General features: G+C 35.2%; 3 protein-coding genes, 1 long non-coding RNA gene and 1 other non-coding gene across 8 annotated transcripts; 2 read left to right on the top strand and 3 right to left on the bottom strand.

Annotated features, from left to right (window-relative positions):
- Positions 1-1,994: 1,994 nt before the first annotated feature.
- TRNAV-AAC (transfer RNA valine (anticodon AAC)) lies at positions 1,995-2,068 on the bottom strand. The gene has a single exon. It is a non-coding gene; the product is annotated as a tRNA-Val (tRNA).
- Positions 2,069-2,268: 200 nt separating this feature from the next.
- Positions 2,269-8,323, bottom strand: LOC147534412 (SPX domain-containing membrane protein At4g22990-like). 3 transcript variants are annotated; one of them, XM_086650370.1, is made up of 12 exons: positions 8,086-8,323; positions 7,967-7,999; positions 7,484-7,565; positions 7,130-7,250; positions 6,626-6,937; positions 6,406-6,510; positions 5,836-6,290; positions 4,487-4,788; positions 3,881-4,068; positions 3,468-3,658; positions 3,088-3,221; positions 2,269-2,694 (listed from the first exon to the last, which is right to left on the bottom strand). In XM_086650370.1, exons 3-12 carry the CDS (start codon positions 7,534-7,536, stop codon positions 2,456-2,458), a joined length of 2,100 nt encoding a protein of 699 aa, XP_086506496.1. In that variant the 5' UTR covers positions 7,537-7,565; positions 7,967-7,999; positions 8,086-8,323; the 3' UTR covers positions 2,269-2,455. The 3 variants fall into 3 exon arrangements, with proteins under 3 accessions (XP_086506496.1, XP_086506497.1, XP_086506495.1); XM_086650371.1 differs by having other exon boundaries at positions 5,836-5,993; positions 6,120-6,290; positions 7,967-8,270; XM_086650369.1 differs by having other exon boundaries at positions 7,967-8,301.
- A 15,535-nt stretch (positions 8,324-23,858) lies between these two features.
- LOC147534411 (uncharacterized) lies at positions 23,859-27,107 on the top strand. 2 transcript variants are annotated; one of them, XR_015227737.1, is made up of 7 exons: positions 23,859-24,007; positions 24,088-24,278; positions 24,548-24,635; positions 25,256-25,391; positions 26,008-26,066; positions 26,229-26,472; positions 26,859-27,107. It is a non-coding gene; the product is annotated as an uncharacterized LOC147534411 (long non-coding RNA). The 2 variants fall into 2 exon arrangements; XR_015227738.1 differs by having other exon boundaries at positions 26,229-26,634.
- A 9,808-nt stretch (positions 27,108-36,915) lies between these two features.
- LOC147534410 (putative ubiquitin-conjugating enzyme E2 38) lies at positions 36,916-37,866 on the top strand. Its single transcript, XM_086650122.1, has one exon. The coding sequence runs from the start codon at positions 36,916-36,918 to the stop codon at positions 37,864-37,866; it is 951 nt and encodes a 316-aa protein (XP_086506248.1).
- A 2,903-nt stretch (positions 37,867-40,769) lies between these two features.
- On the bottom strand, positions 40,770-45,876 carry LOC147534409 (flap endonuclease GEN-like 1). Its single transcript, XM_086650691.1, has 8 exons — positions 45,674-45,876; positions 45,391-45,567; positions 43,531-43,701; positions 43,075-43,256; positions 42,699-42,948; positions 42,357-42,492; positions 41,614-42,089; positions 40,770-41,157 (listed from the first exon to the last, which is right to left on the bottom strand). The coding sequence occupies exons 3-8, from the start codon at positions 43,678-43,680 to the stop codon at positions 40,891-40,893; spliced, it is 1,461 nt and encodes a 486-aa protein (XP_086506817.1). The 5' UTR covers positions 43,681-43,701; positions 45,391-45,567; positions 45,674-45,876; the 3' UTR covers positions 40,770-40,890.
- Between the last annotated feature and the right edge of the window lie 15,144 nt (positions 45,877-61,020).

Here is a 61,020-nt window from a genome sequence, read left to right as displayed (position 1 = left end):
TAAAAGAACACAAAATTGTAAGTATTCTAATATCTTAGAGCATCTCCAATGCAACACTCAAACTCTAAATCTTAGAGTGTCTCATAGGATTTTTTTTGAGTTTTTCTCTAAAATCCATCTCCAATGCAAAACTCAACATGAATCTCTAAAGTGATGTGTCAAGATTCATTTTAGAGATCTTTAAGAGGACGCTCGTTTCTCTAAGTGCCACATAAGCAAATCAATTAGTTTCAAACTAAAATATAGGTTTTTAGAGTTTCTCTTGAGTGTTGCATTGGATCTGATTTTGAAATAGAGTGTCTCTAAATGGCTAAATAGGAAAGAGACCCTTTAGAGATCCATTTTTCACACTTGACACGTAAGATTTTTAGAGTTTTTCGTGAGTCTTGCATTGGAGATGCTTAAAAGTATTTAAGTAGTTGGTTGAAAATGTTTATTTATTTTGAGTAAAACTAGAATAAATGGGTTGGTGACCCTGTGCAAAAACCAGGACTCCATATTGGATGATCATACAAAATATAAGGGGATATAGACCTATCATCTGAAAAGGGTTGTTGAAGTCACAACTAAATCTGAAACAGATAGGCTTTCGGGTCCTAGGATGGACCCTAAGGTGCTGTTTGTTTTTTTTTTTATGTCTGAATCTGAATCGGCTGAATCTGAATTGGCTGAACTGAATTGGCTGAATCTGAATTGAATGAATTTAGATGTTTGTTTTGTACATCTGAATTATAAAGTCTGAAAAAACTAAAATTACATGTATACCCTTGATTAATATAAAAAATTCATTTCTTTTTGTTTTTTAACCTGTCGGGCCAATAGAAATAAAAGAACTAAAACCCTAAGAACTCTAAAAACCTAGGGTTATATTCTCTTTCAACATCAAAACCAGAAAACTCAGATCTCTTTGCCGCAAGCGTCGCCGGATCTCTTTGTCGCAAGCGTCGCCGGATTTCTCTCTCTCTCTCTCTATCTCTCTAACTGAAGTTGCACAAAATGGGTGTTGACCCTCGTTATTTCTCTCTCTCGATCTATCTCTTTGTCTCTTGATTCACTTTTTTGTACTAAAGAGACATAGATCTGTTAGATTTGGGTGTGAATTTGATGATGATAAAGTAAAAGGGATCTGAAATTAGAGATGATGATTCACATTGGTGATTCGGACAAGAGAATGAGATCACGAATAAAGAGTAAGGAATAATAATCTGCCATGGATCTTATGAAAGAGATTAAACAAAGATATTCATCCTGACTCTTCTAGGGTTTCTAGATGAAGAAAACAAAGAAGAAGACGACGACGAAGAGAGAGAGCTCGAATCTGTATCAGGAGGAGAGAGAAAATGAGAAAGAAACGGTGGTGAATCTGTATAAGGTGGTTCTGCCTGTGGTGGTGGTGGTGGTGGTGGTGGTGGTTCTGCCTGTGGTGGTGGTGATTCTGCCTGTGGTGGTGATGGTGGTTTACTGGTTTTGGTGATAGGGAGACATTTTTCTAAAAGTACAGGGGCATATATGTCATTTGGTAGATTTCAGAAATTGGCCCCATATTTCAGACTTGTTTTGAAGTCTGAAATATTTGGGCTCTTTTTCAGCCAATTCAGACTTTGGCCCAATTCAGATAAATTTTCAGAATTTCTTAATTAAAAAACAAACATCTGAAATCTGAATTGGATTCCAATTCAGATTTCAGATCTGAAAATATTAAAAAACAAACAGCACCTAAGTGTCTTTAGATAGCCTTTAAGATCCAAGATTGCCAGTTATAGTGCTTATCGTAATCTCAAGCTCGAAGATTTAACTAGTTTACATAATGAGCATAAAAGGGCAATTTTTAAGTCTAATCAAGTTAACCAAAAGGCATATTTCAGCGCCTATTCTCAGAAGAGATGTCCCTCTCTCTCTTTCTTTCTCTACCAAATTGTGGGCTCAACAATGTGGTCAACCAAAGTTAGATGGCGCCTTCAAGATTCATCATTCTTGTGAGAAAAAAAGAAGAATGGCTTCGCCCGGGTTCGAACCGGAGACCTTCAGTGTGTTAGACTGACGTGATAACCAACTACACCACGAAACCTCTGTGACAAATGTCGGTTAAAGGCATTATTGGTAGTTTAATACTTTTTATCAACAATGGATTATGGGACAGTTCATTCCTTTTTTAGTCTCTGTTTAATTCCCCACTAACAAATACCATACATTTTTCTTGGCAAATAAGTTTATTGAACCAATCAAGAGATGAATAGAACAAGCAAAAGAAAAATAAGAAGCGAAAAATAGATGAACCAAATTCCAATTCGAAGGCAAGTTTAAGAACACAAGTGTTCACATTTGTTAACTAGGGAAGGAGAACAAAACTGACTAAACTATTATAAGAGGAACAACTAGATGGAGGAAAGGAAGAAACTACATTAGCTAGTGGGAGTGGACTTATCTTAAAAACAAGAGAAAATGAAGAAGAAAATCAATAGAGGGAGTTGTAGGTAAAGAAAGTGGCAACGATGGAGGCAACACAGATTAGGAGCGAGGGAAGTAAGGTGACATTTAAGAGCTTGCTCTTTCCTAAGTACCCAGCCAGTGTTATTGTACCATCTGCTACCACCCGAGCTAATGTTCCCGCCTCTGTAGAAAGTAACCCGCCATTATAGGTTCCATTAGCTAGCCGTGACGACATCACCCGTGACAGAAGCGATAGGTTTACACCTGTATTCCCCAACAAATTGTGGTGGTAAGAAGGGCAAAAGAGATAATGTAGTTATACAATTAATATACAACAAAAATTCCATTTCTATAGACAACTGGGATCATAAAATTTGAACCCTTTTTTTTTAATTAGGGTACATATAAATAGTTTTACTCTTTATCGGTAGTTAAAGTTGAACATTTGAGTGGGTTGTGCCATTTGTTTCCTACCTATGACCAAAATTTAGTTCGTGCTTGGTTTAATTGTTAAAGTGATGATCAGCTCGAGTTGGTTTTGATTTATTGAACCCAAGTACGTTCAGTCTATCTTATGTCGGCTACGTGTTGAGACCCAACTGGTATCATAAAAGGCCAAACCAAAAGTGCAGAATTCACTGTGAATCAGAAAATTACCTTCAAGAACTTCAGAAGACACGAATGTGATAAGAGCAGAACCGACATATTGAGCAACAGAGTAATGGCTTGTTATTTTGAAGCTTAGCAATATACCTATGCATATCATAACTTCGGATGCCAATAATATTTGCCTGCAAAAAAGTCGAAAAAAATTGATCTTGGTAGTTTCGGTTGTTATAAATCTTACGTGTCCAATAATAGTATTAACAATACATAGACTTGACCCAAAGCCTTGGGTCCTCGCTTTGTAAGCGGAGGCTTTACCCGTGTCTTAACTTTCGAGCCTCCAAACAAGGTAGGATGAAAAAATTATAACTCCGATCATAGAAAATGAAAGATAAGAACAAATTGGTGAAGTCTTGTGTTAAAAATCTTACCTATCCTCAAACATGTTGCTGATGTAACTTCCAACAATTATGTTTACTGGGACGACTGTTAACCCAAGACATGCAAGGAAGACTGCCACCGTACTTGTTGACCATCTAAAATAATACCGGCTAATGACGCTAGACTCGGAGAGTAAAATTTCCATTGCGTATTTTAACATGAAGTAGATGAGCAATTGAACCTGAAAATGGTTGGAACAACTAAAGTGAGATAAAGAATCCCACATTGCACAAGCACATTGTGTTTGAAAGGCCACATAAGATTAATGGGGCTCATTATATTTAGAAACAAGATATTATTTCGACGAATTTAACACCCGTAAGAGTAGTAAACGCTTGAATAAATCAATAAACTTGATATCACAAAATGCTGAAAGATAACTAACATACAAAAAAATTCAGACCTTCACGGAAGTTGTAAGTAATCTATATGCTTCAGCGATTGAAGTAGCAGGTAAATGTGACTCTTCAGCACCTTCTTCATCATCATCATCACATTCTTGATCATCATCGTCTTCTTCTTCTTTCTCTGCTGAACTTAAGAGTAAAGGAGTCGAAAGACCATTTTCTAATGCATGATTCTCTATTCTTCCTGGTACAGATAAGCACAAAATAAGGTTCAACAGACATCATGATCATGTTAACAATCATCTAAGGAAATACTTGAAATGAAGGAAACTTGACTTGTACGGAAACTAGAACAGAAGTATATTATCTATGTAAAGAGATTACTCCTTATATTTTGTGTCACACGGATATTTGTATCTGGTACTCGCAGTCACTTCTATGGGTAATTACACAATATGACAATATCGTGTTAGGTACATACAAAACCACTCAGGGTTAATCTCGTATGCAGACCTCGTCCAATGACCGAATATTGATACTGTTCGCTAAGTTACTCAGAGTTTTATTAACACACCTCGTCATAGCATTGGGGAATCAATAGAATTCTCGAACTGAATTAGTTTGTCGTACTAAGTAAGTTTTAAAGTCCGAATCTGACTTACCATTACCAGCTTCCTGTGAAACAGGGTTTGCTTGCGTCTCATGAGCAGGTTCTTTAAATGAAATCATCAACCATACTAAGTAAATTAACCATGCCAAAGCCATAAACCATCCTGGTAAAGTATTTTCATTAAACGTTAACTTAAAAAGCTTAAAATTTGTTTGCAGTAAGCCAGCAAGAGCAGGACCACATGCCATCCCAAGAGCACCGGCACTAACAAATCCTGCAGAAGCCTGTGTTCGTATTCTAAGAGGCACGATATCACTGATATAGCGCCTGTTAACAGCTCTGGCCGAACCAAGGCTGCAATACAAGATAAACCTAATCAGATACAGGTATATCAATTGATTTATAAATATAGCCCAAACTACCATGAAATTAGAATCTGGGTGTGTGACTTCTTTTTCTACATTTAAGGAATTTTAACCTATAATTGTGCAGCCTTTTCTTTTAGAGAACCCTTACATAACATACACCAATTAAGTGCACGACAACTATTTAAGCTCAACTACGTGGTATGCTAGAGCCTCGGGATATACCTCACCCATACGCTATTCTGGGTTGCGGTGGGTTTTGGCATGTTCTCCTAGCCAATATATTTTATGTGATGCGTGTAAAATAGATACACTAGAGTATCTTGTAGTTAATTGCTTAAGTAATTAATCTGTTCGATTTTTACAAGGTTAATAAAGGTTGAAGATCTCAGTTCGCCAAATTTGAAGTTTTGGATAGCTGAAGTACCCAAATTGGTATAGGGAATCTGGTACACGATGAACGTGGGGATAGAGTATATGGTAACATTGGACCAGGCCCGTTCAGAAATTTTCAGGTGGGTTTTTCTCTGACCACAAACAGAATTTGTGCAACTAGACCTGAGAGGGATTTCGGTATATAAATGCTAGTTCTCCTTCTGATAAGAAACTCAAACAGGAATAAAGCAACACCTACTATAGATATAACTCTTGGCAGGAGACTTATAGTCTGCAAGCGAACGGACTGCCGAATTTAAAATCTCTCTCAGGTGACAAAGGTCCTATGCCACGACATCATGAAGGTTCATTTGGAAAACCAAGCCATACTGGTTTGTATAGAGCATTCTATAGATCTAGTAGTTGACCCAGGCTAATTAGTATAAAGTCAGAATCGAATCGTACCTACTCGGGCTTCTAAAGCAATCCACAAGTAGACTAGCCAGGGTTATGGCTCGGCTACCCCGTATAAAGTTGATATTAGCATTCAGTGTTATATAAGTTAACAGAGATAGGCAGATAGAACTATGATACATACAATCTGGAAGAAGTTGAAAAGGAAAGTTTAACTAAAATACCAAGAGAAAGAAGGAAAAGTTACCCGCATAAAACACGACCAACCAGAAGAACTGCAATCGAGTTTAAGTCATATGCCAATGCATATAAAACATTTCCGAGAAAAAGAACAATACTGCTAAACACAAGAGGTCTGAAATATGATCTGTTTGACCATGCACTGAAATAGACCGAAGAAAACACCTGTGCAACAGCCATCGCCCCAATCACAATTCCGCAAACTGTTGCTGCTGCTCCGAGGCTCATGGAATAATCATCAGCTGTCGGGACAATAATATATGTATTGACCATATAAAGAAACGTGTTTACCAAGTTTAAGAGAAGAGACATGAAATGATATCTCTTGTCATCAACTTCTTCATCAGATGGCATTGGTAACTCCTCTTCCACGATAAGAGCATGTTGTCCTAAAAAGCGGAGGAAGTTTGTCGAATGACTTAACCTGTCGACGGCTTTTCGTATCGAACCAATAACAGGATCCTGGAAATAAGCTAATTGAATATGATGACTGCATTATTAACCAAATCCTCAAGAAAAGAAAAGCAAAATAACAAAGCAATGGTCATAAACTTGTAATTTAAACGGAATTAAGTACCTGAAATGCAATAGTTGGGTGATCATAAATTGATAAATAGCTTCCCTCGTGATCTTGAAGATCCGCAAGATTGCGAGATACAGCTCCAACAACAGCCCCAACACCCTGTAATTTACCATTATAAACAATAGAAATCTCTTTGATATAAAGATTCATATTTAGTAAGAATTTCTTTACATTATGAAGAAGAGAGAGCTCAATTATCAAATGGGAGAGTTACCACATGCTTGAACACTTGCTTGAGCTGAGAATAAGGATGATTTGCACGAGAAGTTACATAATAATCAGTGAATCTATAGCCAATTCGTTTATCAAACTTCTTCAGTATTTTACGTATTCCAATTGCATTCATCTCAACAAAAAAGAGAAGCTTTAGAAGATCTTGACCCACTTCTCTATATGCTTCTCGTAATTCAGACCGTTGGGATATATCCGGCTGTTGTACAAGTTCTTCATGCCTGTGTCCGAGCTTGGATATTCTCCGTGCGAGTAAGCCTTGTTGTTCTAAAAGGAATAGAACAATCTTTTCGATCTGAAAAAAATGAACCATTAAAGACATGCATAGATTCTCTCTTAAGACTTGGAATTTATACCACTACAAGATTTAATTCTAGAACACGAACGGTACAAACCACAATAGGATAAACTTTAGGAGATTTTAACACTTCAAAAGCCGAATGATAATAAATAAGAAAATTATAGTTTCAAATATGTCTTGAACTACCTGGTTATCAAGCATCCTGGAGAACTCTTTGAACACATAACGGCGATCTTGAGCTCCAACTGCAAGTTGTTGAGCAAATTGCTTTACTTTCTTCTTCATTAACTTGTAGTTAATGTAATATCTGAAAATACCCAAACCATTAACATTTAAACACTTTTTTTGTTTTGCCCCACCTATGGGAACAATAAATGGTAAGTACAAAACAAAGGAAAAAGAAACTAAATCTTAATGAATTCCTTAACGAAAGACGATTAATTATGTTTAAGACGGCTAATGATGTTCATTTCTTTCTCATAATGTATCAATGAAATCCAAATTTGAGTGGATATTAAAGAAGGGTAAAATGACACATACCCTTGCCATTCTTGAATCTGTCTTTCCTTCAATTTTTTCCCAAAAGCAACCATCTTTGAGTGAGCTTAGAAGAACTATAAACCTAACAGAATCAAAAGAACATATATAGACAACATTTACACCATCAATAACATAAAAACCGAAAATAACCCGCGAAAATCGAATAAATGTGATTCTTTGATCATTAATATCCCTTAAAAGTCATTATAAATGGATTTTACTCCTTTAGAACTTGTTCCACACTTTTGTATCACCTTACTATAAAAAGAAGTCTGATGCTTCACCTTACTATCTATTTGGTCATAAAAACCCTATATATATATATATATATATATATATATGCCTAACAAGGAAAACAAAAAGGTGATTGAGCACCAATTTATGCTAATAAATGATGTTTTCACAGGCAGTTAGTATCAACTCATAGTGAACCCCATATGAAAACTAATAGTTTAGAGAGAAAAGAAAGAGCAGATTAAAAACCTTAGGTTCTTCCTGTTGTTGATAACTTCAAATCTGCAAAATAGCAATTAAGTACTTTGATTTGTTGGATAAAATACTATAATCACATTCAAAACATTGTCTTTCAGTTAGAATCATACAAAATGAAGATTATAGGTTTGGGAATGAAATCAGTAACTAAAACTTATTGTGAGTTTGGGTTTTCTTCTTGAATTCATACTATTAGATAGATAAGAATGAGTGGGAAATTGATGAAATAAAACTACAAAGTTTTTTAGTTTGGGAACTGTTTTTTTTTTTTCTTTCACACCGTCTATTTTAACCTATAACAAAACTCTAACCATATTTTCTTTTCTAATTCATTTTGTGACGGTGTACATTCTTTTACACTTACAATTGTCTTTTTCTCATCATGTGTGGTGGCAGTAATTGCTTAGGACACAGTTTCATCTTGTTATACAACAATTTCAGTTTTGGTGTTGTAGAATGAAGTGTGGTGTGTTTTCTGAGAATTTAAATATTTTTAGAATTGTAAGTTTCAATAATATCATTTCTCGTAAAAAAAAAAAAAAAGATTCAATAATATCGTGGTGGAAAATACTAACAACATGAAAAGATGTAGTTGTGGGAATGTATGTCGTCAAGTAATCTCAAGTTAACAGAAGTAGGGAAATGCTAATGTACAAAAAAAATTTGACAAAATTCTTGAAACGATGAGTCACACGGGTAAAAGAACGGTTCAGATCAAAGTCAAATTTTAAACTTTTTTGTCTTTTAATGAAAATGACTCATCATGTCAAAGAGTTTGTCATTGTAGCACTAACCCTCTGTAAAAATTTAACGGGTCAAGTAATCTTAACATTCAAACATATTGGGGTGAGATTTAAAAGAAAAACATATGGGGGTGGAAAATACTAACAACATGACAAGATGTAGTCGTAATTTGTTGTCAAATAATCTCACATTTCCTCATAAAAAAAAAAGTAATCTCTCATTAATAGAAGATGAAGTATCTAGTTCAAAATAATAATAATAATAATAATAATAATAATAATAATAATAATAATAATAATAGAAGATGAAGTATTTGGCCCTCCCATAAACATTTAAACACAATATTTTATTACCCTTGAGAACCCCACTAAAATGTCAAAACAATAGATGACACAACAAATCCCAATTGCTGGTCTAAAGAATCCTGCCCCCTACTTTATCGAAAATATCCAGATGACCTTATTTTTCAGTAGCCATTATAACAACGTTAACTAGTCATCACCTTCTCTCCTCCATCTCATCATCTCTCTCTGTCACCTCACCTTCTCGCCACTTCATCGCCTACTCCGGAAAGGGTCGCCGGTCAGCCAATTTTCCGGCCGGCGTCCTTCAAACATTAAAAAAAAAAATCTCTCTTCCTCTCTCTCTCTCTCTATCACTCATGCGACCCTTCGCCTGAGGGTTGGTCTGTCCGTGAACAGACCTTCAAGGTCTGTCCGTGAACGGACCTTCAAGGTCTATTCACGAACAAACCTTCAAGGTCTGTCCGTGAACGGACCTTCAAGGTCTATTCACGAACAAACCTTGAAGGTCCATTCACGAACATACCTTGAAAGTCTGTCCACGAACATACCTTGAAGGTCTGTCCATAAACAGAACAGACCAGACCTCCGATGAAGGTCTCCTTTCGTCGGAGTGTTAGAGAGACAGAGGAAGAGAGAAAAAAAGTATTTTTTTTTGTTAGAAGGTCGCCGACCGGAAAATTGGCCGGTCGGCAACCTTCGCCAGTGAAGACGATGATGTGGCGAGAAGGTAAGGTGACAGAGAGAGATGATGAGATGGATGAGAGAAAGTGGTGACTAGTTAACGGTAACTGGAAAAGGAGGTCATCTGGGTATTTTTGATAAATAGGGGGCTAGGCAGGAAAGCGGTCATAAAGTTGGGGGCTGTTTGGGAAATAACCCTTATTATTAAAGGGTATTTTGAGCTTACACCCCCAACATTAATTAGTATTTGAGTTTACTCCCTTCAGTAATTGGTAATTGAACTTACTTCCTTGAATTTAGAATTTTTGTCAAAATTACTAAAGACATGTCTAACTTGTGATAATAAAAGGGTCCCATAATAAAATTATAAATTAAGTAATATACAAACAAAATAAGTCTTTACTAATTATAGTTGCGACCAAATCAAACAAATAAAGTGAGGTGGAATAACTACTAGGATTCATATTGAAGAATAATTGCTCTAGCTACTCAGAAGTATTTCACGTACACCAAACACAATCTTTGTGTTTTTGTCAAAAATAGTGAAATTAAGGGGATAAACTCAATTACCCATCATTAAGGTGGGTAAACTCAAATACCAATTAGTGACGAGGGGATAAACTCAAAAAACCCTATTATTAACCCCAAACTGTGACCAAATGCGAAGGGAAAATCCCAATAAAGCATCTAACACAAGAAGAGGTTGAGGGCAAACTTGAACAATATCAACGGGGTCATATTTTTTTTTTTTTAAGAAAACACATACATAAATACAAAGAGTCCCACACAACGGAGTACCACTAAGAAAAGTACACAGTTCAACAAAAAAAAAAAGTACACACTAACAGCCAAAAGTAAAACAATAAGTATGTGAAAGAACGTACATACGGAAGTAATATATAACGAACTTATTAGTTTGGTTCTGACACTAAATCTCATATCAGAGTTAATTGTTGTCATATCAAACGAACTTATTAATAATTCATTCACACGAAATCAGATTCAGCCAACTTTAGACCTAAATTCACTCGACAAGAAGAATCCAACTACCAAACCAGTTGTTTCTTTAACTAGATAATACTGTTTCTAATAGGTCATACAGAAATAAACTCCTTTTTTGAATGGAAATTTTAATTTTATTACGTCAGATTCACGTCACATGATTTCGATTACGTCGGAAATATACAAAATAAAAATATAATGTGATGACGAAGAGAGCACTTCCACCGATCCACCACCATAACATAGATATACTGATCACTAAAGGACATAACAAGACCTTGCAAGATTTGTAATTTATCTACGAGTTAATTGCAAGATTTGTAATTTATATACTACGTACTATACTAGAGGTTCAACAAAAAAAAAGTTCTATACTAGAGAATAAAGTGAGACGGCGTGCCACAGAGACAAGGTCGTGAAAAAAAATTTGATATGATGAGCTCATCGTTGACTTTTTCATCCTTGTCAATGACAAAACCCTTTTTCATGTATTTCTTGGTTACCTAAAATGGTAAATGAGAGCAAGATAATAGGGGATGGTCCCAAATGTGGGCCGTTCAAATCGAACGTCTCCTATTAAAAGAAACACTTGATACAACACGTTTTACAACACGTGATTTCTAGTTGCGTTGGCAAATCTGGGCGGTTTAAATGTGCGGTCACATTACACCAAATGAAAACCCAACATACAGTTATTATGATTTTTGTTAAAACAATTTCTTTAAACACTCGATTACAAAAAAAAAATTTGTATTAATGGTTGTGGGATCTGATTTACCCTTTTCAATCCTCCCCATTTTTTTCAAATCAGATAAAATAATGAAGTTTCTTTTAAGATACTAAATAATGTAACAAATTTGTCGTACCGAATGTGATCTTATATACGAAGAAACCCTCTCCCGAAATTGAAAATAGTTTCAAATTTAGAATTAAGAAGGGTAGTAATGACATTTACTTGAAAATAGGGGGTCATATTTGAATTTACGAAAAAAAATGGTCATAAAGAAAGCTGGTCACAAAGTAGGGGGCCATATAAGAATTAACTCTAAAAAAAAAAATTCAATAATATCATAGTGGAAAATACTAACAACATGAAAAGATGTAGTTGTGGCCTTGTGGGAATGTATGTCGTCAAGTAATCTCACGTTAATAGAAGTAGGGAAATGCTAATGTACAAAAAATCTTTGACAAGATTCATGACACGATGAGCCACACGGGTAAAAGAACGGTTCAGATCAAAGACAAACTTTGAAAAAAAAAATGTCTTTTAGTGAAAATGACTCATCATGTCAAGGATTTTGTTATTGTAGCACTGCCGATAGAAGTATTTGACCCCCTCTAAAAATTTAACGGGTTATTTCCCGAATGGCCCCACAAATATGACCAGATTTCCGCGTGGCCCCCTAAAGTATCCAAAATGCCGAGATGCCCTCTTTTGTGTTTTTCAATGCATTGACTGAAAAGTCAACTTTTCACTTTCCTATTATACCCTTTTGTCTTTTTTTCCTTCTTAATTTCTCCTTTAATCCCCCTACCTTTCTCCCTTTCTAACTTTTCATCTTCACCTTCTTCTCTTTTTCCTTCTCTCTCTCTAAAAAGAACCTCCATTGATGAATGCCCTCTAACACTTATTTCTGCTGATGAAATCTTCGTTAATGGTCAGATCAGAGGTTTGTGATTTATGATTTCTCTAGTCACATTCTCATCAATGGAAGTTCTTTTTAGGGGGAGAAGGAGAAAAAGAAGATGAAAAGTTAGAAAGATTAAGGACTCAAGAAGAAATTAGGAAGGAAAAGGACAAATGGGTACAATAGGAAAGTTAAAAGCTGACTTTTCACTTGAAAAACACAAAAGGGCCATCTCGGCATTTTAGATATTTAGGAGGTCACGGGGGTATCTGCTCATACTTTTGAGGGCCAATCGGAAAATAACTCAAATTTAAACACACCTTTCATTACCCGGGGGACCCCACTGAAATGTCAAAACATACTATAAGGCAACACATCCGAATTGCTGGTCTAAAGAATACTACTAATTGTTATGTACTTTTAGTCAATTTATAGAGATTTCTCCTATTTGAGTTAATTTGTTATTATCCCCAACCTATGACCAAATGCCAAGGGGAAGTCCCGGATGAAGCTTCCATCTGTCTGAAAGAAGAAGAAGTCGAGTGCAAATTTGGGCAATATCAATGGGGTCATGTTTTTTTTTAGGAAACCATAAATAGATACAGTCTCACAGAGTCCAGTAGCTCTAAGGAGAGTACATATCAACGACCAAAAGTAAAACAATAAGTATGTGAAAGAGCGTATATAAGTAATATGTATGATATATCTTAGATGTGGTTGTGACTCTAAATCCCATATTGGAGTTAATTGTTGTCATATCAAACGAACTTGGTAATAACTCATTCACACAAATCGGATTCGGACAACTTTAAGCCTAAATTCACTCCACAAGAATCCAACTACCAGACCAGCTACTTTTTAATTAGGTACCGGTTCGAACAGGTCATACAGAAATTAACTCATTTTTTGAATAGAAGTTTTAATTTTATTACATGGGATTCACGTCACATGACTTTGATTACATCAGGAGTATACACAATAAAAATATAACAAAACCCAACAACTCTCGAAGATTTGTAGTTTATTTATAATTTGAATTACAAAAATGGTGTACTCGTGGGTATGCATCAATCCTCTAGAATCGAACTGAAATCAGTAATCTCTCCGGTTTTAGAGGTGTACCATACTAATTCAACAAAAAAGAAAAGGTGTACCATACTAGAGAATATAGGGAGAAACTGTTGTCATTGACAAGGATGAAAAGTCACAAATGAGTTTTCAGATATGATGCAATATCAATTTTTTTCACGACCATGTGGCACTTTTCTTTTGGTTGCACGACCATGTGGCACTTTTTTTTTTTTGTTGAAAGGACCATGTGGCACTTTGTCCAACAACAGTATCTCCCTACATTCTCTAGTATGTACACCTCTTTTTCTTGTTGTGTAAAATCGTAAACGAGAGCAAGATAGTGAATGCTCCCAAATCTGAGCCGTTCAAATCGAACGTCTCAGATTAAAAGAAACACTTGATGCATCACGTTTTACCACACGTGATTTTGAGTTGCGATTGCATATCTGGGCGGTTTAGATGTGGAGTCTGATTTCCCTTTTCAACCCTCCACATTTTTTTCAAATCAGACAAAACAATGAAGTTTTTTAAGCTACTCATAAATGTAACAATAATATTGAGAAAAACAGTAAATTTCAACTGATTTGAAGATACTAATTAATGTAACAACATCAAAAAAAAAAATAATGTAACAAATTTGTCACACCCACCTTAACAAAAAAAAAAAAAATTTGTCACACCCAATGTGATCTTAAATCTGTTTCATCTTCTCCTATTCACCCATTTTTTCCAAACTAACAAAATAATGGAAGATACGAAGAAACCTTCACCCAAAATTGTAAATGCTAAATAATGCACCATATTTGTGTTTAATGATGATTTAGAATCATCTTCCCTATTTCCCCAAATCAAACAAAATATAACGGAAAAATTTGGGGGTTGGAATTTTTTTTTTGTTGAGGTTGGGGGTTGGATTTTGAAAACAACTTCTTTTTTGTTTCTTATATTTTTTCGAAAAGCAACCATCTTTCGGTGAGCCTAAATGAACTAAAAATCTAACATAATCAAAAGATGAAGGGCAATTTGATTTAATATCATACCAACTAAACTAAGCATCAAGAGTAGTGTGGCTTTACTTCAATCATTTGATCACTACGTATTTCTTATTCTACTTTCCAATAAAATTGGAATGAATCACTCAATAGAATATACATGAACAACATTTACACCTTTTTTTTTTTTTCTATGAAGCATTTACACCATTAATAACCTAAAAAACTAGGCGGATGTGGGTGAAATGTCATTAATGTCCACAGTCATAACATTGATGGAGTGATAGTTTGTGCCATGCATTAATGTATGTATGTATGTATGTATATACGCATGATGGGGTGATTACCTAGTTGTGGAAAGAAAATGATACTAACTAGAAATAGAGTGGTGGAAAGAATCTGTGCACACAGTGGGACCCAGCTGAATGAAAAAAAATTCTCTTACAACAAACAGAAACAAATAACGGCTTTTATTCTTAGTGGGCCCTCCTTCTTCTTCTGAGTAACAAACTTGAGCTATCATCTTCTTGAGTGGCTGGTTCCTACTCTCTGTCTCACCTTTTCATTTCTCAAACTTTTGAAGAAAGAGAAATGGATAATAGCGCTATGGAGCCGACTATGAGGTACTAACTCATTTTTCTTCTTCTTCCCCAAGAGAATGTAGTAATGCAATTCATCAAGAAGAATAATAATGATCTCAATATGTTTTTCTTTGTATAGTGTTATTGGATTAGATTTGAAGTACCTGTTCTTATAATTAAGAGAATGTAGTAATGGAATCCATCAAGAAAATGTAGTAATGCAATTCATCAAGAAGAATAATAATAGTACAGATGAAATTCTTAGATATTCAAGTAGTCCTGAAGCAAAATCAATGGTTTTAGTTGGTTGTTCAAGATGTCTTATGTATGTTATGTTATTTGAAGAAGATCTTAAATGCCCTAAATGCAAAAGTACTGTTTTGCTTGATTTCCTCCATGATAATACCACCAAGAAAACCAGGAAGAACAATTAGCTAAACACATCCATCAATTACTACTCTCTCTCTCTCTCTCTCTCTACTTTTTGTTATGGGTTTTAGTTGAAAACCTTTCTTTTTGGGATTTTGGGTTAGGGGAGAACTTTTATGTGTTTTCTTAATTTTTCTGTTTAAGTTCTAATGATCTACTTCTCTGTTTCACTTTATCTCTATTACAAATATATTATATAGTATTAGGTTTTATTTTAAAACAAAAGGAAGAAGAAAGGAAATGAAGAAATAATAAAACAGGATCATGTGAAATGTTGAATGGAGTACATGGGTATTGGGTCAATGCAAGTCATCAAGAAGAATAAATATGTTTTTTCTCAATATGTTCTATGTTTTTCTTTGTATAGTGATATTGGGTTATATTATACATGGATATTTAATTTTATAGACATATACAATTGTGATTCAGTACACAAGTTATACTAAAATATCGAATCACTAAGTTCTTTTTGGTCTTAATTGTGATCCAGTGAACAAAAACAGGATATTCATTTACCAGGGAATGAGGCAATTTTATATTTCAGCCCCTATTTTATTGTGGTAACTTCTTTTTGATTTGTTTTTCACACATATGTTAAAGCTTATTAGTTTATTTTAAAATCTGCTTAACACTATCTCTATTTCAATTCAGACAGCGATGCTACTTGTATGGGGAGTAAATTTACAAATCTTTGCTGCACTCGGAGTTAACTATAGGGAATTACTCCATGTCAATCACGACCATTTCGCAATTTATCGAGTGAGAATTTCTTTATATTTGTTTTTAAACTACAACTACTCATTATGTGAGTTTGATTTGCCCATCCCTCCGGCCTTAACTAGGCCTAGTGTCACAAAGCCTTAGATAGACCCAACATAACTCGAAACTACACAGACTTTTCCCTGTTGATTGTTGGGTTGGTTCAATGTCACTTACATAAGCAAATAGAGTTGTATTACAGACTTTGGGTTTACTTCTATGGATCTTTTTTTATTACAAAGCCTTTAGATAGACCCATCTCTTAGATAGACCCATCTGAGATCCTTGTCCTGTTAAACCTAAAGCTTAAACCCTTTAACCCCATCTTGGCCCAATGATCTATAAGCTCATACATGTCATCCTAGAACAATGTCACAACATAAGATTTTTTATGCAGGATAGTATAAATGACCAAATGATGCATATCCAAGATCAATCACACATTACATGAAAAACTAAAAATCAAAACAATGATTTTATGCATAACCATTTAATGTATCACAAGATATTTTACATGATTCGAAGTCATTACAATGATAGCTTAAAGGTTTTGTTTATGTTTCCAGCGTGCAGGGGTGATAACTTTGGTTTGGGCAGTGTGCTTGATCCTATACATCAGTCATGCAAATTATGAACCATGGGCTTCAACCATTCCTGTTTAGTACCTTTTTCTCCTTTTTCACATTTCAACAATAAAATTCTCAAGTCAAATGACTACATTTAATTTACAATATATTTTTGGTTTACTCTTGCAGATTTTTATATGTCCTGCCATAATATGCTGCTATTTGTACACACGGGAAATATTGTTTGATTTTATCATACGACTCAGACGTGTACTACTTCCCTTTGGGGTAAGTTTCTCTTCACATTATATTTTCTATTGGAAATAGCAAGCATACAAAAGGAAACAATATTTGATTATTGTCTTGTTGATTGATCTACTATCAATACAACATCCTCCACGATCCGTCTTTTTTTGGTGTTAACAATGCTGGGACAACACAAGGACTCATTGATTCCCTAGTAACTCCTTTGTGAAGCATCTTTCCAGCTTCTGATACATCTCTTCAACTTGTTGATTAAATTTATTTTGTTTTTAGGCAAAAATAGAGTTTGCTGACTATTTCCTTGGGGACATCTTAAGTTCAACAGCAAAGGTATGAATTTTATCTAAAAGAAGATGTAAACAAACAAGACTACATGTCTTTAACTCTGTTCATGTTTTTAAATATCATTTCAGGTTATATCCGATTATTCATGTTCGGTCTATCGAGTCTTCAATCCTAAGGTTAGTTTTAAACGTTGTTAAATTTGTGTTTCAATCTAAAGTCTCTCCAAATGATAGAACTTATGGGCTCAAAGCTAAAAAAACGTAATACATCAAACGAATGATTTCTGATGAGGATATCTTCAAGTTCAGCTAATTACATTTTACTTTATAAAAACTATGAAGGGTGCGAAAAATAGTGTGGCCTGCTGGGATGTTTTCCTCCCGGTCCCGGTCGCTCAAGCTTTACCCTACTTGGGTTTTCTGCTCAGATACATTTTCAAGGAACGTTATAGTCTTGCCAACTGTTTGTCAGGTAAGATCTTTTATGCTATTTTTATTAATTTACTTATTTTATTATTGTTTTGTTATTTTCATTTCGTTTTAATTAATTTAAGTTTCGGGTTATTTCAGCTTGGAAATACGTACTAGCACTTTCTCCTATTGTCTATTCGTTTGTGCAACATTACAAGGGCACTCCAGAATGCATCTCTTGGATTCTTACAGCAGCATATTCATTGTGTTCATCGATATGGGAGTGGTACGACTGGAGATTATTCCAAAGGTGATGACTCTATTTTCATTATAAATCTAAAAGTAGGAGCTAATCATTTAATTAAACATTTTGCTTAGTAAACTCGTTGATACCTGAATCTTCTAGTTCATGTATAACCTAGTTAATGTATTTAGGTAATGAGTCATTATGTAAAAGTCTAAGAGTTCTGCATACAGAGAGGCAAATAGGATAATTCATAATAGAATAATAACTTATAGTAGAATCTTGAGAAACAATAAAAAATCTACTATAAATATAATATTTCAAGTTAAGGTACTAATAATTTAGGAGAAGAAACAACAAAGGGCTAAAATAATTTTGAGAGAAACAATTATGAATCTAGATTTTGTATGAGGGTTTCTTTATCAAATTTCATATTAGAACAATTTAAAGAGAGAAACAATAAAAATCCTAAAACAATCTAAGATAGAATTTATAAGCTATAGCAATTTTGAATCTGTTGCACAAGTCTAATTCTTCAAAGATTAATCTAAAATAATTAGTTAGAGGAAGAACAGCAAAATCATTATGTGTACCTTCAAAGTGGTACAGCATCTAAAGCCATATAATTCTGAAGGGAAGAATAAGGGAACCTTTGATAATTGGACAATTCGTACGAATACGTTGTTCCGATCGGAACATGCATGGGATGTTGTAGAGATACGCTATGTTGGATGATTTGTTAGAAACACGAAAAAAGGACCAACAGACATTCAAGCTAACACATTAATGTTTCGTGAACGTAGCAAACACAACCACCTTAAAGGTAACGCAGGAGATCCTTCAAACTTCTCCACAAAGGTCTTACAAATACGAAGAAGATTCATCTTAGGACCTTGAGAGGTGTATTCAAAGCACTTGCATGAAGAATTTTAGTTTATTTATGATTATTTTTATAAAAAGTGTTGGTTGTTGTCAACCAAATGACAAGGAATTGTGGAGATGTTACTGATTCTTGTATCGTCGAGGAGATTTTCAATCACTAGAGTCGAAATTTAAGCAAAGTACTGTTGTGGCCATTGAAGAATCTAAAGTTTGGAATTCAAACCACTCGACAATAGTTTACTCTGATTCTGGAAGAGGATGGGGAAGACAACGAAGAAATTTTGATTCAAGAAATAATGGAAGAGATTTGAAAGTTACCAGTGGAGTGCTATAATTGATATTAGTATGGGTGTCAAATGAATGTCATAGTGAAGAGGCTAACCTTGTTAAAGAGGAAAAAGAAGATGCAAAACCAGTTTTATAAATGACACATTGATAATGGTGCACTAAGATCAGTGGGATCAGCTGAGTGTGGATTAGCTCGAGCTCGGCCGCTCGGGTAGAGCCCAAACCGATCCTTAGCCGAAACCCCCGAGCCAAGGGTTCGGCGAGTTACTCGGTGAACTTGGCTGAGCCTATCTCGACACATAGTGGTTACCATATAAAAGGTGTGAGAACCGATAGACGTGGTGAGTTTTTGTGTGACAGATTGTCAGATTGAATTCATTCTATAACTCAACTGGGGTAATTAAGAACTCTGGTCTTTCTGGCTAGTTATCCAGTATTGAACCTGTGAATTTTGAAGAAGTTTATCTTGAGAGGAAATGGAGAGATACAATAGATTATGAGATCAAAGCCACTGAGAGAAATGAGATTGGAGCTTACATTTCTTCCAAAAGGAAAACAAGTAACTGGAATGAGATGGGCAAAATAACGAATGAATGCAGAAGGGAAAGCTCATAAATACAAGACAAGATTGGTCGTGAAGGATTAAAACAATATGTGGAACTTGACTGGTGAAATTTTTGCAGTAGCTTGATTAGAGACCATTCCACAATCAAATTAGAGACCATTCCTAAATGGATATGAAGTTTGCTTTCCTTAAAGAATATCTCAAATATGAAGTTTATGCCGCCCAACCAAATTAGTATTTTGTGACGGGGCACGAAGATAAAGTACTCATATTACATCTTAAAACAAGAAACAAAAGCATGAAGTTAAAGATACGACAAATAACAAACTTGAGATAACAAACGTTGCACTTATGACTTTTTATCTTGGCATTGAGATAAAGCAAACAACTAAATGAGCTATTACTTCTCAAGATCATTATGCGAAAGAGGTTTCAAATGGAGAAGTGCCAGTCTGTGAGCAACTCTATGGTATATATGTAGAGTCTTGTAGTCAAAGTTTGATGACGGGAGATGGTAAATCAAACTCTGTTCGAAAGATGAGTTGGAAGTCTTAGGTACTTTAGCGTGCACAAGACCTAACATTCTTTATAATAGTGGAGTAATTAGTTGTCTTATGGAGGTCCCAATAATGACTCGCTGGAAATCTGCAAAGATGGTATCCCGTTATATCAAATGTAATCTTGAAAATGAATTCTATTTCAGTATTCTCATGATTTTCAATTATTGAAATTGTGATAGCGATTGGGTTGGTTACTCTGACGATCGAAAGAGTACAACAAGGTTCTCTTTTTCGCGGAAAATACTGCTTTTACATGAGTTTGGAGAAGCAACTTCTGGTGACTTTATCCACTTGTGAAGCTGAATATGAAGTATCTACTTCTCGTGGTTGCCATGTTATATGGTCGACAGGTCGAGGAAGATACTTCAACTCTATTACTCATCCAAAAGGAAGCTACAAATAATCTGGTTGGCAACAAATCAACATTGTCCTTGTATTCATGGTCGAAGTAAACACATGAATACAAAGGTATGCACCATAACGGAGGAGGTGAAACTCAAATTTGGGAAGTCAAATAATCAAATTGTGGATATATTTACCAAACCACTCAAAAGAGATGTTTCAAAAAGATAAGAACATTGTCTAGAGTTACGAAGTATAATGGTTAAGAAACTGTTCTAAGTAAAACCGATAAGTTAATCGTTGCATAAGTCTGTGTGGTTCAGGTTAACTAGTTCATGTGTGGAAGTCCAAGTTTAGGTGTTAAGTACAAAAGGAGTTGAAAATGCCAAGATGTGTGGTCTTTGTATGTGAAATCCAAGGTTGGGAATTAGGAATCTGGAAGGAGTCTCTTTTAGCCTATAATATCTACTATGTTACAGGTCAATACTTAAGTTTTGTATTTCTATAGAAAAAGGTTTTTGTTATAATAATAAATGCTTCTCCTACCAATTTACATATCATTTCTCTGGTTTACTTAATTTTGTAGGTGGAGTGACCCGGATCTACGAAGAAATAAACATTGGCTGATAGTAAAATTGGTAAGCAAGATTGAAATATGGTCTTAAGTTAACTATTACTTGATTTCAGTGAACTGCTTTTATTTACTTTTTTTTTTCGTTTGGCTTGAGTTTCTATTAGAAAGTTAGGTCAAATTTTGATTAGCTGATATAGTTCTTTACTTGTATAAGCATAACACCATGAAAAACGATGAAGATATAAACAAAAAGTAGTATCTTTTTGTAAATTTGGGTGAAAATGTGATTAGCTGATATAGTTCTTACTTGCATAAGTATAACATTAGAAAGTTAGGTCAAATTTAATTAGCTTCATCCTTTTTGGAGGCAAAAAACTAGCAATGACATAGTTAAGCTATTGGTGTTAGCACTATAACAAGATAATTTACTAGCTTAGTGGTTAACCAATTCCATCTACACACTAAAGTCATGGTTGGTGTGCAGAAATAGAAGACTTACCATAGTCCATAAATCACATTTCATAATGGTGTTTCAAACATGAGACTGCATCATGACAATTTTATCTCTATTTTACTTCATTTTTTTCATTGCATCTGCAAGACACTAGGGTTTTCTCAGTACAAGTCATCAAGATCCATATGTTTCTTAACAAATAAAAAAGATATATCTAGAAACAAACTTACTGAACGAAAATTATACACAAGTATGTTCTTATTCCTCTATATCTTTCTCCTTCCTTTCTACTTATTACTTAATTTGAACATTTGTAATTTATTTCATAATTTGGGCCAAAATCTTGCAAGGAAACACATGTATGTCTAAATATATTTGGAGAAGCTTTAAGTATCTTATTTCTGTGCAGATGATTTATATGGCACTTCCTCTATTTGACCTGATTCTACGCTTTACCTGGTTATCTTCATTCTTACTTCGGAAATGGATAAACCATCCCGTTACCATGGTGGTGCTTGCATTACTAGAGGTACTTCGACGGGGATGGTGGATATATTTCCAAGTCGAAGGCCAATCAAGCATTTTGCCTACAGTTCCAGCCACCCTTCCATTACATCGAAGGCGGTATTCCCGGATGATCCGAAATCTCCGGGGAAGGCAGCGTTTGCATGAGCATGAGCTACTACCGGTGATCCCGTCGGGCCAGTCTGACCAGGATGTGCATATACCACAGATTCAGTCGGGCCAGCCACCCCAGCGCGAGTCAGAGGACGACCAGAGCTCGTCACAGGACGACCGGAGCTCGTCAGAGGACGACCGGCGCGAGTCAGAGGACGACCGGCGCGAGTCAGAGGACGACCGGCGCGAGTCAGAGGACGACCGGCGCGAGTCAGAGGACGACCGGCGTGAGTCAGAGGACGACTGGAGCGAGTCAGAGGACGACCGGAGCGAGTCAGAGGACGACTAGGTAGCCGTGTGGTGTAGTTGCGGGTGTTGCATCGTCTTGATGTAGTTGCGGGTGTTGCGTCGTCTAGTTCACGACGAGGGCGAGTGACTTTCGACCCAATATATCTTTTCTATTTGTGGACATGTGATGTTCTTCTAATGATTAGTGCGTGCTGGACTGCTGGGCCTTTCACCAGCTGAACATTTATAACTTTGAGTTCTAGTTATTTCCTGATTGTACTTTTATATGTCTTTATTGGCGTATACTGTTCATTCACAATTCTCTGTTGTGTTTTTGTGTGTGAACGTTTACTTTATGTGTGTTCATTAAGAATTTCAAGAACTAACAGTCTTCTGAAGGATTCAGTAAGGATTTCTTGTCGTCTATATAGCTTCAATAACAATGTTTTAGATATTAATTGAGTTGTAGTTTGTTAAGAAATCTTGATTCTCTTGGGTGTTTTTTTTTTGTCTCTCACATTGAAGATCAAGAGTTGGTGATCCTGCACAAACTCATTCTAACCATTGATAAATTTGTGGCTGGTGTCAAAGGATCAGCTATAATTGTTTAATTTGAAGTTTTAAGAAATTCCAAGTCTTTAAATCTGCTATGTTTAGCTTTCGTCAATACTCTAATAAATGGCTGATACACATATACTCCCAAAAGTAGCAGTAGCAGAAGTAGACATATTGTGAAGTGCTAACTGATACTTGAGGAGTTAACCTCTGTGAACTCCGTTTCTCATCTGAATTGGCCATCTGCCATCACTATGAAAAAGGCACTTTAGTGAGGATTTTTTGTAGTCTGTCGGTACCAAGGAATAAAACTTCGGTTTCGGTAGAAACTTCGGTGATCCCGAAAGTGGAAATGTTTCGTGGAAACGTTTCGGTCTATGTAGAAACTTTACAAATTTGTGTAAATGTTAGTATCGTTATTAACGTCTCTTTAGAATTAAAAGTTAGAGGCCTAATATGCATTAAAGTAGTTAATTTAGGGTTTAAATTAATTTATTTACATATAATAACCTTAAAACACTTACGTTAGGAGCTAATTTGCAATAAAATAGTTAGTTTAGGGGGTCAATTTTCTGCTAGGTTGAGTGAGGGGCTATATTTACTTAAGAATTAATTATTTAGGGGTTAAGTAAAAAGATGATTTTTAAGTATACTACGAGTTCATGAAGGCGCCCCTCCAAATTGTTTCTAGCACCCCTTCAAGACATTGGACAACCAATTGTTGACTGGACAGCGTAGTTTTAGGTAATACACAACAAAAGTCGTAAAACAAAAACCCTCGTCTTCTTCCCATGTCGAACCTTTTGGAAAATTTTACTGATCAATATACCCAAAAAGTGGTCGAACAGAAACCCTCGTCTTCATCCTGAACAACATTCATTTGGTTCCTTCTTACATGAATGGCGGAGGGTAAAGGATTCACTCTCTCTGATCCTGCCTTCCCAGGTATTCACTTATTATTGCTGATTTTGGTTCTCACTGGTAGTCTTATCATCTTTAACTGAACTAGTAATTCTATTTTATAGTTCAACCCAGATTTATGGATCCTTCAAAGGATTTGGCTGCTTATGGTTATGGAAGTGTTGCTTGGAAAGAGAGAGAGAGAGAGAGAGAGTGAGGAGAGGTGGGAACAAAAGCAAGAGAAGTTACAGGTGATGAAGAATGAGAATGGCGGTAAAAATTGGGACGATAGTGGCGACTGGGCAGATCTACATTTGTAAGTAGACAATAATCTTCTCCAGGTTTCTTGATTTTATATTCCTGTGTTCAACTCTAAATCGAATAACATTGATATGTGTATGAATATTGATATCCAACAGTGGTATCTGGTTTAGGACCATATGAGTGGAAAAAACACCAAAAAGGAATGCGACCATACACGAATAATATTTTCGTCTTCCAATATCCAGTATTTCTTCTCTGTTCAATTGCTCATGCTTTTATCTAATTTGCCTTCTAAGTATTGTAATTTATTGTATATAATAGGTAATTGTGGAGATAATAGGAGAAAAGCTACATGGAGATCGATCTCGTTTCCACAAGTCTTACCTTTAAATTCGACGAAATCAAAGAGGTGATTTTTCCTCTTTTTCATATGGACTGCTGTTATTTCTTGAACTTCCGTATAGTTATTTATCAGAAATCGCAACTCTTTTTCCATATGGGACTGCAGAGGCTCTGGTGCCTCCTGATTGGCTGGGAGAGAGAGCCCTTTCTCACTCGATCTTGAGAAACGAAATAAACGCTCCCGACTCCGCCCCAGCCGGTAAACCAATATTCGCGTGAAAGCCCGCTAGGAGGGCCTTCACAGCAAATACAATAGTTGAGGCCAGAGCCCCCGAGCAGCCCCGTTGGACTAAGAAGAAAGATAGGGCTAGTTCTAAATGTTTTTCGGAGATTTCGATTATCATTTTTGGGATTTTGGGGAAAGTCGATTCCTTTTTATAGAAATGCTATTAAATTTACAGTATTTACTATTAGATTTGGATTATCATTTGTCGTTGTGGTGCTGCTGTTGCTGCTACTACAGCTTGGCGGTATTGCTGCTATAGCAGCAGCTTAGTGCTCCTGGTGCTATAGCAGCTGCTTGGTAACTAGTATTTAAGATGCCTTTAAAAATACACTAGTTACTCAAAACTCTTTTCTTTCGTGCTGTCACTGATTTCTGTTTTGGGGCATATTTTGTTTAAACAGTTGTCTTTCAAGATGGATAGGTGTCTTATTAATACTGATGCCCATGTAATTAGTCGATCTGAGGATGGGTTCACTTACATTTGGGATCCAGTTGATGCAACTGTAGTTTCAAGTTCTCGAACACACTGCCTCTGTGGTAAAGTTTATTCTCTTGATCTTCATGTATAGTAGCCATTTCTTACAGCAAATCATATTCTTGACCGTCCTGTATGGATCTATACTATGTTTCATTTGAATTAGTTTACAACAATGATGCATGAATACCATTAAAACTCATGAACTATTATGGGTGTTTCAGTGTTTGCATGTTTCTCATTTCTGAACTATATAACTTAACAATTGATTTATTCATTAAATTCATGATCCCATCCCTAGTTTCAATTTTTACATAGGCCCCAAACACCCGTACGAAAAAAGTCATGAGATTGCAATTGTTGCAAACTAAATTGCTTGATCTGTGTACAAAACGATAATTCTGTCCAACTTCCACCTTTGAGCATGCTCCAAGTAGATGATAGATAGTCTCTATGTCATCCTCTGCACATAATAAACAGTTTTGATTGATATTTGGTACTCTCTGGCCCAAGTTTCCTAAGGTTGCTAAGCCATTATGAAAGATTATCCAAATAAAGAGCTGAATCTCTTGTTCCATCTGAGTTTTCTTCCAAAAACGAGGCCACGGATCACTACTAACTTCATTATCTAGAACTGGGCTTGTAATGATAGAAGAGTAATAAGATTTTTTTGTGAAGGTTCCTGTAGCAGTCTTTGTCCAGACTCCAGATTGGGTTATCTCTGTGCATTGTAGAAGGTAAGCTGAGATTTGTTATTGCTGTGGTAGTTTCTTGATCGAAATATGAGGATAAGGTTTGCATATCCCACTCATTTGTTTGATGATTTATGAGATCTGCTACACACAAAAAATCTGATGGTAGATCTTGAATTAATTTTGGTCTGTACCCTTCCATTTCAGGTAGCCAGTTGTCATGCAGTATTCTAATATCTGATCCATCGCGTGTTGTTTCTCATGGTATTCCTTGTTTGTAAAAGAGATTTCCAAAATGGGGAGGAAGGTTTGTTGCTATTCACTGTCCAAAAATCATCTTTTGTGAGATATTTAGCCTTTAATAACTTGACCCATATTGCTTGGTTGTTGCCTGTTGGTGAGGAACCTCCATGACATTTTTGCTATTAGTGATTCATTGGTGTCACCTAAGGTACGGATACCTAATCCACCATTTTTCTTTGGGCTGCTTATAATTTTCCAATTGATAAAGTGAAGTCTTTTTTTCATCTATGCCGGGCCCCCACCAGAAGCTTCTCTGTTCTTTCCCAAGCTTCTTTATTACTGTTTTTGGGGTCATCTGGTAACTAAAGGGGTAAGTACAGAATGGCCCAAAAACATACTTTATGAGCATTGTTCGACCAACCTGTGATATCAATTTTTGCTTCCATCCGACCAACGATTTTGTAAATTTGTCCATTAACCAGTTGTAGCTTTGTATTCTATTACCTGGTTTGAGTATTAATGACCCCAGATATTTAGCTTGGTCTCTCATTAGTGGAGCTTGAAGGACTGATTTAAATTTTTCTATAATTGCAGGAGGAACACCCGTGCTGAAGAAGATAGAGATTTGTTGTAGTTGACTACCTGTCCTGAGAAGCTAGCATGCAGATATATAAATTCTATAATAGCATTTAGATTTTCTATGGGAGCTTTGCCGAATATAATCGGCAAATAAGAGGTGAGAGATTGAGGGTCCTTTATTGTTTATCATGTATCCTGTAAAAGGACACTGAGCCTCATACTGTGATGTAAGTAGTGATAGTGCCTGTGATGTTTGGATAAAAAGGTATCGTGATAAAGCACACCCTTACCTGAGACCCCTCGAACCCTGGAAATTGCCATATAGACGCGGATATTGAACTTAGTGGTTTTAACGCAAATTAATATAAGGACCATAAGTCGGACAGAGAGGCCAGTAGCATTGAACACCAGCTCAAGAAATGACCAATAAACTCTATCTTAGCTTTGACCAGCCGTGGTTTATTAAATGGGAGATAATCAGTTAAAATTTTAGGTGTCTAATTCGTTTCAGTCACACGACTTCTTTCTCCTCTTCCCCTCCCTCTCCCCAAAACCCTAACGCTTATCTTCCTAATCTTCTTTCAGTTACTAATCCTCACATTAATCTCTTCTTGACTGATAATTCACCCTCTAACAATATGCAGAATAAGGATTTCAAATTTCTTCATATTCTTGAACTGATAATTAATCTTCCTCTTTTTTAAAGCATCTGTGTTGAAACTGACTGTTCTTCTTCTCCCATCTCTCTTGATCGAGCAATTTTATCTTGTAAGTAGAGATTCGGTTTTTAACTTTATCACATTATGATGATGAATAATGTGCATGTTCAAAAAGTTAAATAACTTTGTTCATTGGTTCACTGGAAGCATTTGTTGTGAGGCTAAATGTTCTTCTAATCTTTCTATGACAGGCAAAGCATTTGTTATAGAAAGATTAACAAAAAATCTCGTGCAGGTATGTTATCTTTTTTGTTGCAATCTATTCAATTCACGTTAGGGTTGATTTTCGTGATATTTGAATCTCTAAACTCCCGTTTCTCACAAATTCCATTTCAATTAATTTTATTTTCACTCTCAGAAATTCATGTTCTTATATATAGATTGGGATGTGATAATTCAAGGTTGTGTCCGCCTCTTGCTCCGCAGAGGTAAGAAAATTCCCATTGGATCTCATTTTGTTATGTACAAATCTACAATTCTAATAGTTGTTCTCGAGTGCTCAATGATTCTGATTATTCTGTTGGAGAATTTTCTCTTTTTTTGGTAATGGAAATGCTTAATAATTAGGTCAATGAGATTTTCTTATGGTGTACTCCGCTGGTTATGTTTTTGTTGCACGGAAAACTTATCAATTTATCACACTTGCAGAAAAACTGCAAACTATTACCAAGAAATACAATTACACAAATTGATGAGATGTCAAAAGTGCCAAAAACGGTTCACTCTCCTCGCCAACTCTTCTTTGTTTCTTCCCCTCCTCGATATCCAATCCAGTTCAGGAGACTCATCATCAGATGTTAATGTAACTCAAGAATAGTATGCCTTAAATGCTCGTATGGATTCTGATTTTCGAGTAATTTATTAATGTCTTCAATAGTGTTAAGATAATATGGCATTTGGATCACAGGTTTTGTCAGACTTTTGGCTTTGCTTCCTCTTTGGAAGGTAATCTTTCAACCCCGAATTTGAATGACATTTGATTATTGTGAGTTCAAATTCTGCTTTTTGTTCGTGATGTGATTGATTATAATTTGAGTCAATAACGTCAAAACCTATTAGGCCAAAAATTTCGCGTTTGTTGTTCAGTTTTACTAGCTAATTTCAACTTTTTTTTATTCAAATTCTTAGTTCTTATGATGAGTTTCTCGATCCATTTTCATGTTTAATTAGTCCGGGATCTGATTTTTCCTTGTGAGAATGAATTTTCTCTTGCAGATTGAGACTAATTTCTAACGAACCACAGTTCTTATTAATGTTTTATATACACCTTTCTGTGTATAGAAAACATGATAATAGATTACAAATCTAAACGGGCCAACAGCACTGGAACGGCAGTTCTCATTAATGTTTTTTATACACCTGTAGGAGATTAAATGACCAAATACTTTACTGTTTCCTGTAGGTGTCTTCGACGAATTCATATATTGAATTTGCTTTGAGTAGTAAAATATCTTAGTTACTTTTGCAGAAGACACGCCCATGGATTTGCGAAGTTCTTTTGGATAAGTTTATTATGGGGTTTCTATCGATGGTTCTACTCTGAAAGAGAACAATGTGGAGTCAGGAGTCTCACAGTGCCCTGATTTTTGGTTGAAAGCTTCGAAACAATTGTTCGCATTTCTTGTCATTACCATTAATTCTGCTTATGGTAGATTTTTTCTTAAAAGATTGTGTTCTGATTCCTTCAATTTTCACAGTTTTCTTTAGCTTGACTTATTCTGGATCCAGGATGCTTTTTTCCCATATTGGCATCTTCTGTACTTGTCTCTTTTTTGTTCAGAGCTGTGCTCTCATGGGTAAAATAATATGCCATTGATACATGGGCAAAAAGTTAAATGATACCCTGCAAAGTTATTGAATGACAACCTGAAGAGCTTGAGGTTGCAAGGTTTGTGATTGTTTTCTATTCCGATTTTAATATCGAAGTGTATATACATGACCTGGTAGTTGTTAATCATCGTCTATGCAATTTCACCGTTTCCTCATCCTAGGAGTTGCCATGTATTTATCTCCATTTTCCTCATCCTAGGAGTTGACCTGGTAGTTGTTAATCATTGTCCGTAACCGCTTATCCATCTGATCAGTTGACATGTATTTATCTCCATTTTCCTCATCTTAGGAGTTGGACAAACTTTTCAAGATTATCTTTTACATCGGTCCAAGTATTCATTCCAAAATCAAAGACAAACGCCTCACTGCAGTTAAAATAGTCAGTAGATATGTTTGTTAAATCATCACAGAAAGATTTAATATGTTGACCTTACTTTTCTTTTTTTGCATTAACATGGACCTTACTTCAGATTAGGCTGATCTAGATCTCAAAAAGTAAAGAAAGTCAGTTACGCTGGTCCTTTAGTTATGCTACAGAAATCCACAAAATGCAAAACATTCCAGCACCTAGCTTCGACCCATATGGCTATTTGAGCAATTTGCATATGGATCCAAAATATAATCTTAAACTGGAGTTCGACCTAGGTTCTTCACCAATGGCCTTGCGTCACCTGCTTGACAACTATACGGAGTTTAGTCCTATGACTTTTTAAGACTGTCAATCTCATGGAGATTTTCACCGAAGTTTCAATCCTTTGGAAGGAGGAGAAGCTTGCAAAGGAGGAAAGAATTCAATCGAAGGAGCTACATCTAAACAAGTATCTTCTCTTAAATCATAGCTCTCTTATAACACTGAATTACTGAAATAATCGATTCATCGTGTGTTGCCCCCACGAGTCCATCAGTTACGACCACCATACCTGCTTCAAGCGGAGAACTAAGTTATTATAAAAAGGTAATTTGATGTTAAAATGTGATTTTTTTGTTAAAATCTAAATTGAAGGGGGTAAGCTCAATTACCAATTACTCAGGGGGTAAACTCAATTATCAATTAATTTTGAGGGGGTAAGCTCAAAAAACCCTAAATTATTAGTATGCTAATATACATTCCGTCTGTGAATCATGTATGACTTCATTTAGAAATTTGACATTCTAGGGTAACAGAAATTCGATCTTCGAAATTACAGAACCATGTAAGTTTTGTATCTTTTGTTTTCAGTTATAATGAATCCCAGTCGAGTTATAAAAATGTATGCTTCTACTGTTTATATATTCATTGAGATTTGACAATCAAGATTTCCAAAATGCAGGTTACTGAGCTCAACTTGTTAATTGACAGACTAAAGAAGGAGATTTGACTATCAAAATTTCCAAAATTCTCATGTCAATTGATAGACTCAAGAACGAGATTTTGTCCTTGGCGAAGTTGAGGGATATTGAGAATTTATGTCAGACCCCTAAACTAGAGAACTCAATTGTATTGTCACCTGCCTCCATTCTTTCACAATTTTCATGGTTGCACAAATAAAGAAGAAAACTTATGGTCTTTTAATTTTTGTTTGTTGAGTAATAGGCACGAGCTATTCCTTAGTATTCAATAAGGCCAGCGTTTGGGCTTTGGGGGAAAGTTAAATAGTTTTCGGAGTGTGAAGACTTGCTCAAAAATTGGTCAATTTTGTTTGACGATTTTATTTAGGGGAAAGCAAAATACTTCTCTACCTCAGCTCTATCTCTCCACCTCACCTCACTCTCTCTCCACCTCACCTCACTCTCTCTCCACTTCACCTCACTCTCTCTCCACCTCACCTCTTTATCTTCTCCGATAAGGTAATTTTCTGGCCGGCGACCATGAAAAAAAAAAAAAGAAATTTCTCTCTCTAGAAACTCCGGCGAATTCGTCGGAGTTTCTAGAGAGAGAGAGAGAGAGACAAGGAGGTGAGGTGGAGAGAGAGTGAGGTGAGGTGGAGTGTTTTTTTATTTTCACTTAAAATTTATTTCTCCGCCTTCAATAAAACCCGACAAATAGATGTTAAACCGTATGGCATGATGTGTAAGCATCTTAGTGAGTTTGGCTAGTTTGAATTGAAGTCCCAACTAACCCTATATGAAAGGAATTCAGTAGGGTGGTTATAGTGGTAAATTCGGATGGAGTAGGGTTAACTTCGAGAGGGATGGATGGATGACTCCGGTAAAAAAGTCTATATTAACGGGTAAACTAGGATCCCAGATAATAAGGAAATGGTTGTTTTTAATAATAAGAATAGGATCCCAAACCCTATATGAAAGGAATTCAGTAAACCAGAATCTCCTCGAATAATAAGGAAAGGGTTGTTTCTAATCTAGAGATATATATAAATATATAGATGGGCAATTGAAAAGAAAGCGAACCTATTAACGAAGCGAGGAGAATGGGTGGTACATTGAGTACAGAACAAGTGAAGATGATGGATGAAGCAAGGAGCTTAAGAGATGAAATAGTGAGTATTAGAAAAGAAGCTAGAAAAGGAAATAAATTGATCAAGAGGGTAATTGAAGATGAAAAAATCACAATTGTCATTGATAAAGGAGCACCACCAACTGAGAATTACAAATTCAAGCACTTCGATATTATCGAAGCTACAGACGATGAAAAATCAATTGAGGATCATTATTATTATGACTATCGTAAGGAAAGAGAGTACAGTAACAAAACCACAAAAAGAATAATGAAAGAATGGAAGATTCTAGAAGAAAGTCTTCCCCACACAATCTATGTCAAAGCTTACGAAGCAAGGCTCGATCTCCTTAGAGCAGTCATCATTGGTCTACCAGGTACTCCTTACCGAGACGGTCTATTTTTTTTCGACATTCATCTCCCCTTCGATTACCCCTATCAACCACCATTGTTTTACTATCATTCATTTGGTTTTTGGTTGAATCCCCATTTTTCCCCTACGGGGGGAGGGATTTGTTCCAGTCTTTTAAACACCTCCTCAGAAGGACAAGTCAAGGAGGGATGGAATCCGTGGGAGTCAACTATTCTCCAAGTTCTTGTGTCTATTCAAACATTAATTCTCAACGACAATCCTTTTTTTGACTACCCCGATTTTAGGAATGGGGACGGGGAGAATGAAATGAATTGGGATTATAACTTAGAAGTATTCCCTTTGGCTTGTGAAACAATGTTGAGAGTTTTAGCTAGCCCACCAAACCACTTCCAAGAATTTGTAACTTATCACTTCCGTTGTCGTGCTAAATCTATTTTAGACACTTATAAAACTTATAAGAAAGCATGGCCATCCTCAAGAATCATAAGATTTACCACAATATATCAATCTATTGGTATTATATATTTAAGGCTTCATATGGCGTTCATAAGGAACGGATGGAACTTTTTAAGAGAAGACAAGAAGGATTCAAATTTCTTAGGTGATGACGTCCTCGATACTTTCCCCGGGGATTTTAGAGAGATAAGAATAATTGCATATATTTTTTGTGTCTGGACTATTTTTATACTGTTTATTTTCCCCTTCCCAATGGTTTTGCACGAGTTCTATGTGAGTACCTTCTCTTAACTTCGTTTGTGTTGAAATTTCTCATAACTTGAACAAATTGATTTTTGAATTTAATTATTTCGTTTATTATCTTTTTTCTTCCCTTATTGTGTTTCAATTACTTTTACTATCATTACAAAATTTATGATGAAAAAAGAACATGTTGGAGTTTGCACTTGGACATTAGAAAGATGGCGGCCGTGAAAATAAAGATTAGAATAGAAGGTAAAAATATAAGGTAAGGTGGCTAATACATGGACAACTAATTTTTATATGGACATTTTAGATGAACAGTTAAAAAAATTAAAATATTTATATGGACAACCATTTTTAAGTGCACATCTTTTTATTATTTTCACTCTTGTCCTCTAAGAACCAGAGGTTTTATTTTAAGTCACCTCTCTTTTCTTCCATAAATCCTAGACTTATCTTACTTCTTCTTCTTCGTCACCTACAAATTTGTAGAGAAAAAAACTTTGGAGAGACAGTATTTTGGATCATAATCTACTTTTCTTTTCTTCCAAATCTATTCTTCTTCGTGAACCCTAAACCCCTTGAAATAAAAAAAACCTAGAAAATTATAATTTTGGATCAAACAACAAGCGGATATGCTTGTGTTTCTTGAAAAACCCACGAAAGATGAGCAGAAACTGCTTGTGTTCGGCTGGTATTCACCATAGTCATGAGTTTGAAGTTCCAAAAACTAATACCATCCTTGGATTAAGTCAGACTGCCGTTGGGGTCACTTTTTAGGCTCCATGTTCTGGCTTATATTTGAACTACTTTTTTTTTCCTGTTGAACTATATTCGAACTACTTGGAATCACCCAAATAAATTGGTGGATGCATGAACTATCAAGAGAGTTGGGTGCAATGTCTGATGGAGTTAAATCTGTAGAAATTCATAGAGAACTTAGGAGGAGGCTTTCTTTACTCAATTCTGACACGAAGCCAAGAAGAGTTTATAGTGATGGACAGCTCGTGATGAAGAGGATTTTGGTGCTTTATGTTTCCTCCAAATGAGTTTGTTGATTGGGAACAATACAGGGTATTTGCTACAAATTAGGTTATGTGATCTTTATTGTTGTAGTAGAAGATCAAAAACGAGTGATGGTGAATGAAATTGGCTCCTTCTCGAAAAAAAAAAGAAAACATAAATCCTCACATGACCTTCTGGGAGACTTTCCCAATTAGACGATCTCTTCTTCATTCCACACCACCATATCTTCTCCGTTAAACTAGTTATATTGTTTTAGAATTGACGCTAGTTTAGAGAAAGATGGGTAACGGTTGTTTATGGAAGAATAAGAAATTAATCTAGGATTTTCTATTTTTAATTATTGTTTTTGTTAATGGTCCACAAATTAATAATGGTTAATATTTAAAGCCTTATGAAGTTGTCTCCTTATTAAATCAAAGTCAACTAAGTCAAACATAATTGATTTGAACATAATTGATTTGAACCGGATCCAAAAATAGTAGTCCATATAAGAAAACTGATTGTCCATGTATTGGCCACCAAATATAAACATTTAATTTTAGGGTGAAAATTAAGTTTCAGTCTATTTCACCTCTCAAACAATTTATGTTCATAAAAACAAACAAATTACTAGTCCATATTTTCAGACTTCTAAATTTGGTTTAACTTTCATTCTTATGTTACGAAGTACTAATAAATCATAAGATGTTTTGTTTGAGAATTAATGGAGATGAAAGATGAAAGAAGTGAAAGTGGCACAGAAGATTACGATAGAAAAAGTTATCATGAGAAATTAATTAGCTCGAGAAGTACGACATTTGACTTATCATATTCAATCAAAGTGTCAAAGGGTGCGGCTAAAGGCATCCTCCCAAACTGTTTTTTTTTTGGAATCTGATAACTTCATTGATTAGGCAAAGCCAAGATGGATTACAATAAGAAGAACAAAGCATAAAAATGTAACCCTATGCCCACTACTTATGAAGAAGGAGGCATTTTAGTTTCTATGTGATTTTAGTGGTTCCCCCACTATCATGAGTACATGACCCATTACCACCATATGGTTCCTTTGGTTGAGTAACTAACTACGAGTGGGTCAAAGTTTGTAACCGTTTCCCCACCGCGGACTGGAGTGATTGGAGAACTTCCATCGGCCGTCGGTCGGGATCCTTCTCCCATTTTCAGTCCAACATCTTCCTCCATGAAGGCAGAAATTTGAGTTTGAACATGATGAGTTTGAACATGAACAAAGAATCATACCGAATCAAAATCATGTTCAATTGGAGATTTGTCTGCTTCACATCTTTCGACCAAGATTGTATCATCCCTTAAGATCCATGGGACTTTACGTGTGACTAAATCCATTTCTCCTGAGGTTTCTAGGTTTGCAAGGAATTGAATATATGCGACCTCTGTAAATGTATATGGATATGGGAGATTCAGCACACCTTTGTAAATGAAGAGAGTTGTGAGTTGTTGAAGAAGCATCAAATAGGTGTCCATGACCAAACACTTGAACCGGAAGAAATACGAAAGCAACAAAAATAGATCCTATAGATCAGCAAAAACATGCCCTAAAGACCAACAAAGATAATAACTATTTATTAGAACAAAAAAAGAAAGAGATCCGGCGAAAGGAGGACTCTTCGCCGGAGAAGCAACAAAGATCGGAAGATTTAGTACAAAACGGTTACAAATTTTATAGAGAGAGAGAGACATAACAATGTATAAACAGTGAAGTTCGAGTCCCCTCCCAAACTGTTGTAAACACTCAGTCAAAGCACAAATCCGGAGATGTCCACGTGCAATCCGGTGCCTACAAAACTTCGAGGGCGGGTGCTTTTAGCCCCTATCTGTAACACAAAAAAAAGGTCGAGTGAGAATTTGGGCAATATCAATGGGGTCATATAGGAAATAATTCCTTTTGATAAATGAAAATTTTAGTTTTCTTACGTGGGAATCACACCAGGAGTATAGAAAATAAAAATATGGCATGATGATTAAGAGAGCAAACCCACAGTCATAACATTGATAATTTGATTTTTCAAGGATATAACAAGACCCTGCAAGATTTGTATTTTGTTTATGACTTAAATTACAAAAATTGTTTACTTGTGAGTATGCACCAACCCTCAAGAATGGAACCCATAATCTCTCCCGATTCAGAGGTGTACCATAAAAGAGAATACATGGAGAAACCATTTTCGATGACTAGTCACATGGTCGCGAAAAAATTTGATATTGCATCATATCTTGGAACTCGTAGGTGACTCGTCATCTTTGTTTGTGATAGATACTTTCTACAACCCTTTGTTATGTCCAATAATCTTTGGAGTCTGTTTCAACAAAAAAAAAAAAAAAAATCTTTGGAGTCTTTAGAATTTGAGAAAAAAGAATTTTAGATATATGGGTGTTATTAAATTTTCTTCCAAAATAAAATCCTTGTTCTTTTGATAGGAATAGAACAAACTTTTCAATCCGAAAAGGAACAAAGTATCAAAGACTCGCCTTAATTTCCTTAAGAATTGGTATTTATAATATTATACCACTGCAAGGTTTAATACTAGAAAAAACACTTGATTTTTCTAATGTGCCATATTACTCCAACTCAAAACAAATTAGTCTACAAGAATAGATTGACCATATGGCACGATGTGTAATGAGTTTGGCTTGTTTTAATTGACGACCCACCTTATCCTTATTTACACGAATTAGGGCGGTTACAGAGGTAAAATCGGATAGTAAAATAAGAATCTCAAATAATAAGAGCATCTCCAATGCAAGACTCAATCTTAAAATCTTAAGTGCCACCTAGGACTTTAGAATTTTTTTTGAGAAAGAATCTCAATTGAGACTCAACACATAAGTCAAATAGAATTTTTTTTAAAGTTTTGCTTTGGAGATGCTCCAAGGAAATGGTTGTTTCTAATCTTTCAGTTATGAGAAATATATACAGTGTAAATATATAGATGAGCAATTGAAAAGAAAGCAACCTCTATTAACTAAGCGAGAATGGATGGTATATTGACAACAGAACAAGGGAAGATGATGGATAAAGCACGTAGCTTAAGAGATGAAATAGCGAGTATTAGACAAGAAGCGAGAAGAGGAAATAAATTGATCCAGAGAGTAATTGAAGATGAGAAAATCACCATCATCATTGATAAAGGAGGAAAAATTGAGTATTGTAAATTCAAACAGTTCGATATTACCGACGGAGAAGGTGAAGATAATGAAAAATCAATTAAGGATCATTATTACTATGATGACTATGCTAAGGAAAGAGCTTATAGTAACAAAACCACAAAAAGAATAATGAAAGAATGGAAGAATTTAGAAGAAAGTCTTCCAGATACAATCTATGTCAAAGCTTACGGAGCAAGGATCGATCTCCTTAGAGCAGTTATTATTGGTCCATCAGGTACTCCTTACCAAGACGGTCTTTTCTTTTTTGACATCTATTTCCCACCCGATTACCCTTATCAACCACCATTGTTTTACTACCATTCGGTTCGTTTTTGGTTGAATCCCCATTTTTCCCCTACTGGGGGAGGGATTTGTTCCAATCTTTTGAACACCTCCGCCGAAGGACAAGAAACTGAACGGTGGAATCCCTCGGAGTCAACTATTCTCCAAGTTCTTGTGTCTATTCAAACCTTAATTTTCAACAACAATCCTTATGGTGGGCCGAACGAAAAATCTTCGGATTATAACAGAGAAGTATTCCCTTTGACTTGCCAAACAATGTTGAGAGTTTTAGCTAGCCCACCAAACCACTTTCAAGATTTTGTAACTTATCACTTCCGGTTTCTTGCTAAATCTATTTTAGATAGGTATAAAACTTACAAGAAAGACTGGCCATCCTCAAACGTAAGAACTACCACGGTATATCAATCTATTGGTCTTATATATCTAGGGCATCTTGATACATCGGCACGGTTTTGTATCAAGATGTTACTTTGATACAAATCTTCAGTGTCAAATGACAATCATATGCTTCACAAAGCTATTTGCTAAACACAACTAATTCTTTTTTATTGTCTTAAATTGCTAAACCCAACGCTACAAGAAAAAAAAATCAAATATAACCGAACTACTTTTTTTTGAGAAAATAATCCTAACTCTTATGACTTAGTCAAGCTTGGTTTAAACCTTAATAGTGTATATTTCATTAAATAAAACGGCTATATGACTTTTTTTTTGTTGAAGAGAGTACTATGACTTAGTCAAGTTTGGTTTAACCTTAAAATAAATTCTATTTTTATTTGATAATTTAATAAAAAAGAAGTTATGTCTAGTAAATAATTTTGGCCAGTTAAAACAAAGTTGTATTTAGCAATTTAAGATTCAAAATAATACTTTGCTAAATAAAACCAATAAACTAATTTTGATGTTGTTTAGCAATTTAATAAAAAAGAAATAGTGAAAAGGGAACTTGTTTTTTTTATGAAACGGGAACTTTAAGAACTAATTTTCTTTTACAAAATAACCACCTAGAGAGAGAAAGAGAGAGATTTCTTGCGCTTTACAGATCTTGAAACTCTCAAGAGTCTACGGGCACTCGAAACCTGAAGGCGGGTTCAGCCCGACCGACTCGGTGAACTAAATGAGTCAAACTCAAATTTTAAAGTGTTATCAGCCTTTCTCCCGAGCCCGACCAATTAATATTTGCGGGACGTAAGACGCTTAGTAATTCCCTCAATATACCCAATAATACCTATGCGGAGTGTGTGTGTTTGTATGTATCATGTATCGATACTCATATATATATATATATATATATATACATTTGCCAAGATCCAAGCAAATTTCAAAATGGTTATCTACTTCTTCTTTCTTTGTTGAAAGAAATGGTGATCTACTTACAGTAAATTTAAGAACAAATTAGCGGAAGAATTTTTTCTTATGTTGAACTACCATCAGTTCAAAGGTTGAAATTTCAGATGTATAAATTTTTCAAATTAGTTTATAACTAGAATAGTTCGTTACCCAATTTAAATTAATACCCTAGAAAAACTTAATCAAAGTTACAAAGCTCCACTAAGCATAGATAAATACTACTAATAGATAACTGATGTCATTTTTCTAATGAAAGATTTTTCTGGATGAAATTTCCAATTTAAAGATAACTTAGGTAATTTATGTAATTGAAAGAAGAAAAAAATAACTCTACTCAGCCCGCCATTTAAAACCCCCACAACGGCCCAGTACTAGGAGTAGAACGCCTGTGCAATTCTTGACGAAGACCTAGTGCAAGGAGAAGGCAAAAGCAGACAAACAAAATACAACCTGAACTACCCATACATATAATCGAGTCTCTAATATACCGAGGGTAATAATCAAAGATGTCATCGCGCATGAAATTCCAATCATCCTTGTCTTCTGCTATGAAATCCCATCCGTTCATTATAAACGCCCGATGAAGCTTCAAATAAGTCAAAGTAATAAACATATAGATGGTGGTTGCTTTGATTGCTTTAGAGGATGGGTAATTCTTTCTGTAAGCTTTATAACTAGTTAAAATAGTATTAGCACGACACCTAAAATGGTGAGAAACAAATTCTTCGAAATGATTTGGTGGAGTAGCTAAAACACTCAACATTGTTTTGCAACTTAAATGAAACACCTCTCTGTTATAATCTAAAGATAATTTGTCCTTCTTCTTCTCGTCGTCGTCGTCCCCAGTAGTTTTAATAGTAATACTGGGTCTGGGTCTGGGTCTGGGGCTGTTGTTAAAATAAGGTTTATCGTTTAGAACGAAAGCTTGAATAAACAGAAGAACTTGGAGTAGGTTGGATTGGGAGGGGTTCCAATATTTTTCATTATTTTGAGCTCCTTGATCAGAAATGTTCAAAAGGCTAATACAAACCTCTCCCCCATTATTATTAGTGTGTAGATTTGGATTCAAGTTAAAACCAAAAGAGTGGTAGTAAAACATTGGTGGAAGATTAGGGTAATCGGGTGGGAAATAGATGTCAAAAAAGAAAAGACCGTCTTGGTAAGGGGTACCTGATGGACCGATAATGACTGCTCTAAGGAGACCGATTCTAGCTTCATAAGCTTTGACATAGATATTTGAATCGGGTGGGAGACTTTTTTCTAGAATCTTTTTTTCTTCCATTATTCTTGTTTTAGTTGGGTTGGTATAGTATTTTGTATCTTTAGCATAGTAGTCATAGTAATAATGATCCTTAATTGATATCTCGTAACCTTCATCATCAACTTGTGCTTTAATTATATCAAAATTCTTGAACTTAGGAGGAGGAGGAGGAGGAGGAGGATTCTCTTCTTGTGGTTGTGTTAATGCTAATCCATCGTCAATTACTATATCAATCTTTTTTATCACTTCTTGATCTTTTGTACTAGTACTAGTAACTTTGTTTTTCATCCTCACTTTCCTTTTTATCTTCAATATTTCATCTCTTATGCTTTTTATTTCATTGCGCAACCTTTCTCTTTCTACCCTCAAAGAAGAATCCTCCATTCTCACGCTTGCTTTACTGCTTTCTTCTTCTATCTACTGCCCACCCACCCACCACAATATATATATATATATATATATTTGTGATAAGGTAGAGATTCTAATTTATAGGGACTTCTATTCACGTTCTTTGTGTTGATGTAGGATTAGGTTCAATTAACTTCAAACCCACGGAAGGGTTTGGGTTTTAGTGTTTTACTTACTAAAACCATCCATATAAAAACTTGCAACTATTTTTTTAAGGAGTTTCTAAAATAAAAACAAGGGCACCCAAATTTATATTAGTTTAAATTACAAAACTGTCATTAGTTTAGGGTTTGGTGATAGAGCTTCCGTAAAAAAAAAAAAAAAAAAACAACGTGAACTAGATTATCTCGAAGGGTTAAGCACATAATGTTTTTGATTAATAACATCCACTCGGACTTAATTACAGGCACTTGTTCTCTTTTTTACAGAAAAGAAAAACAAAAGGATATAACTCTGAATTAGACATGGGATAATACTATTTAATCAAACAAAAGGCGACGCCTTACCGACTTAGATAAATTTGAATTTGACGAATTTGTCCTCTTATTTGACAACCCTTTTGTTTGATCATCTGAATCTTTACTTGTTTCTTCTGTCTGTTTTCCTTGAACTGATACTTTAGTTGACCGATAAAATTCAGTGATACTGAGTTGAACTCCACTCGATTTTGGACTTTCTGGTGTTTTCTGGTCGTCTTTAAATATCACACTAGATTTCCCTTTTCGTGATCTTGATTCTTTCTTTCCCTGCAGTAGAGTAAAAGAAAAGAAAAAATGAAATGAAGGTTTATAACCCATTAAAAGGACTAATGAGCACTGAGTCTCCACATAAAAGAAACAATATAAGGTGTGAACCTAGTTTTCTTTGATAAAAACTAGCTAGAGATAATTAGTCGATGTGGGCTTTCATAACCAAAAATAAAATCACTTCGTGAATCCATGATTGATTATGGTTCTCTCTATCCGCTTTCCTTTTTGTGCATTATTATCTCATAACCCAGGTTTCACTATAAATTTTGGTCTCGCTAAAGCGTAAGATATTTTGTTCAGGTACATAGACGTATTCTTTCGTTGAAATATTTTGTTATTGGAGTCATCCAGGTGGAAAATTCTTTTGTTGGAGAGGTCATTTTATAAACTATGTCGATAGTTAGTATTTAGTACCAAGCAAATCAGATCTTAGATGAAGATGTAATGCCATACCTTTTCCTGTAGAAATCTGTTAACCTCCTCCGGAAAAGCGGTCTGAACAAGTTCCATATTTTCGTCGGTCAACAAAAACAAGCATCCGTGATCAACACGAATCTCAGGGACATCATCATCATCCAAAATATCCACGATTTCGCTAACCCCCAAGATATCTTCTTCTTGAACATCTTCAGTTTCGGTCTGGACTGTGTAACTAGCATTATCCACAGCAGCAACTTTCTTCCAAATGACCAAGTAAAATGGGTGACCGCATCTTATCTTCTCTCTCTGTATTGAATGAAACTCGTATTGTTCATGCAATAATAAACATTTTGTTGGATTTGAAGTCATCTCTCTCAAGAGATTAGTAGACAAAATAGGAAGCAATCTCTGTCGAACATAAGAAGGGTCCCAACTCTGATGGTAACCTAGGAAGTCAATCAGTTCATCGACCTTTGGTTCTTTCCACACTAGAGAAATGCTCTCTTTTCCTGCCCAAGAATAACAACATTACACCATTTATATTTTTAAATATAAAACACGAGTAAAAGTAAGGTCTTTTGTTCATTTGACGATCTAGGGAAGTGACAAATATTGGGTTATCGAGTGCACATTATTCATGATGATCGTGAGAGAGTATTTAACTAGGAAAAAAGTAAAACCATTTTACCAATACCATATCACAGTTTCTATGTCGTCTCGCTAAAATGTTTAAAAGTGAATTTCAGCATAAAACTGTAGATTATAATCAGATATACCTCTTATATTTCCATGATTCTGGCTTAAATACATGTTAACGATCTCCATGTTAGGAAAATTCTGCTCCATTGCGATTCTACTGCATGTGTTAATTAGCCAATTCTTCTGCTTCTTCTGTTCTTTTTCTTTCCTATCCTACCATAGAAAGATCATAAAAACTTATATCTACTAAAGAGATGAATAGATATGTTAAATTAATCACACCATAGGCGTATCAATCAACCCGAGCGGCACGAGCAGCCCGAGCCTGGACTGGCCCTGGGCCCTAACCCAATTAATAAGGCCCAGCCTAGCCTCTTGGCCGGAATACCATAATATAGCATATTAGAGAAATCGAATACCATGATGCAAGGGGAGCATTCACATTTAAATCCTAATGGCTTTTGGATACAACTCTCGTTATAATTAATCATGCAATACTGGCATGGGAGATCAACATGAGCTCTCTTGCTGCCAGGATGTCCACAATGAGAACAGTGAGGAGACTTTGTCTTCGATGAACTCTCGTTTGAATCACATTTATCACGATCAATAAAAGGTTCAATATTGATCTGAGATAGTGGAATATCTCCCTTGCCAACTTCCTTTAACCTGCAAAAGTTTCGTTGATAACATGACAATGATTTAAACTGGTAGAATAATATATCAACATACACACACAATACGTTCAAATTCGTATATGTAATATGAGATGTGTAATCAATTCAAATTACGTACCTGCTTAAGATCTCATCTTCGGGAAACATCCGAACAAAGCGGAGAGCTTTCTCAATCCCGATTCCAGCCACCCCGCTTAGATCGTGGTCATTTCCAACTAACAGAGAGATCGCAATCAAGTGCGTCCTCTTCAGTCCAAGACCAGCTTCAATATCTGACATATAGTAGCACTCAAAAGGTTCCTGCATAAAATGCGATGATAATGTGTCCTAGAGAGATGAGAACTTCTCCACGGCAACTCAATTTGTTAACCACTAAATAACAATGGAGTAAAAACAAAAATTGATCTAATTTTTCTTCTTTCAGCTTCAAAATACCACAAACTTTAAAACTCAAAAGAAACAGATCATATGTGAATCTTTCATATTTTATGATCCATACGATTATCCAAGAAAGAAGGGTCTTGCAAATAGACTAACACAAGAATTAGTGACAAAAAATTGTGTCAGAACTTACTTTAGAAGTTGGTTGAAGGCATTTAATCACACATTTGGCTCCAAAGAGGAAAGCATCACTATCAGCTGTAATACAAGCATCAACATGACCTTCGCTGTTTAACTGAACGCAAAGTGCTTCGGCTTCAGATCTTGCTTTTAATACGGGCATCCCGAGGATCTCAAGCAATTCCTAGCATTCCAAATTTAGTGCATTAGTAAAATAAACGCTCCAAAAGCGCACAAAAGAAAAACAAGTAATATGTAAACGTTTGGAAGTGATGAAAACAACTTCTAAGGTCAATCAATTAGATTTGAAGTTGTTTCTTTTCGTGCATTGGGATAACGATGACTTCAAATCTTTAGATAACGGAAAAATAACAAAAAATCATGGGTGAAACAATTAAGGAACTATTTTGATCATAAACCAAAAGAACTCTTTTTTGCTTAATTGAACTGTTTGTCCAATTAAGTGACTAAAATTTATGTTTCTCACATACAGTAAACAAAAACCAAAAGAACTCTTTTTGTCTGGCAAAGAGTTGAAAACTAAAGGTCTTCTATGAGAACTTAAAAACAAGGGTTAGGTTTTAGAATCAACAGCAACAAAAATCAAATGCTAGAACCTCATTCTGATACCTCTTCCGAGAGAGCTTAAACCCGAGAATAATGTGCCACTAAGCTAGAACTCTTCTCCACATGGCTTAATATATTCCAAACGTTCCATACTCAAGGGTCTTAAGTGTTCCTATAGTTTCTCATACCTGGCGAGGCAGATATACGAGACTAGTTTCCTTTAACATCAGAGTGATTTGTTTGCATTCACAACAACCAAGACATACAAGTAAATGATGTCGTCTGTGACTACATGGAATGTCAAGGGACTAGAGAAATTCACCACCAACATGCACAATGCATCGAAGGATGGAATAGATACATAAGTACCACAGAATATCATTACATAGTATGGCATTGATATACTAAGATGATAGAATAAGCTCATAAACCGTCGTTTAAACAACATTATCGACCTTAAAGGGCGAGGCCATGGAAAATATGTACTCTGTTTATACCTATAGTTACATGGAACAATATATGAGGAAAACCCGGCCTACCAAACATTGATCCTTGACACCTTGGATTTTGGAGCAGTGCGCATCTACTAAATTCTAACCCCGTGTGCTTTACAATATCTAAATTGGTCTCTGAACTCCTAGAGAGAGAAATAATATTTTTAATTCATATTTCATACCATAATATCAACTTTATTAAAACCTATAGCTCAACAGACAGAGCAAACCGTAGATCCGTTATATTTGATGAACTTAAAAAAAAACAGTCTTATTTAGTGAATATTTGTTGTGTACAACTTCGATATAACAATATATTAAGTAATTAAAACAAAGAATCTAGAAATATATATATATATAACTTATGCTGCAAATTTTCATCATTCAACAATTAATGGTTAATATCGATAGCTTCCACACGCCTCCCTCAAGCTAAGCAGGTTTTTATACTTATTTAGCTTGCCACATAAATTACGCTCCTTGTGCCTACTATTGATCGCCAAAGACACTAGTCTACTACTTGGAAAATATCCTCTAATCTTGAGATATTTTTTTACTTTCTAGTGAATATCTTTGTAAACAAAATGGTAATAATGAAAAGATATCTAACTAGGCACTAGATAGATATCCAATAAGAAATATATGCCATGCCCTCTTTAGTTTATCAAAATCTGCATTATTATTAGTGTCCAAAATTTAAATTCTACAAAGAACCAAAAGGAAAAGCTTTTTACTACTACTTCTTTCTCATTTTATGTTCCTTATGAATCAAATCAAAATTTTTCCAATTGAATGATTAAAAGAGAACTCACCACGCATTCTTGAACACATTTAGTAAAAGCTCCATTTCTTTCTACAGAAACACCATCTTCCACATTGGGCAAATTCGATAAATCAATACCCGAAAAACGAAAAAACCTTTCAATTCTTGCCCTAGACTTTAACGGAGAAGGAACCCCATCGATTACAAATAATGGAAAAGCTCCAAGCTGCAATTTTTATACAAGAGAAAGAAAAAAAAAAACAGAAAATTTTCATGGATCATGTCAGTTAAAAAAAGGAATGTTTTTTTTAAAAAAAAAAAAAGGGGGGTACCTTGGAGAAGAGATTGATGGTTCTGAAGAAAGTAAGACGGAGGTGGGGATTTCTTGCTTTGTTTTTTAGGGCAGTTTCATGTTGAACAATCCAGAATGATAGATCAACTGCTACTTTCTTGTTTCTAAGGAAATTTAAAGTAAGTTCAATTTCTACTAACTACCATCAGCTTCAGAGGTTGTTCAACAAAACAAAAAAAAAAACTTCAGAGGTTGAAATTTCACATGTATAAAACCAGATAACCAGGGACATGAGGGGCCATGGCCCCCTGACCCTTAGTCTTTCCACCCTACTTCCATATTAAAAGAACAAAAATTTCTTCTTTAAACTGTATAGCCCCCCAAATCCAACCAAACCTATGCCCAAATCCCAATCCAATACTTAACTCAAGCCCACTGCCCACTTAAATTCATATCCACAAAGACCTAACCTAAATTACCATTCATTAACAAAAAAAATAAAAACCTAAACTACCATTACCAACTTCCACAGCCTAGAGTCCTCATCAAGCATTAGCAATGACCTAGTTTGAATGATCGTTACCCAACTTAAATTACTACGCTTTCATAAAAAAAAAAAAAAAGAACTCAAATTACTACTCTACAAAAACTTAATCGAAGTTACAAAGCTCCACCAACCATATAGATAAATACTACTGGGTTGTTCAACAAAAAAAAAAATCTAACTGGGCATACTTGAGGGTTTTTCACAAGTTATCTACATTAAAATCATTTGCAGTATCCCTTGCGCAAGGTTGAGATAGCAGCACCCTAGACCACAATCCACAAAGTCCAACCATGTCAACAAAGATAAGAACGTAGAAACAATTAAGAGGAATGTAATATACAAGTTCGGGGTCCACTATTCCGAGTCGACCCTGAGAGGCAAGCGAGAAAATCGTAACTTTAGATCTCCAGAACCAGAGGCAAATTTGACATTGGAAATGTTTAAAGTGTGAGAATAGTCCCACATGAGAGAATGAGTATCTAGCAATCAAGAATATAAGATCTTGGTCCTCTTCACTCATTGCGAATTGGTCTTGAGTTGGATGGCCACAAACTTAACATGGTATTAGACCTAGGCCCAGCGCGTGATAGGCTTAAAAGCAACCAAGAATATAAGATCTAAATTTCAGTTTTTATGCAAAGCTCTAAATTATCTCCATCTCTCGAATTACTTGAGACAACATAAACGTTTTACAACCTATCAATTTAGTGTACCAATTAGACAAATCACTATTTAAAACATTATAGTTAAGATCAAGACTGGGGTTGTACATTGGTTCGGTATCCGACTTTTGAGTCCTATCCACAAATCAATCTGAAGGGTTCTATTTTTTGAAAGCTCAATCTTAACCAATTCGCTTACGGTTTGGTTCGGTTACCAAAAAGAAGAGATAGAGAAATTGATGTCGTAAAAAAAATTAGTTAAAGAAGAAGAAGAAAAAGAAGAAGAGTAGCAGCTAGCCGTGAGAAAGAAGACTACGGAGGACTGAAAGGAGGAAGGAAAAAAAATTAGGGTTTGTTTAAATCTCCACCGTCTTCATGTCCATCATATATTTTTTCCATATATAATGTATAAAAGACAGTGATACATAGTTTGGTTTGGGTTGGTTCCGTTTGTTTAGTTATCTATCAAACAAATCCATGCACCAAACCAAACTCTTGGGTTGTGGACTTTTAGCATCCGAACCAATACAGATAACTCTTGGTTTGGTCTCCAAACCGCCTGAATTTGTCTGGATTGAATTGGTTTGACCATTTGGTGCATGGATTTGTTTGATAGATAACTAAACAAACCGAACCAATACAGATAACTCTTGGTTTGGTCTCCAAACCGCCTAAACCCAAACCGCCTAAACCCAAACCGCCTAAATTTGTCTGGATTGAATTGGTTTGACCAGTTCAGATACTAAATGTACACCTCTGATCTAGAGAAATCGTTTTGTAATCATTCAAAACAAGCCGATTGATCTAAATTTATTAAGATTGTATTATAATAACAAAGGATGGTGAAGATCTGTTTGACATCCAATTGAAAATATCTTCCACTAATAGAAAAATGCATCTAAGTAATTGAGGCTCAACTTTAACTTCTTAAAATGAAATTATTGAGAAGTTATAAAGGCGACTCCCATAAGTGTCATATGCCTCTTCTCCCTTCACAAACGCCCACTTGAGTTTGCCTTGAGGAAGGCTCATATAACATTTATAGCGGAGTTTTTAAAATTTCTCAATGGAGAATGACTTAATACTTTTTCTTTTTTGTTGCAAAATGACTTAATACTTACAACATCCTTGAACATTGAATTTTTTTATCCGAATTAATAAAAGAAGCTTCTCCATTATCAAAGATCATGCATATAAATCAATTTCTGAAAGGGAGATGCTAGAGAGCCCAAATTTTTTGGGCATTCTAATGTTATATCCCTTAAAAAGGACCATATTGGAAGGGAAAAGAGAGTGAAGTATGACCGGAATTTGTAATCTTTAATATTTGAAATAACTGTAAAGAGTGTAGTGGCCAGATCCACATAGATTTTGTCTACGTAATAGTCACACACACATATTGTGGTACACTCAGATGACACCTATCATCATCATCATGTATGATTTCTTATGAGAATGAGTACATCATGCAGTGTAGATAACAATCTTCGCCGACAACTCCACTGTAGTAGGCATCTTCCCACTCATTAGTCTATCAGGCCGCGAAGAGAATGATGTAGGTGGTTCAAGGAATTGAATGATAGTTGTGTTCATTTTGTGCGTACAGTAATTTATATGAGTGAAATAAAACGACTATGTCAGGAGATTAAAATTGTACACTCACATATGCATTTATGCAAAGTACGTTTTTTTTAAAGTAATATTTTGGGGTGATATTGAGAATGGCTTTGCAAGAGAAAGGGTCAAGACAAGTCCAGTGCATGCCTATTATTGCATTGTGTTCATTCTGATTTTGTGTGTTGGCCGAAGTCACAAATTCACAATAGTCGGGTTGAACACTCTGAAGATGTTATCTCAAAATGATTTTCCAGTTCAGAGGAGAATTCGCGAAACTCCGTTTCATATCGAGAATTTAATGGAGTTTTCCCATATATATATGTATATATATATATATATCGTGGGAATATATATAAAAGATGAGGAAATCCTAAATGAATAATAACTAGACGTAGCCGTTTTATTTTTTTGACACGTGTGGTCTGGATCAAATTTTACATTAAGGTGTGAAGCACTTCTGCTTTAATAAAATTAAAAGATATCAAAAATATATTTGACAAAATAGTTACTTATAAGTAAAAAAGTAAAAAATATCAACAACCCTCGGCTCAAGTGGTAAGAGGTAAGTCTTCCAACTTAAACGTCAAGGGTTCGAGGCACACGCTTACCTATTCAAAAAAAAAGTCAAAAAGTCAAAAAATTAGTTTCGCAACATAATTTACTTTACTTCATCAAAAAAAAAACATAATTTACTTTCCTATTATTTTTTTCATAGACATAATTTATTTTTAAGGTTTCCTTAAAGGATTTTATGATCACTATTGTGACAAAAGTGGTGGTCGTTGAAATAAGGTGATGACAATAGTGGTAATGGTGCATGGTGGTAGTAGTGCAAATTTGTATTGTGCTGGAACGGAAGTAGACAAGAAAAATATAGTCAAGTAACATTTATGTACGGGTTGGACATAAGTAACTTAACTTTGAATTTATATTTAAAAAATTTGAACTTCAAATAAAAGTCAAATTTTAACTTATAAAGAAAAACCAAAATTCCTATCTTCATTTTGGGACAAAAGAGAAATCTAAATTGGACCTACCTATGCTCGAAATACCAAACCTTTATCATCTCCATATACAATTACATTACAATAATAATAAAATAAAGATGGTTGACAATGAATTACGACAAGCGAATGGCATTTCGTAACTATATTTCTTTTCAGATTAACGTAAGAGTGGGAACACGGCTCAAATCCGTTTGGGTCCGCCCTAGTGCTGAATCGTGACAACCCAATACCTGTCACGGGAATACCAGAACCAGCCAACAGGTATTTAACGAGCGGAAAGTAGTCAGAGGGTCTTAACTGGATGATCGTCCCGTTTAACTCGATAGACACATCACACGACCAAATGAAACCGACCGACCTCACGATACTGCTACCCTATAGGTACGATCCTTAGTTTTAAAATGTGAACTCTACACTTTTGTAATTCGGTATCACTTTAGTTTGTGATTGATTAACCTTTTTAATAGAGTTTACCTGTGTTTGTATCTTACATTTGGGGATTTAGGGTTGTTTTTCTACATGATGGATTAGATTCAGAATCAAAAAGTTGAAGAAGAAGAAAAAGATAAAACTTTATTAAATCAACATCTAAATCACCAATCCGAAGAATGAGAAAAGGTTTTGCCGATGGAGATGTCGGTGGTAACATAAACAACAATATTAAAAAGGACTTCAACCGAGGATCCTGTTGAAGATCGACAGATCAGGCAAAGATCTTGATTACATATATTTATGTATAATAAGTTAATGACTTTTATGGTCCTCTCATTTGTGATCTTTAAGATCTTTAATCTGTGACCTCTAGGGTTTTTAATTTTAGTTTTTTACAATCTTGTACTTTTTTTCTCATGTTGTCTTTACTTTTGTGAGATTCATATTGTAATTTTTTTTTGATAAATCTATGTTGTACTCAAAGGAGTCAAAAACATCAAAAATATGTAATTTGTTGAATTGAAAACCTCTATATTTAATAGGTTGGTGGTTAGAACGAGAAACTGGCCCCATATCAAAAAGGCACGTCAGGTCAGCTAGTCACAAACGGACGATTTATGACTGGGACAGACGCGAGAAATTTTATCCCAGTAGCGATTCGAACACACGAGTTCCCACCCCTCATTAACCTAACTTTTTAGAGAACATGATCCCTTGATAGGTCAAAAAGTGGGGTAAAATTAAACTTAATCCAATTTTTAATGGGTATATTGTCGTGGGAGAATTAAATTTTTTTTTTTCGTTAACAGAGGGAGATCTCAATGAATCCGTTTTTGCACTATGTAAAATGAGTATAACATGATAACTTGAAGAAGAAACCTTTCCACGTTTCTTTTTATGTACTATGTTTATGTGGGTCCAGGCGTCCAACTTAATGAATCCGCAGCTTTTGTCTAAAAAATAAACGTTCTGTTTTTCCGTTTTTACAGGACAGAGTGCGGTACGTCTGTGCGTATGCCTTTTGTTTTGGTTTTTGGGGGTCGGAGTGGGGACCACGAAGGATAATGTGTGTCATTGTGTGTCGCGGTGGGGACCACGAAGGATAATGTGTGTAATTGTGTATGTTTTGGAAATTTTGATCAAACACGTTGGGGCATCATCAACAAAAAAACACGTTGGGCAAAAAGTTCTTGGAATTTTGTACACAACTATAGGTGTCCCCATTTCCAAAAAACTAAAAGTAAATAATTAAATAAAATGTAAAACACTTACGATATTTTAGGATTTGAGGTTATGGTTTTCTAGTACAGTGTTACTTAATCTTGGGATTTGTTTTTTAGAAGTCGACTAGGGTATACCGCCGTCTACGTATGTCGTTCCAGTTGGCATTGATACATCAAGGATGTGATAAGCTCGATAACCGTCCACTCAAACTATAACAGAATCGGGCCTATAGCCAACTAAACAATAGCCTAAATCCCAACTACATTATTTATACCCTAATAATCTCAATTCAAATAACCAACGATTCTACTTTCTCTAGGATTCGGACCTGGAACTTCCAAGACTTTCTGGAGTGTATGTCAACCATTGGAACCACTTGGTCTATCGACTGTTGACAATATTGAGAAATTTATATTATTTGTTTTCAATCATAAAACTATGAAAAAGAAAAGTTTGACTCATCTAGCAATAGTCAACTATATTAACTAGATAAAATATTTTTCGACCTTTAGGATTTTTTCTTTGAGTTAGTATCTTGTCAATTTTTTTTCTTTCATGACCCACTTTACATTAGAAAGTTACGTGAACTTTACTTATCTAACTCTCATGTAGTTTTAAGAAGAATAAGAATTATCTACCATGTAATCTTGTGATTGTTATCACTTATGAATGGAATTATAGTTTAAGAGCATCTCCAATGCAAGACTCAATCTTAAAATCTTAAGCGCCACCTAGGATTTTAGAGTTTTTTTTTAGAAAAAACCTCTCCAATGCAAAACTCAAGAGGTCTCAAGATGACGTGGAAGCATTAAGTTTTAAGATGTCTCAGCTAGAAGCTCTATTTTTTAGATCTCTTTTGAGAGTCTTAAGTGTCCTAGTCATCAAATTTAATTTTTGGACCAACAGAAAGCTTTTATTTCCCAATCACTTTTTCATATTAAATGTATGTGTGACATGTGTATCTATTAGAATTTTTTAGAGTGTTGCATTGGAGACGGACTTAAATTAGAGACACTCAAGTTAGCCACATAGGAAACAGAATCTCAATTCAAACTCAACACATAAACTAATTAGAATTTTTTTCTGAATTTTGCATTGGAGATGCTCTAATAAAGGGAAAAAAAATTAAGTGAACTTTTTTACTTTCAAAACTTTTGTCACTAACATGACTTTTGAGTGCTGAAGTTTTTGTCTAAAGTCAAAATTGATTGTCAAAATTATAAGAAAGAATTCGATCGCGATCTTTGATCCATCCTCCACTGCCTTTAGGAATTTTTATATCCTGACCTCGAAGAAACTTTTAATAAACATGGGGACATAATTAAAGGAAATTTTATAACAAATTCTTTGAGCAAAGAAAAACATCCAAACTCTGCTCTTATACACAAAAAATAAAGGAGAAGCAAAAATGTATTTTTTTTTCTTTTATGTTTCCAGATTTTTTTTAAAGTTCTCCGGGGAATAAATTTTTATAGGGAATACAAAATACATTTTTTTGAAACTTCTCCTCCATCTCATCACCTCTCTCTGCCACCTAACCTTCTCGCCACCTCATCATCATCTTCTCCGACGAAGGTCGCCGGCCGGCCAATTTTCCGGCCGGCGACCTTCAAACATAAAAGAAAAATTTTTTTTTTATCTTTTTCCTCTCCTCTTTCTCTCTCTAATTTTTTTTTTTTTCTTCTTCTCACAATCACTCTTCTCTCTCTAGATCTGGTGAACCAGATCTGGTTCACCAGATCTAGAGAGAGAGAGAAGAGTGATTGTGAGGAAAAAAAAAAATGGAGAGAGAAAGAGGAGAGAGGATAAAGATAATTTTTTTTTTTTTTTTTAATGTTTCAAGGTCGCCGGCCGGAAAATTTGCCGGCCGGCGACCTTCGTCGGAGAAGATGATGATGAGGTGGCGAGAAGGTTAGGTGGCAGAGAGAGGTGATGAGATGGAGGAGCCTTTTTTATAGCATCTTCTAAAATTAGAAGCCCCTTAGCAATAAAAAGAAACATAAAAAGTCAATCTTATTACACTAGTTTTAAGAAAAATCTTTATTCCCCGGAGAATTTTCTTTATTCCCCAAAGCCGCGACGGCCTATTTTATTTAGGTAAATCTTAATTTGCTATTGATTAATTTTTATAATTGGCTCGATTTAACTTAATTTCATATGTCAGATAAAATTTACGGTTGGTAAAACCAGATCCAAAAAGTGTAATTTAAGAAAAGCTCACTGCTCCAGGACTAAAAATTCCCTCGACAGACAAACAAAAGTGCTGGAAAAACAAAGTGCTAAACATACCTCATCCATTGCTGTGATTTGTGATGCCGAATGTTATCTTATTTCAGTATGTAATTTTCAATTTGTGAGTATTCTAAAAATAAAAATAAAAAAAGTGTTCCGGGCAGCACCACAGGAGGACAAACTGAAGATTAATTTGATGCTTCAGTTCTCCATGGACGGACAGTGGGGGCAGCAATATGTCGAAATAATGATGGGGGTGTACGTAGTGGCTATGGTCCAAACCTGGCCGACGACTTCAACCATGGAAGCAGAAGCACGAGCTACAAGATTGGCGACATATTTGGCATTAAACCTCCCGGAGTATGAGTGCATAATAGAAGGTGAGGCGATGGCTGTGATTGATGCTTGCTCGATGAATTTGGAGTAGACTCCTTGGAAAATCAGACCTATTATTATGGAGAGTCAAAGCAATGTGGGTAACATTCGAAATATTGAATTCAGATTTTGTTCTCGCAAAGCTAATATGGTAGCACACCTACTAGCAAAAAACTTCTTTAATGTTGATTTGAAGCAAACTTTGGAGATATGTGATACTCCTGGATATATTGTAAGCCAATTGGCTATTGATGTAACTACAATGAATTATTGCTCTAGTAGCTAATAAATTAAGGCGTTTGACTAGTTTCATAAAAAAAAAAAGACAGACTCTGTTCAAATGTAAGTGGGTCTCATGCACGTTAGCATGCACTGTCGTAGATTACCACCGGTACTTCTTGCCTCTCATTTCATTAGGTCAAAAATTGTGAACTGTGGGAGAAATTAATTTTCGAAGAGCACATTGTCTTTAACTAACTTCGGTTATAGAGGGACTATATAAGATTTACAAGTTTTTAACAAATAAAAACATTGCCGGTAAATGTACCCCATATTTGTAAATTCAAATTTTCAAATTCCCGCCTAGCAAACCATCTCTTATCGGTAAATAAAATAATTTTCCGGACACAAGAAAATTCAAATTTTTAAATGTTTTTTGAAAATTTGAAATTTTCAAACGAAATTTCAAATTTCCGGTACAAAAGTGTCTAGTACAGAAGAAAATTTCCGGTAAATAAAATAATTTTCCGGTCACAAGTAAATTCCCGGTACAAAAGTGTCTAATACAGAAGAAAATTTCCAGTAAATAAAATAATTTCTCGTTGCGTCAGACAATTTTTCAAAAAAAATTTGTTTCCCGGGGATTTTTCGGTGGCAATTACGTAAATTGCTGAACATTACAGATTCTGATGGACGGGTTGTCAGATTCTTTTTCAGAAAAAAATTGTTTTCCGAGAAAATTTCGATGGTAATTTTGTAATTTTCGAGGGCATGAACCGTAAATACTTTGTTTTCTTATGACCATTTCGTCATTTTTTTCCCCAACCTGACTCTTTGGACTTGCCTTTCATTTTCTGACTACCTAGGACGGGAAACCTATTTCCTCCCTCATTCTGGATGGTTACTTCCATTGAAAAATTAGTGTTTACAACTTTTAATGAATGAATAGTTAGGTTCTCCCAACAAAATGACAAACACAGCTATTCTCAAAATAGAATGTTTTTTATGTTACTAAATGAAAACAAAAGGTACCTTTCTTTTTGGACACTATGTAATACTAGAATTCTTGTTGCTGATCGTCCCACTCGCCACTCCCACCGAATCAATTTGTAAGACCCACGCATAGAATCCCGAAAAGTTTCAGTTTCTTCAGGGACTCTCCACCTCGTTTCATGACTACGTCTTTATTTTCTAGCAGACTGTTTCTGGTACCTGGTTCTCTTTTTTTGTCTCTTACTTATTAGCCTTTTTTTTTTGACAATTCATTGAACAATTTTTCTAGTATAAATTATGATTACTCTCTCTCTCTCTAACTCTCTCTTCTACTCTCTCTCTCTCTAACTCTCTCTTCTCTATAACTCTCTCTATATAAAAAAAAACTCTCTCTATAAAAAAACTCTCTTGTCTCTCTCTCACCTTCATTGTTGTGAAAATGAAAACTACTAACTCTTTGGCAATGGCACCAAGTGAATCCCCTTTGGCTATGGCACCAAGTCCAAGTGGAATGAGGTAGTTATCTTATAGTGTTTCATTATTAATGTGGTTTTATCTTTCTTTGTTAGTATTAAGTGTTTTATCATATTATTAACCATCTTTCTTTATTTTTGTTTCTCAGGGCAGGAAACAAATATGAGAGAATGAATGAAATTATGTTATACTTTGGACTATATCTTATTTCGGTATGTTCTTTCTATATTTACTAGATTTAACATGGTTAGGGTTTTCTGTTAATCAAATTGAGTCTGATTTAGTGTTTTATTAGTGCTTGGTTTTCTTCAAAACTGCTCAATCAATTAGGGTTCTTTAATAATCAATACATTCTCTGTTAATCAATTGGTGTTTGTCCTTCAATCTCTTTCTGAAATTGTTTCTCTCTCTACTGTTTTTTTTTTTTGAAATGGTTTCTCTCTCTACTGTTTTTTTTTTTGAAATGGTTTCTCTCTCTACTGTTCAGACTTAGTATGTTTCATTAGGTTTTATATGTGAGGTATAATAGGTGGGAGAGAATAACAAATAGTAGTCAAGTACTTAGCTGGCGGGAAGAGATGATTTCTCTCTCTACTGTTTTTTTTGAAATGGTTTCTCTCTCTACTGTTCCGATGGAGTTATTTGATGAGATTAGTCATTATCTTTCCTTTGTTCTACAAAAAGTGAAGGATGATTACCTCTTTTGATTCTCTATAAAACTTTCCCTTTTGATTAATGAATTTCTCTTCCTTAAAAAAAAAGATTACCCTTTTGATTCTCTATAAAACTTTCCCTCTCTGGACTGTGGAAAAGTGATGAAAGTATTTTACTCCAATCAACACAGGTTGTCATGGTGTTTCTTTGGGGAGTTGACGTTCGCATCTTTGAGCGTTTAGAAGTGGAATACCATGGGATTCTCAACCTGAATGCGAACTTAAGATCATGTCATGTGTTTAAGGTAACAGTGGAACGTCATTTAACTCGATATAGGTGTTTAGACCTAGGTAAAAAGTTCAATTGGCGAACTATACTAACGGTGAATTTTTTACTTTGTAGCATTTATTATGGATGTCCATAATATCAGTAACCAACTTTGGGACATACATGATTTTCGTACATTTCGGCTTACAATGGGCTCCCGTGGTTCCGGTAAACCTCTTTTCCTTATTTGTACTTCATTTTCAGGCCCGGCCCTGGGCCCAAAGCGAGGCTTCCACCACCTGATAGGGGCCACATTTTAGTAACCGATTTTAAAGGCCCCCACATGTTATAACTCTTGTAGATAGACTTTAAGGGCCCCCAAAATTTTAAAAACAAGATGAGAGGGCCACATTTTAAAACAAGAGTTTAAAGGTCCTCACACCAGTCCAGCCCACACTTCTTGTTGACCCATTTATAACTTAACCCTAGTGTTAAGCTCCCACTCCTTTAGTTCCATACCTCTTCTCCCCAAATTTTTATCAACAGCCCACCGTGAAAGATACCAACAAGATCTACCCCGCAAGGCCACAATCATCCGTTGTCCAATCCACCAATGAACCACTCATCCACTCTTTCTCACTCCATCATCACTTCTCCGCATTTAATATATAGGACGTGTTTATTTATATTATTATATATTACAATATTAGATTTTTTTGCTGCAAACTTATAATATTAGTTAGTAGTATATTATATTGTAGAGTCGAAACAAAAGAAATATTAATCGTTTAGCTAACTCTTTTCTTTTTACCTCATTGCTAAGTTATTTCATTAATGTTCATTATTTTTATTGTTATAATGTAATAAGGATATGATAATTTGAATTCTACTTTATTAATTTTCGTCTTGTTGTTAAGACAAAATTAATTTAAGTTTCATTTTTTGGATGGTTTCTAATATCTTTTTTATGCTTTTAGTTATTTCTAATTAGAGTTGCCAATAAGCTAGGGTATTTTCAACCCTCCTAGATACTAAAATTTATTTAGAACAAATCAAATTCTTCTCAGAATAGGAGGTTCAGAATGTGGTGGCTGGTGGCAAAAAAACAATTTGATCTTTTCTCCGACATTATAAAGCGTAAAACAATGTTATATACATTATGTATTTGTCATCTGAATTAGATAAATTTTATTTTGCCTTCCATGAACCTAAATGACCATTATTGTTGGGAGACATCTACATCCGATCTAATATGAGATTTTGTAGACACGTAACTTTAAAATATGTTATGTAGCGATAGGTCTTGCGACCATATAATCAAGGTAATTTTGGAACTAAAATTACTTTTTTTGCTTCAAGTCATTGAACAAAGCCCTAAACTTTTCATGCTTCAAGCAAAGGGTGGGGAAAACCAAAAAAAAAAAAATGGACCAAATATCCCCTATCCCATTTTAGCATCACACAAGGTGAACCATGTCTCGCAGGCAAACTATTGATTAATCAATGGGAATGATGTTATATATGCATTTTCGACCGAAGTTTGGATAATGGGAAAGATGTTAAGTTTTTAATTATATTTTCATAGGATGGGTTTAGGGTCGACCTTAGGTTCGGAGAATTTAAGAGGAAATTTGAATTTGTGTATAATATAGAAGGCCCCAATTTTAGATTTCGCTTCGGGCCACCAGAAACTCAGGGCCGGCCCTTTTCATTTTATATCTTCTTTTTAGATATATAAGACTTATTAATTTTCTTTCTTATTTTCTTTTTTGCAGATGATCGTTTGCCCCGTAACGTTAATTCTTTATTTATATCAAGCAAATGTATTATTTGGATTCTTAAAAAGACTTTTGCGTGTAGTGCTTCCAATCCAGGTAGATTTTTTTAAAATATTGTTTTCGTGTTTTGTTTTTGTTTTTGCTATCATTCGTTAAGTAAAGATTTTGTCTTTTTTCAGGCCGAAATCGAATTCTATGATTATTATTTTGCCGACATTTTGAGTTCGCTCACTAAGGTATATCCAAAAAATAACTTTATTAATATAGTTTCTTTGTATCTTAATTTGTCTAAATCTTTTAAGCTGCAACGACAGGTTAGTTCAGACTATATATGTGCTCTTACGCGGCACGTAAACCCTGAGGTATTTCAACTAGCTTCTTAATCTTTTAACTTGTTCTCTGTGCTAAACCCAAAAACATATAATGACTTCATGAGTGTTAAAATACAACTTATAAAGGATATGTGTTTAGAAACAATAAATAACTTACTTCCACAGTTCCATCTAGGAGAAGCCACAAACCTAATACCAAATCACATTAGTGCTCATAGCAAATTAGTGTCAAAACAAATCAGAATGTAGTCTTATATTTTTTTGATATATGTTTTTCTCCCTGTGGTAGTGCTAAGATGTAACGCAACTGTTAAACAGGTGTCATTCGAAAAGAGTTGACATAAGACTCTAGGAAATGTGATGCTCCATAATACTTAAACTGGGCTTTCCGTAAGATATTATTTGGGATAACAAAATCGAACTTCAAACTATTGATTGGACTTTTTCAAACTAATTTTTGACACTGTATTTTGAGTTAATTTAACACTCTTATTGTGTATTTTACATAAAGCATGCCCACAACGATCAAATTTGTTGGGGATTCTACTACCCCATCCCACTGGCTCAAGCCCTCCCATTGTTTGGGTTATTTGTCAGATCAATCTACATGCTGTTTGTTTCTGGTAGCATATTCGAAGGTAATATTCTTGTCAATTCCCATATTGTTTATGTTGTAGTTATTTCATTTTTTATTATCATTGTGTTTTGATTTCTTTGGTTTTAAATTATTACAGTTTCCAAATACATAGTATCACTAGCACCGATCGTTGTTTCGGTGCTAGGAGTATATGTATGGCACGCGGCCCAGAAACGTTATTTTATTGCTGTATCCTTATACTGTGTATCTGCATGGTTATGGGAGATAACGAGAGATTGGAATTTGTATAAAAGGTAATAAATAATTACTTATTTATTTGTGTTTTAAATAAGTTGAATTACTTATTACGTGTTATACACAGTTCTTATCATCTATTTTATTTTGTAGGTGGAATGACTCGTCTCTTAGCAGAAATTTGTTGTGGTGGCCATACAAAATGGTAACTTTTTTTTACCTTTCCTCACTAATAATCTTGATTAATATCTAATAACTAGTTATTAAGAAGAATTCAAAAATGTAAAATAAGGGTCCGTTTGATAGGAGTAGGGGTGGGAATCGGGTGGGTATAGACGCCCACGGGTAGACTTGCATCGGGCTCGGGCGGATCGGGTAGATTAAGTGTTTCACTATTAGGGTAGTCGGGCGGGTACTTCCCTAACGCCCATACTCGTTAATTTGATCGGACTTAGCGGGTCCGGGTGAATCGGGCATCGGGTTTGTCAATGGCTTTAGTATTTGTGCTGTTGTGCACTCCTTAAAACACACGCATCTTGACAAACAAACTTACGTAAGTGGTGTTTGTGCACTCTTTAATGCACAACCATCTTAACAAAACCTACTGTGAGGATGGATAGTAGTCTCTTATCTTTTTATAAAGCTTTCAATCTCACCTTCACTTGCAAATGTCCAATGTAGGACTATTAAAACTTGGTCTACCATGAGTTTTGAGTTTTTCAAAGTTAATCCCACATTATAAATAAAGAGAAAACATTCTATGGAGTTATTGTTATAAGAACAACCACCCCGGGTTGACAAGATTCAGTCCACTTTAATGAGTAGGTTTATGAAGGTTTAAGAATTAATTGCCTTATTGGACTTACTTCTTCCAAGCCAATGAAGTAATTTGATCTATTACTACAGGCATCCGTCGGACATAATTAATCGGGCTCGGGTGTGGGCGGGAGTGCGGGTGAGCTTTTCCACCCGAGCCCGCCCATGATAATTCGTCGGGCTGGGCGGGTAATGCACGTGTCGGGCATGGGTGCCCACGGGCCAATTCGGACCCGGGTGCCCGTCATGGGTAACGGGCTCTCGGGTGAGATTCCCACCCCTAGATAAGGAGTGTGGGAAAACTAGGGGAGTGCCTTTAGAATTAGGATTTTAAGAGTGAGTTTCATAAATTTAGGGGTTCATTGGAAGTGCCTTTAGAATTTCGGTCATCATCTACCCTAAAAATGGAAGTGCCTTTAGAATTTTGGAGGTGCCTTTAGAATTTTATGGAGATGCCTCTAGAATTTAGTGCATTGTTACTTTTTAGAAGTGTCTTTAGAATTTCGGCCATCATCTTCCCATAAAATGGATGTGCCTTTAGAATTTTATGGAGGCTTTAGAATTTTGTGGAGGTGCCTTTAGAATTTAGTGCATTGTTATTTTTGGAGGTGCCTTTAGAATTTCGGTCATCATCTTTTCTGAAATGGAGGTGCCTTTAGAATTTTATGGAGAAGAGGTTGAGAAATCAGTTTTCCCACCTTTTAGGTGGGAAAAAAAATTAGACTATTTGCCCACTTTTTTTTTCTTAAGAAATCGATTTTTGCATGCAGTTGTTCTATGGTACACTTACCATGGTCGACATCGGTTTACGGGTAACATGGATGTATAACCTTATTTGGCCTTCACTTCAAAACTCAATTGGTGCAAGTTTGGGCTTTGCATTACTTGAAGCAATTAGACGATGCATCTGGATATACTTTAAAGTA

This window comes from Eschscholzia californica, unplaced genomic scaffold, assembly GCF_041429995.1.
Source record: "Eschscholzia californica isolate CP2 unplaced genomic scaffold, dmEscCali1.0.p SCAF_6, whole genome shotgun sequence".
NCBI lineage: Eukaryota > Viridiplantae > Streptophyta > Magnoliopsida > Ranunculales > Papaveraceae > Eschscholzia > Eschscholzia californica.
Note: the sequence above shows the minus strand (reverse complement) of the source record. Positions and strands in the feature narration are given on the sequence as shown.

Excerpts from the sequence above, each read along its gene's own strand:
- LOC147534410 (XM_086650122.1), top strand. The coding sequence starts at position 36,916 with ATGGATGGTATATTGACAACAGAACAAGGGAAGATGATGGATAAAGCA.
- LOC147534412 (XM_086650370.1), bottom strand. The coding sequence starts at position 7,536 with ATGGTTGCTTTTGGGAAAAAATTGAAGGAAAGACAGATTCAAGAATGG. Across the intron at positions 7,251-7,483 it reads CAGATTCAAGAATGGCAAGG|ATATTACATTAACTACAAGT; the intron begins GTATGTGTCATT and ends GGGTATTTTCAG. Across the intron at positions 6,291-6,405 it reads ACCCAACTATTGCATTTCAG|GATCCTGTTATTGGTTCGAT; the intron begins GTACTTAATTCC and ends GCTTATTTCCAG.
- LOC147534409 (XM_086650691.1), bottom strand. The coding sequence starts at position 43,680 with ATGCCCGTATTAAAAGCAAGATCTGAAGCCGAAGCACTTTGCGTTCAG. Across the intron at positions 43,257-43,530 it reads GCCTTCAACCAACTTCTAAA|GAACCTTTTGAGTGCTACTA; the intron begins GTAAGTTCTGAC and ends CATTTTATGCAG. Across the intron at positions 42,949-43,074 it reads GAAGATGAGATCTTAAGCAG|GTTAAAGGAAGTTGGCAAGG; the intron begins GTACGTAATTTG and ends AAACTTTTGCAG.